Genomic DNA, 69,912 nt, shown 5'->3' with positions numbered 1-69,912 from the left:
TTGATGATCCACAATGATTCTCACTCTTATATAATCACCATTCCTTGAAGGTCAGTGGAACCTCTAAATAAGATGAGGTGCTACTTCTATGATAATATAGCAGACGGGATTTTGCAGATGGAATTATCATTACTAATCAGTTGATCTCAAGATAAAGAAATTATCCAACTAGTACTAACTCAATCACATGAGTTTAATCTGGTTGGCAGCAGAAGAGGAAATCAGAGGGATCTGAAGAATAAACAGGATTTCATACTGTTGCTAGCTTGAAGATGGAGAAGGCCATGTCACAAGGAATATGGTTGGCGGTGGCTGATTTGAGGAAGGAGGGGAACACAGAGCAAATACCTGAGAGTAGCTTCCAGCAGAGAGCAATCTCTGGCTGATAGCTTGCAAGAAAATAGGGGCTTTGGTCCTACAAATCCAAGGAACTAGATTTTGCTAATGGCAAGAATGAACTTGGAAGCAGATTTCCCTCCCAGAGTGTCCAGAGGGGAATTTAGCCTAGCAGACATCTGACTTCAGTTTGGTGACACCCTTGATGGAAAACCCAGATGCACTGTACCAGACTTCTGGCTTACAGTCTGTGAGGTAATAAATGGATGTTGTTTTAAGCCACCAAATTCATGGTAATTTATTATAGTAGCAGTAGAAAACTAACATGCTTCTTATCTCAGGAGGTAGCAAATGCACACCCTTGCAAGACAAGCAAGGAAGAAGTGGGAGCATTGGAAATTGGTTAGGATTTAGAAAGATTTAGAGAGATGGCAGTGGCAACTGGTGTGGAGAACGATTTAAGGGGTGAGACCGAGTGAGAATCCATGACAGTAATTCAGGTGACTAATGACAGTAGCTTAAACTAAGTCATGGAGGTAGTGGAGAAGAGGGATCTAAGAAGGATTTAGGAAGTAGAGAGACAGAATATAGAGACTATTCCCATATGGGAGGTGAGGCAGAAGGATGAGATTAAAATGAATAAGGTTTCTGGAAACTGGATAGGAACTGTTTGATGATCACTTAGTATGTTCCAATCACGTTACTTTTAATCTTCACAAAGAACTGTACATTTAAGTCCAATATTATCAAACACTGTTTTTAGATTAAAAAAAAAAACTGGCTCAGAAAGAGTTTAAGTAACTTGCCCAAAGCCACAAAGTTTCTAGGCAAAAAGACACAGTTCAAAGCCAGGGATTTTGCAAATCAGAATTCAAGTGCTGATACTATGCTGCTTCCCGGAATGAGTGGAAGTTTTAGTAATTTCTCTGATCTCCTTTTTTTTCTCACTTAAACAATATTCTTTTCAAATTTTCTTGACCCATAAAATCTCTAATTTCGTTTCCCATGATACACACACACACACACACACACACACATACACACACACCCCATCCTTTACTCGCAATAAATAACCCAGCTTCCTACTTCATAGAGAAAATAGTCATCTTCAGACAGCAACTCCCACCTGCGAATCTGTTCCGTTTTGGACATGTTAAATTTCGGATGCTGTTAGACATCTAAATAGGAATTCCAATAGGAAGCTGAGTATACTGGTTGCGAAGTAGTATAAACCCTAGAATTAATGAGAGTGTTGAGTAAGAGGAAATGAGGAATCAAGTCAGAAGTCAAGAACAGGCCATTATTTGAAGGCTGGCTAGAGAATGACCAGCCTGTAAAAGAGACCAAGAGGAGCAGACAGAGGTGGGAGGAAAAAAGGGAAGCAAAGTATCCTAAAAGGAAAGGCAGAGGAGGCTGAAGGAGAAAGTGTTAAACAGGTTCAAGTGCTTCTTCTGCATCAAGAAAAATGAGGACTGAGAAATGTATGGAGTTCAGTGACCTGGAGATTGTAGGCCACGTTGGAAGGAGACTTTGGTGAGGTTGTGGAGGCAGAGGATAGACTGAGTATTCTGAAAACTAAATGTGGTGGGAGGAAATGAAGTGAGTGAATTTAGGCAAGTGTTTTAGAAGAATACTTATTAAAGAAAGGAAAGAGGTAGTAACTAGAGGGAGATGCAGAATGAATTTTTTTTAAGATACAGGAACTAGAATAATTTTTTTGGGCAGATGGAATTACTTCAATATATTGAAAAGACTAAAGATAGAGAGATAAAGAGAGAGAGAGAAAGAAAGGTTATTTACGAATGCAAGATTCCTGAGAAGGCAGAGAGGTATGGAATCTGGAACAAGCAGAGAGGGTTCTAGCTTAGAATAGGAGTAGAGATGCAATTGTAAGAGGGAGTTAGTAAAAGAGAATAATTATAGATGAAAATAGGTCATGGCAAACCAGATAATTATTTCCTAGACTCTTTTGCAGTTAACTGTGGCTTTATGATTATGTTCTGAGCAGTGGTTGTGGCTGGAAGTGTTAAGTGCAGCTTCTAGATCAAGTTCTTAAAAGGAGAGGAGTGGACTCTTTCTTCCTCATTGCCCTTTCCTGCAGGCTAAACATGAATGTGAGGGTAAGCCATCTTCAGTCATGTAGTGAGGGTAACACACTAGGCATGGCAGATGACAAGATGAAAGGAACCTGGGTCCCCTATGCTTTCAGGCCATTTTACCACCCCATGTTCTCCTGCTTGAAAAATAAGGAAAGTATGATTTTAAGGCCCTACAGTTTTTTCTCTCTCTTGTCCTAGCAACTTGATCTGTATCTTAATTAAGAAAGTGGGTGTGTAGATTTGGTGGGAACTGCTAATAGCTTCTGTTGTCTCTATGATGTTGGAGATCAGGTTATCAGTGAGTGGGATGTGTATGTGTGTGTGTATGAGTGGGCAGGATTGACATTTTAGGAGTTAAGATGGTTTAAGAAAACCATGTAATGGGAAAGTGGACACTGCAGGAATGGAGTAAGATAATTAGGAAAGTATTGAGGGCCCACTTAAGTGTTTGGTGACCTTAAATTTCTAGTGGTAACAGTTTCTCCAGCAGAGCTCAGATATTTGGATACAAGCATGGAGAATATTGATGGTTCAGTTCATCCAAAGTTGAGACTTTACAGATTGGGTGGGATGAAAAAACAAAGGGACTTGGGTGATCTCATGGGCCATGAAATCTCAGCTGGACATGGAGAAGACAGAACTGTGAGGTAGTGCGAAAGTCTAACATGACTCATAGGCAGGCTTCAGAAGATCGTTGGTTGTCACAATGAGAAGGGAAGGGGCTAGTGCACTGAATATATGAGTGCCCATTGAGCAAGGGGTCTGTGGGGAGTGAGGAAGCAGCATCGGTGAGAGCAGGGGACCCCAAGTCTGTATGCATGCATTCTGAGAGGATGAGAACTCACCCCTTTCTGCAGAGGGTGTACTGTCCTTACAGGACTGCTGGTTTTAACTAACACAGGAGTTGGGAGAGTGTTCAAAGAAGTTGTGGCTTTAAGAGTTGGCTGATGTTGGAAAAGGAGTTAGAGAGGACAGAGCTCCTCTGAGCTTTCCTTAACCATGGTAACTTTTACAAGTACATGTCCTATAATTGCCCTTTTGCTTGTTTGTATTCCAAGGGCCTGGCTCCTGTCTTTTTCTCCAACAGGTTCTCAAACCACTCTCTGCACTACTCATATTACTTATTTTCTCTTTTGTGTATGCTCAAGAACCTTGAGTTGCTTATAATTTCATGGTTCATTCCATATAGCTTGTCACCCTTGTATCTTGCTCACGTTCTCTCCTCTAACTAAATGTAGTTGGGAAGTGGGAGGTGAGGGCCAGGAGATGGTGGGTATAGATTGTTTCAAGAAGGTGGCTTATAAAGAGGAAAAAAAAGCAAATAAAAGGTACCATGAGGAAGGGGGACACATCATGAGCAGAGGAGGGAATGAAAATGCGGTGCTAAGAGGGTTGAAGCTCATTCCTCAAAATCAGGAAATTCCATCTATGCCAGGGGTTAAGCCAGCATTTGGAGAGAATGGGATTGCTCAGGACCAGGAAAATGGCAGACTCTAGATCAGAGCAAGGAGAGAACTGCAAAGTCAGTGTGGGAAGCCAGAGGAAGGAGACCAGGACCCTTGTCCCAGAGCAAGCAAGAAACCCAAGGGGCCCAGAAGGCAAATGCAAGATGTCCTGAAACAGGGATGAGCTCCGTCCTGAGTGAAGCTGCCTCTCTGACTCCAGTTGGACTTACCAAGGTTGCCAGGTTTTTGTGTTTTGGTGTGTGTGTGTGTATTTTGCAGGTGAGTGCTGGCCCACCTAGCTCAACTCTTGTAGATAGAACAATTTATCTTTTCCTTGGGGAAGTCTCATCACCCAGCCACTGCCCCACTGGCCCTTACGTGGGCACATGATCCTTCTTTCAATATTCTGTATCACAGCTGAGATAAGAGGAACGTTTAAACAACATTTCAGTAAATGTTCAGGGGAAACAATGTAAGAGGGGAATATAGTGCCTACTGCACAGCCAGATAACCTGCTCTATTAGGTATTACTCATTCTAGGTATCCACAGTGTTCACACACACAGTGGTGTGGGGGCCATGGGACAGGCTCCTCCTCCAGCGCCCCTGGCTCTGGCACACTCCCTCCCTGGTGTTGGGAGGGAGACCCGGCACAGGTTAGTCCTCGGGGTGCCTGCTCACCTGCCAGCTCAGCGCTCCCTCTGTGGCTGATTAGGTTGACTTCTCCCCACATATTTCAAGGCCTCCTCTTGGTGTTTCTGTCATGTGTAGATATGCTTCTTTGCTGAGCTCCTGCCCACATACTCCCTGCCCACATAGAGGCCCTTTACTTGGGATCATTAAACAAAGAGGGAGCAGGCTGAGAAGAAGACGTGCCAGAACCAGAGCAGGCAGAGATATTGAGCAGTGGAAAGAAACCAGGGAAAGGCCTTGTCTTCCAGAGCCTGGGTCCAGAGTGGGTAAAGCAGAGCCCATACCCAGCAGCTGGTTCCCCCTGGATGGTTTCAGACATGGGCTCTCACAGGTAGGCCAAGAGGGTCCAGGATCTCCCTGTCACTGGAGAGCTAAAGAAGCCACAGGAAGGCTCACGCAGGAAGCCACCCAGAGAGAGCTCCTATGAGCACATGTGAGTTACTAGCCTCCAGACCCTATGGGAACTCCCGGTACATGGCAGGCCAAGGATAGCAGGCCGAGGTGCTGGAACTGCAAGGCAATGCCAGAGAGGGCCTGTGTTCTGGGTGAGAAGTACAAGGGATTTTCAAGCTGTAGAAGACGGTAGTCCTGAATGCTCACAGGCATTCAGTGGTGCTATTTATTCCCATAGGGCTGCCTCAGGCTTGTCAGGACTTCCTCTGCAATGTCGCTCAGCATCACCACTGCTACAGTTCAGTCTTTGTTAACAAATCTGAACAAGGATTTTCACACACCAGTCAAGACCATAATTCAATCCCCAAAATTCCATTTCTCTCGGTTTTCTCCTAGCTCCGCAAGGCCACGCAATCCTGAGGCTTGGGAGGGAGCTGGAAGGAGAGCCCTGTGGAAGGGAGCAGGGGACAGGAGAGCCCTATGCCCTCTGCTGGCCAGGCCTGGCATTGCGAGTACCGCGCAGACGGGCAGGGCCAAGCAGGGCCGATAGCCTGTGGCCCAGGGCCCTCAAAGTCACCCCAGCTGCTAGAGGAATAGGATTATGATTATAGCTACTATTCATTATCAATCAATTGCTACCTGTCAGGCACTGGTAGGCAGTTTACATTCATTATCTAACTTGCATTTTAATTCTCCAAGCATTTCTTTCAACAACCCAGAAAGACTTTGTAGGAGACGGAGAGTCCCCCAGCTAATAAGTGATGTTTCAGAATGAACATTTGACTCTGATTGGCTCCAAGATGTTTCCCAGTTACTGTGCTTTTAGGCCAGCCTAATACTCCCTATGCCTCTGAACCCAGCTCCAACCTGGCCTGACCCTCCATCTCTGATCCTAGCCTCAAGCCAAACCCTAGCTTCAGCCTCAAGTTATGATCCATCCACCCACCTTGCTGTCTGCTCCTGGATCCTAGTGTTTGCACTAGATCTTTCCCTGGGTTGAATAGCCCTTCTGATGAATCTGATTTTCTCTGCAGCTTGATACTTTATTTCCATCTGTCTTTGGGGCTAGCAGCCAAACCTCAGAACGAAAAGGGTAAAGTGGGGGAGGGCCCAAGAAACTTCTGTAGGGGAGTAGCTAACTGGGAACAGTGAGGAGGAGTGTACATCCCAAATCTTAGCCAGGCAGAGGCAGCCTGAGTTTGGTGACCCAAGGAGAGAAGTGGGCCCTAGGTCCTGTCGGAGGGAGACAGCTCAGCCAGAAGCGCTGGGCTTTCAGCAGGAGGGCCCATGGACAGTTCTTGACATCCTCTAGGGATGTAGCAGTGATGTGCCCTCCTTCCCTGCTGCACATGTGCAGATGGGAGAGCTGGAACTGGCAGGCAGCTCTCCCCTAGAGCACTGGGTGGTCCCGGGTCTTTGGCTGCAGAGATCACACATCAACCAAGCCCAGCACACTGGGCAGGCTTACTGGTGATTCACAAGATTTGCTTCTCATGACTGGCTTCTTTCCCCCTGGTTACCACTGTTACTGCTTGCAACAGTCATATTCAGGAAAGGAAGGAATTTGCCTGGCCTCAGCTTCAGCTAAGATAGTTCCATTTCTTATCTCCCTAAAAGAAACAGCAAGACAGACCTAGGTTTCCTTTCACGTGACTTAGGAACTCAGTGATATTGGGTAAGTTATTTAATCTCCCAGAGCCTTGTTTCTCTCATTTCAAAATGGGATAATAATAGCATCTTTTTCATATACTTACTTGTAAGGATTAATTGCGATAATGCACTTAGCTCGGGACGTGGCATAAAAGAGCATCTCAATACATCATATCTAATATTTTTAGTTGCTCTGTGGGCTTCAGTTTCCTGACCTGGAAAAGTGAGCATGATAATATTTTAAATTTCTTAACATTGTCATAAGAGGTAATGTGTAAGATAGTTATGAATGATTACATAACACGTATGTAAAAAATTGGGTATTTCTTTGATTTTCTAAATCAGACAATTCTCATCTAAACTTTTAACCACCTACCTTATGGAAGATTTAATCTCACTTGTGTTTTGTGGCTTTCTATCCCCTCTCTTTCCCCCAGTTTAGCATCTTACAAAAGTTTCTGGGTGTTTAATATTGAACAGAATATCTGGTATGGAGGGTGGGGATGGGGGGAGGCCTGGGCCTTCAAACTGTGCTAAGTACGGTTTGTACATTGTTAAAGCCTGTGCTTCCCCTAAGGGGTGCTGCTGAAACTCCACTGCCTGTTTGCGTGTAAGTGATCATTCTCCAGTTTTCAGAGATTCAATGTGTGTGGGCTTCCCTGCTTTCCTCCCCAGAAACCATGTGATAGGTAGAATTTTGTCTCCCATTACATGTGCCTTCTGGTGTTTTCCCCTTGATTATGGTAAAAGGGACTTTGCAGATATAATGAAGATTAATAATCAGCTAACCTTAAAATATATGATCCTGGATTATCTGAATGTGATTACCTAATCACATAAGCCCTAAAAGGCAGGGATCTTTCTCAGCCTTGTAATAGAAGGGGGAATAAGGGATTTGAAGAATGAGAAAGATTTAACATGCCTTTGTTAGTCTGAAGATGAAGGGACCATGTGTAAAGGAAATAAGGACCCCAGTCCTATAACCAAAAGGAATTGAAGTCTTCCGATAACCTGTATGATCTTGGAAGCCGAATCCTGCAGCACCTCCAGAAAAGAGCCCAGCCCAGCTGACACCTTGATTTTGGCTTTGGGAGGCCCTGGACAGAGGGCCCAGTTGAGCCACACTGTGAGGGGATTTTGTACAGAACTGTGAGATGATACATGGGTGCTGTTTTAAGCTGTTAAATTTGTGGTAATACAAATAGCAATTACTGTGGTAATTACAGTAGCAAAAGAAAAGTAATGTAATGCTCAAGAATTCCATTCCTTTTCTTAGTCCTGGGGAATCTCTCCTTAGGTTTAGAAGCTTCTTCTTCGTCAACTGTAAGCCTTTACAGACAACTGGGAGCCTTGGTTTCCCACAAACAAAAGCAAGGACAGGGAGTTTCTGAAAATTTCTATTTTTGATGCTGCAATTCAAAAAGTTTTAAGTCTAGGGATATAAAGATTTACTTTCTTATGAAGGAAGGAAGGATAAAATGAACAAAACCCAAATGAGTCTCTCAATGAACTTTCCTGCCACCTATGTAAGTATTAAGCCTAGTACTTAATACACAGTAACTAATATTCTTTAGACCAAAAAATTACATTATTATTACCTTTTCTTTTTTTCCAGAAACTTAAAATTGTGTTCCCTTCTGCCCATTTTGACCAGACTCTATCCAGCTTGATCCCAAATTGTCAAAACATGTCTTTCATGCAATGATGGAAATCACTCCACAACTGGAGTTACTGGTATTCAGGGGGTCTTCTGGTGTGGCTCTACCATAAGGAATTTGATCTCCTTATTGTGGAACTGCAGTAGCAGAGCAAGCTGTTCATATGGCCCCAAAAGCATTTTGTTTCTGCATCCAGGATAGGGAAGATGGCCAATTACCACCCACCTTGTGCTGAAGACCAGGATTCTATGGGGTGGCAGGGGCCACCTGTTCTAAGAGAGCCTTCTCTTGGGACAGGTGCACACATTGTAGTGTGTCAATGTAAATCTTATTTCAGCTCCCTAAATCCATCAGGTTCCACCAAAATGGCCTTTATAACATACCTACCCATTAGATCTCAATATGATTTGAGAGCACAGATGGTAGGAAAACCTCCTGAATGAGAAACTAACACACATCTTCCTCCAGCACTGGACCTGTGTCTGCTTCAACTTCCATTTCTTTGGTTGCCAAATATATATTTGGGTACCTACTATGTGCCAGGCTACTAAAATTTAGGCTTTAAGGATACAGAAGGAACAAGACAGACCCAGTGCCAGCCCTACAGATCTCTCATTTTTGTGAGGAGGAGATCACAAAATAAACACATATTTTAAAATGATTTAATATGCAATGATCCTTGTAGTCTCTACTAACACCTTGACTCCAGCCACAGTGTCAGTTCCTATGGCTACTGAAGAAAGTTTTATTTCTTCATGAAATAAAGAAAGGCCTTTCTTTTCATGAAAAGAAAGGCCTTCATGTCTGAATGCATCTGTGTTACCTGCCTCCACCATATCTAAAAGGGTGGTCAGCTTTGAGGACACCAACAGTTCTGGGGGAATGTCTCCATAACTACACAGATCCTCTCACATATCCTGCCCTCACAGCACTGAGGGCCCTACCCTACCCTATACTGTCTTGTGGCACTTGTAATAATCATTCTTAATATTCTCTAACTAATGCTTCGGCATCTTGAAACCATGAACCAAACTAATAGCCACAGTTGTTTACATCTCTTCTGTGGTCCAGCTTTCACAGGTGCTTGAAAGTCATATTACAAACCCTTTAACCAAGTTCCAAATTCTGTTTCACTTTGTACCCAGTAGGGAATGTCCCCACCTAAAAACTATCCACCTCTATAGTAACAAAGGCTTGTTGCCCCTGTTTTCCCCTTGTTCCTTCTGTCTTCTGACCAACCTGGTGCTTCCCTGTGTGGCCCTGCATGGTGCAATGTTCACCCTCCTCTGTGGACTGTAGGTAATAAATTCTTTCAATGGCATTGACCTCTCTGTGTTGTCACTCAGTCATACTGACAAATTAAATCCGAGATACATTTAAAAACACTACCTGGCACAGCTCAGGCCCAAAGTCTGGTCAGGCTCTGGAGGAGGTAAAGTTGTGACCAAGGTGAGTATGATTCAGAAATGACATCAGACTCCTCCCTATAGACCCCAGAACACCTTCTCTGTCCTAAAGCTGCAGACTTCCTTCTAAGTATGCTAAATTACTCCAAGTTTCTCCAAACACTCATCTCCAGTTGTCTTCAGCCATGACATTGCACACCTCCTAGTCTCTATTCTCTACCCTTTCTTTTGGAATACTGTACAGAGAAAGGGGGGCTGGCTTTCTGGCAGCACCAAGGCCAGCACCAATGACTGGCATAGTAGGACAGAGCCAGGTGAGTGGTCCTGGGAACTAGTCTCCCCTTGGAATCAGTCCTGAACACAATATTGCCCTGCTCCAGGCTCCAGGGCTGGGCCAGAGGGAGGGAAAATGAGCAGAGGTATCTTCCCTGGCCCATTAAGATCAGACACCTGAGAGATCACAAAGTCAAGGGTACATGTGCTAGTATGAGATGCAGTGGTCAGTGTGTGTATGTGAGTATATGAATCTGTGAAGAATTGTGCATACTTACAGCAGTGTAATGCATAAACCTGCTTCACCTTGGCTCAGTATTGGTTCTCAACTCAGTCAGTACCCCAGCCTCTTTGAGTCCAACCTACCAGCTACTACGCAGCCCATGCCCCTTGCCGTGGACTCAGAATTTAGACAGAATTCACCCTGGCCTGCCATTGGCTTTGCCTTTTCCCATCAGCCCCATAAATGCTTAGTGAGGAGGCAAATACTTTATTGAAGTGCAACTTGCAGGGTACACTTGCGAACCTCCCTTTTAAGGGGCATTTAAAAGACATCGTAGAACAAGAGGGCCCTGGGTGTGTTTCCGTGTGTTCACCTCTGTGTGTCTGTTGGTGTGTGACTGTCAGTATGTGTGTGTTTGTTTATCGGATACATGACTGAATGCGTATATTATGTGCCTATAGAACATACCTATGGGAGAAAGCATGTGTGATCTGAGAATGGGAACTCCAGAGCATTTTATATAGAGCACACAGTCTTGGGGTCAGTATGTGTACATGCAACTGTGTGTGTGTCTGTGCTGGTGAATGGGGATGAATATGTGCTGTACTTTTACATTTCTAGGTGGGCATCTATAGACCCAATTCACTCTATCTCTGCTATCTAGTGGATAAGATGGCAGAGTTTCTGCAGGCAGGATTTCCTACAACTCTGGATTCACTTGGGGGTGGGAGTCCCAGAGATAGGAATGGGGTCACTCTGGGCCTGGCAGTCCCTCCTGGTCAGCCCTGCCTTCTCCACCCTTGGAAGTTCCCTCCCCAGGCTCGTCCTCATCGTCAGCCTCAGCCATTTCCTCAGGCATTGGCCACTCTCGCGTCTGCCACTCTAGCCGTTCGATGCGATAAGCGATCTTAAGTGCGCTGGACTCCAGCTCAGCCAAGAGGCGGGCGAACTTGGTCTGCAGATCATCGAGTTGATTGTCCAGACCTTTCAGCCGGGACTCAGTGGCCTCCTGGAGGGCTATCTCAGCTGCCTCAGCATTTACATCCAACTTGTTCATTTTGAGCAGGATCTCACGGCCCTTTTCTTCCATGACCGTCTGGGCCTGTGGGTACTCGCTCAGCACTTCCCGCAGGTCCTCCTTGCTCAGGCAAAACAGGTCTGAGTAACCTAGACTCTTGATGTTGGCTGTGCGGCGGTTCCCAGACATGTTTCCTGTGGCCCGTGAGCAGATACATGGGAGGACAGTCAGGGTGGGTGTGAGGGGCATTTCACAATTGAACCAGGACCCCACCTCCATAATTGTGCTTCTGAACCTTTCTTTCTGGCTCATTAATTCTTTCATTCCTTGATATACTGGGGAATAGGCCTTGTGCTTGGTGGGGATCAGTTGCGTGCCTCCAAGCAGTCAGTGTAGAGAGAGATAGTTAATCAGATAGTTATGTAACAGAGTATCTGGTGCAGTGTAGATGTGTGCATCCGGTACTGTGGGAAGGCAGGCAAAGAGCCAGCAACAAGCTGTAAGGCAGTGTTTAGGGAAGTGACACCTGAATGAAAGGAAGTGAGGGCGAGGGGCATCTAAGAAGAGCAAGGAGCATGAGCAGAGAGAAGGATGTAGGAGAGAGTTAGGTGGGTGCAGAAAGCACTAAGCAGTCCAGAGTGGCTAAAGTGGGGTGCGGGGAGACTAGGAAGAGGTGAGAGCTGGGTCACACTGGCTCTCATAAGCCATGGCAGGGAGTTCAGACCTTATGCTGAGGGCAGTGGGAATTTCCTGAAATATTTTCAGCAGGGAGCTATGTGATATCATTTGCATTTTAGAAAGATATTGGTGGGGAAAAACTAGGCCAAATACCACAAAATCTCAGAGCTAGAAGAGGCAAGGGAGCTATCGTTTGTTGAACACTTGCTATGTGCCAGGCCCTGCACTGGAAGCCTTACCAGGTAGCTCATATAATCCTCACAGATAACTGAGTTTTAATATCATCCTCATTGAAGGTGTGGAATCTGAGGCCTAAAGAAGGCAAGTAGACAGTGGTCCACTGCATGTAGTACGTGAAGCCTGAGGGGTCCTTGGAGGTCAAATGTGAGGCCTTTAGAGCCTCTAGAGAGTGAGATCCCAGGCTGAGAGTGTATCTGGCCTCAGCCAGTGGTGACTGCTCACCCCCTTCCAGGTTTTCTCATCTCTTGTGGCCACAGCATCTTTTCCTGAGATTACTGCTACTACACAGGCAGTAAGAGGAAAAAAGGCAGTGTACAGTGCCTGGCCTGGCCTGGAGCTGATGGACTCAATGGCAATTCCCTCCTTCTCTCTTCCTTTCCATTTGCTGTGAGAAAATTATTTCTCGTACTGACTCCAAGTGTGTGTACTTACTACCCATGTGACCTTGGACAGCTTCCCAAATTTCTCTGTATTCCAAATTCCTTATGTTTAAAAGGTGGATAATAATACTAACTTCATAGAGTTGCTGTGAGACTTTAATGAGTTGGTACATGTGAAACACTTAGAACACTTAAAACAATTGTAACTATGCAATAAATATTAACTATTATGATTGTTGTCTCTGTCACTTTCCACTGGTCTGCTGGTGCCTCTGGTTGCTACCCACAGAGGAGGTCTACTTTCTCTTCCAAGGGCCCGCCCTGCTCATTGACCTTAGCTCAGTTTCTCAGGGAACAGACCCTCCAGGTCCTGCTTCTCTCCTGAGCTGTCTAGGGACTCAGGCCTGAGTCTGTAGGACCCAAAGAACCATCTGGTCTCAGTACAGGGTTCTGCTGTCCCCATCCCCTCCACCCATTTGTCCCAGGAACAAATGCTGGGGTTCTCACCTTTGATGTTGATGATGCTGATCTCCCCAAAGTAGAGCCCTGCCCCAAGCACGGCATACTGTGTGACACCATCATCGGCCACCACGGCCAGCTGACCCTCACGGATGATGTACATCTCTCGGCCAATGTCGCCCTTGCGACAGACATATTCACCTGGTGAGTAGGTCTGGGGCTGCAGCTTCAGCACCAGCTCCTCCAGCAGGCTGGCCTCACAGTTCTGGAAGATCTGCACCTGGCTCAGAGTAGACAGGTGTACAGACACAGCCACTTCTGCCCGCAACCGCTCAGGCAAGTGCTGTAGGATGGCTACCTCATTGGTCATCTTCTTGTTGATCTGCAGGTGCTGGTACCTGGGGGCAAAGGGGACACAGTTCTTCATCAGCCCCCCTACATGCCTGCAGATGTATTCCTTCCATCAGGGCTCAGCTTGGTTTCAGCCAAGAGCAGGAGTCATGGGAATTCCTGACAGTTGGCTGATGAATATCCTCAGCCCATAATCTGCTGGTGACAGATATGTTTCGACCTCTTCTATCTTACCTAGCTAAGGACTAAAAGCCTCTACCAGTTGACAATGAATAAGATACTCCTTACCTCCTGTCAGACTCTATCCTAGCCACCAGTCAGTGCTGTCTTGTGCCATCCTACTGAGGTTTACTTCAGTCACCAAGCCCTGTCTCTAAGGCCCTCTCCTCTCGCTCCCCAGCTTGGTGGAGTCCACAGTATGGATGACTATGACATAGGCAACCATCTTGTTGGCCATTTCCTGAGGGAATTGATCTTTTCAACTTACCCCTTCCAGGGCCTTCTGAGCCCTACCAGGCAATGACAATTTCCATTTCTTGGCCTCCAGGTTGTCCTTCTTTATACAGGAGCACCCCTCCCTATCAGTCTCCTACCCAGCGCCTCGCCTAAGTCCAGATCCAGTTAGAGGAAGACATCCTTTTCCAAGCCCCGCCCAGTGAATTCCAGCCCCGCCCTAGCGAATGCCACATCTTGACTGCCCTGCCTGGCTTCCCGGGCAGTAAGAACCCAGCCACCTTCCTCAGACTGTGTCAAGTATAGCTCTCCTTGCCCAGGTCTGGGACCCCAGCATCCTCACCAGTCAATAACGCGCCGCTCCAGCCGACGGTTGACGTGCTGCAGCTTCATGTACCTCTTCACCAGCGCGTGGTCCGGGTAGAAGGCTGCGTCTGCAGTGTTCATGTTGTAGATGACGGAGCTCATGCTGCCCATGATGGTGGCGAAGCCCATGACGGCCAGCAGGAAGTCGCCCACCATGAACAGGTACTCCTCCTCCTGCGCCGGCAGTGGCGTGTCGCCCACGGTGGTCAGGATCAGCGTGGAGAAGTAGAAGCTGTAGAGGTACTGGCGCCGCAGGCGCTCAAAGCCAGGCTGCGCCGGGTCCGGGTACACCCAGGCGTCACGCCCGAAGCCCAGGTACTGGGACAGGGCAAAGTATAGGCAACTGTTCCAGTGGATGACGACAAAAATGTAAAGCATCAGCTTGGCAATGCGAAAGGCGTTTGGATAAGCTGTGCGGGTCTCTGTGCGGTCAAAGGCCTCAAAGAGGCGTGGCACACGCAGAAAGCGGTTCAGCCTCAGTGTGGGTGTGTGCAGGCCCAGCTGCACGTAGGCCACGTCGGTGGGCATCAGGGAAGCCAAGTCTAAGAAGAAGCTCCAGGTGCTCACATAACGACTTGAGATCCTACCCTTGTCCACCACCAGAATGCCCTGCTCCAAGAATCCTGTGGAGAGGGTGGGGCAGACAGGCTGAGTCAGCTGTGGGATGACAGGTTTGGGACTGGCAAGGCGTCTTCCTGCTTCAGTAATAAGGGTGTGGTGGGCAAACTAGGGTAGGACAGGGGGACAGTCATGGGGACAGGGTGGAGGTGGGCATCACCCTGCTTCAGTGTTTCTGGGGAGAGCATAGGGATGTTGTCAAACCAAAACGGTAGGTGAAGGTGCTATCAGGGAGGGGACCACTTTCTTGTTAAGAAGAGGCTTTAGGAAAGGCACATGGAGCAAAGGGTTAGTCCTGGGCTCACTGACCTGTGTGAAAGTGCACCACGATGTCTAGTAGGTACAGTAGGTCACTCATGTAGTCCAGCACTAACCAGGCCACCAGATAACTGTGCTGCAAGTCAGGGAAGCAGGCTCTGCGTGGTGGGGACAGAAGGATTGGCTTAGGGGCACCCTCTGTGTGAGGTGGTCTCTCCAAGCCACTCAGCACTCTGTCCTGGTCCCTCACATAGGAACTGCCCCTCTCCCTGGCCTCACTCTTTAGCCCTATTCTCTGCTTGAGTCCCTTCCCTTAGTGCCCTGACAAACCTGCACACAATGATGATGAGGTTATACATTACTGGGAAGACCATCGTGTTCAGCCACCAGTAGTAGTAATCCCCAGATGGGTCCAGTATGGGCAGCGACTTCCTGTGGGAAAGAGGGAAGTCGTGCTTCATTTATTCACCAGACATTCCATGTTGAGTTTATCATTGGGGGCACCAAGAGAAATCAGTCTCCATCCAGTGAGGTGGACAGATGATGCAGGGAAACCGGCTCTCTCACCTGGCCTTGGCAGGGGCTGGGGGGTTGGACTCTGTCGTCTTTACTTTGCTGTCCTGGCTCATGGTTCTGTGGCCTGGTGCCTGGGTGTGAGATATCTGGGGCCTCTGCCTGTAGGTGGCTTCAGGAGGTGGGGGCTACTACCTGCCCGCTGGAAGAGCTGCCCTTGGTCTCGGGCTGCAACTCCTATGTCTTTGGTTCCTGAAGCTCTTAGCAACACAACCAGGGCCAGCCGCTACTGAAGGGGCGGAGGCAGTGTGGCTCCAGTGCCCTGCCCTGTCTCCCAGGGCCTGGGCTTACACCTACCCGGCTAAACATCTCTAATAAGGTCCCTGGAGAAGATGGGGGTGCACACCTCAGAGGTGAGGCTGGGCCTTGTCTCTCCCCCATCCTAAGCTGAACTACATAGGCACCCTTTAAGTCAGGAGACCTGGGTGCCAATGTAGGCTCAGGTGCTCATTATATTTTACTTTGTGCAAGTTCTGGGCCTGAGCCTCACTATTTATTCATTTAACAACTATTTACTGAATGGCTCATTTGTGTCAGCTACTGAACTAATCTCCAGGGACAAAGAATGCCTGTCATACCAGATGTGAGCTCTGTTTGCACTATCTGCACCTTTATCTAAATTGCACCCTCTTACCTCATTCCTGCTGGATGAGTGCGACGGGGGCCATCTTGTGGGGGTTTTGCCCCCATTCCCTTCCTGTCCCCTCTAGTACCTGATCCCACCAGCTTAGTCCATGAAGATCCTCAACTTCCTCCAATTTTCCATTTCTGTGAACATGCTTAAATTCTTCCATACCAAACAAACAAAAGACTGAAAAATTCTCCCTTGGCTTGACGTCCCTTTTACTACTGTCATGTTTCTCAGTCAACAAGTCATAATCAGAACACCTGCTATGTGCCAGGCCAATATTGTGCTAAATTTTGGGGATAAAAGATGAATGAAATATACTCCCCGACTTCCAGAATCTCACAGTCTGGTAGGGGAAATAAGTAGATAGGAAATTACACATCAGTCTGATGAGTACTCTATAAGGTGGATACACAAAGGGCTATTCTAGAACATAAGATGGCTCCCAACTGATCCTGGGTTCTGTAGGATGTATAGGAGTTAGTCAAATACAGAGATGGGTGGATGAAGAACACTAGAGGCAAAGTGCATAGAGTGAACAAAGGCAAAGAGACTTCAAATAGCATGGGTGACCAGGAGAACACTTATTGGTTTTTGTAGAGAATCTGAGGGGCTAGTGGTAAAGATGAGGCTTGAGTGGTAGAAAAAGGACAGCTTTATCTTAAGGCAATGGAGAACTTGTGAAGCATTTTGCACAATTAAGTGATATGGTCAGATATGTGTTTTGGAGAGTTGCATGGAAAAAACATCTATTGTACCCAACATTTTATTTTATTTTTTTGGAGTCCTCTTTTTCCATGGCTGCTGTGACACCATCATTTCTCTCTCTTTTTTTAACTTTCTTCTTAGATTCTTGCATAAGCCCCTCTATCCCTCCCTTCTGTGTTGGAGTTTTTAGGACTCTTTCATAGACCGTCTTCTCTTTCCATCCTCCTGACTCTTTCTGACCAGTCTTGGTCACTCACAGGATTTTCTTTCCCATTTAATAATTCCCAAGAACTCTCTCTGAGCTACCACTAATTGCTCGCTGGGTGATGTCCGCATCTGTATATCTCACAGTCACCTTCATCCCATTGATTCTATAACAGAGCTCATTATCTTCTCCCATTTGCTTTTTCTCTTAAAATCCCTATCCCTGGCCTAGCAGCCAGAACATTTAGCACTAGTCTTTACTATTATTACTATCATCATTATCACTGTATGACATTGTTGCAGTTTAAAAAAAGTCACAAATTCTTTGACACTTTCCTCTGTGACTATTTCAGTCAACAGAGTACAGCAAGAGTGAAGTTGTGTGACTTCTGAGGCTAGATTGTAAGGCCACGCAGCTTCCTTCTGGTTCTCTCAAATGCTTGCTGTCTGGAAGGTCCCTCTCAGGATACTCCCTCTTGGAACCTAGCAGCTGCCCTGTGGGAAGCCCGCCCAAGCCACAAGTAGCATTCATGCCTCTGTATTCTGTTTGACAGCCCAAGCTGAGTTCACCCTTTGAGTTGTCTCAGTCCAGTCATCAGACATATGACTGAAGAAGCCTCCAGATGATTCCAGCCACCAGCTTCAAGTCACCCCAAGGCATGCAAGCTTCCTAGATGAGGTCCTAGACATCATAGAACAGAGGTACGCCATTCCAACTGTGTTTTGATTGAAATCCTAGAATCTGTGAGCATAATAAAATGGCAGTTGTTTTATCCCACTAAGTTTGGCATGATTTGTTGCACAGCATAGTAACATACATATAGAAAAGTGCACATACAGCTTGATGCCTTTCAGGAAGTGAACACACCCATGTACCAGCATTCACCTCAGAAGTCCCTTCTGCCTCCTGCCAGTCAATGTTTTTCCAAAGGAAATCACTAACCTGACTTCTAATACCATAGTTTAGTTTTGCCTGGGTTTAGACTTATATAAACTAAGCACCAGTTTTCCATCCTTTCCCTTATTTTCCATTTATACTCATCTAATCATCAAGCCCTGGTCCTCTGCCTTTTAATGCCCATATGCCTATCTCTCTGCATCCTTACTTGGGCCTTATCAATCCGACCATGTATAAAATTCTTAATAGTTCTCTATTATTCCAAGGATAAAATCTAAACTCCTTAACATTGCCTACACAGCTCACTAGTGCTTGACCTGTCTGTGCCTTCAGCCTCATCTCACAATGTTTCCCTTGCATGTCCTCTAGGTTCCAGATAAGCTGTGTTGATTGTGTTTCCGAGAGCACCTGTGCACGTTCATTCTTCCTTGACTTGGTATGTGCTGATCCTTTGGGTTGAAACTTCCATTTCTTTTTCTTTTTAAATACTTTTTATTTTGAACTAATTTTAGGCTTACAGAAAAGTTGCAAAAGCAGTACAGAAAGTCCTTACCCATGTTCCCCTGTTATCATCTTATATAACCAGAGTACAATGATCAAAACCAGGGAATTAACATTAGTGCAATGTTTTCAGTTAAACTACAGACCTTATTTGAAACTTCCATTTCTCTTAGTTTATCTGACTCTTGCTTGTCTCTCAAGACTCTGCTCAGACATTTCCTACATGGAAGACTTCCCTAAGCTCCTTCGCCCTTCTTTCCCCTCATCTTCTGTACTCACAAATCATGCTAACTGCCCCTCCTTGATGGCACTTATCACGGTATGTTGGAACTGTCTGGCTAAAGGGCTGAGGTTCTGGAGGGCAGAGACCGGTTCTAATAGATCTGGAATCCTGCCTGACATGGAGGTGCTTATTCCGTGTTCGTTAAATGACTGAACAAGCAAGTGTCCGGGGGATTACTGGGAAGTAGTGTTGGGGGAGCAAAGGAGGAGCCGTCATTGCCGGTACTATACAAGTCAAGTGCGCAGGTGGATCAAAACTGAGCTAACTGGTTCTCAGTCAGCCGTCTCCCGCTCAGCTTTTCCGCAGGCGGCTCCCACCTACTCACTCCTCCCTTCAGATCTATCCTTTCGTGCTATCCCCGCCTGTTTTCTCGCTCACCCGTCCACTCTAAGCACCGCCCAGGACCCGTGGCCCCGCCCCACTACGGCTATTTCCTCAACCCCATCTCTCCCCTAAACCCCTTCCTCTGAGCGTTCTCTGCCTCTTAAAGTTTCTCAGTAGGTCCCGCCTTCTGCCCCCTGGTTCGAGTTCGACCTTTCCACTTCAGGCTCCGCCTTCTTCCCCCTCCGCCTCCCTGGAGGTCTTTCCCTATGACGCGCCGGAGTCCTCCAGAAGGGCGGGGTTTACAGACCGAGGGGGCGGAACCTGGGGGGAAAGAGGCGGTACTCCTCCCGCTGAAGTCTGTGGGCGACCCCGCCCCTGCGTTCGGCCGTTGCCAGGAAACAAGCACGACGCTCCGGCTTTGGCCTGGCTCAGCCAATGAGCTGGCACGCTACTGCCCAGCGGCGCGTCGCTGGGCGGTTACGTGTGGTGCGCGGGGGCGCGGGTTGCGTGTGGCGCGGGGCGGGGCGCGGCTGGTGCGCCTGAGGAGTGATGGCGGAGGCCTGAACTCACCTAGCGTCGCCGCTGCGATCGGCCTGGTCAGGGTCGGGTTCTGTGAGTGAGCAGTCAGTTTGGGCCGGAGGGCTGGGGCTGAGGGGCTGGGGAGTGACGGCACCGGGTTTGGTGACTGAACTGATTTTGAGTGGACAGGTGAGGAGCTGGCATGTGATGAGGGGCCGGGCGTGAGTGTCCAAGGTAGGGGAGCAGGGTGAGAGCCTCGGGATGAACGGGTAAGCCAGCAGCTGGGCTGTGTGAGGGGTCGGGGTGCCTTCTGAGGGACCAAAGGGAAGGCACCTGTGAACAAGGTTTACTGAGGGGCTCGGTCACCTGTGGGCAGGGGTGAGGGACAGCCCTGGGACCAGGGGGAGGGGGAAGGGCGAAGGCGGGAGCGTGCAGGCCGGTGGGGAAGTGGTGAGGGAGCTGAGGACGGGGGGTGGGAGGAAGAAATGTGGTTGTGAGGCTTGGATAAGGCCGAGAGGTTGGTTCTGGAGCCTCCTTCCATGGACTGTCCTGCCTAGTGAGAGCAGTAGTTTTAGATTGAGTAGGAGAGCTTGAGGGAAGTGTCGTGCACCTGGCTCTACATATTTTGGAGGACAAAAAGGCGTCGCAGAGCGATAGTAACAGTGATAATGAAGATCGGTTTTGAGGCTTAGTCTTCAACAGAGTGATCACCTTAACCCTGTTCCCTCAAGTTCCTCCCTGGGACAGCCAACTTGAAGATGGTCCCGAGGGCATGGAGGATTTTTGACTATTAGTATGTGTTCTCTACATCTTCTGGGTAACTTTCCACCGCTGCTGCTCCTCACCTATGCTGAGCTGTGGGCCCCTGATGGTTGGCATCCATATTGGACTAACTAATTTCAGTTACTAATTCTTCTTGCATGGAAGTCACGTGGTTCCTTACATAAAACACTATATTTAGGCTCCCAAAGAGGATAGTTTTTGTCATTTTCTTACAGTTAAAAAGAACAAACAAAAAGCCCAAAACTATGGAGGTTAATTTATGTGCATAACTGCTCACATTCAAAACATACATGTTTGATGAGTTTTGATTTGCTGTAAGTGAACACCTGTGAAACATCACCACTCTCAAGAAACTGAACATTTATACCAGCCCCAAAAGTTTTTTCTTGTCCTCTTGCAACTCATTTCTTTGCAATGACATGTTATTGGGTTCACTTTATGAGCATTTTACAGGGCCCCTTCTCTCTGCCACATGAAAAATTTGGAAGTCCTAGAGAGCTGTGTTGGCACTCAGTGATAATGGTCACCTTCACACCACTAAATTTTCCTCTCTACTGACAGTCTTCCACTAGCCTAGAGACCTGCAACCTCAGGAAGCATTAGGCCTTTCCCTTCCAGACTATTCTCTGAGAATTCGGGGCAATCCAAGTCCCCATCTGTTCCAGAGTCTCAGCCTCAGAACCACATATTCTGTCCCATGGTATGTTTTCATTACTTCTCTCTGGAGGTCAAGCAGGTTTTCATGCTGGTGGGACCCTTGGCAACCTGCCCAGAAGGTCAGAACCCTACAGAACCTACATGTATTACAACAGGGTTTAGAGCAGTGATTTCTAAACACTAGGCTGAAGTTGGTAACAGTTCATGATAGTTTTCATCCATCCCTTGTGGAAGGAGAGAAAGACAACATATGAAACATAAGTTTTTTATAAAGATAAATTTATTCTGATTATCATTCCTATTCTTTTGCTGTTAAAGTGCTCTTTCGCTGATGAAATAATGGTGACAATTGGCAGTGGGTTTTTAAGAAACGGTCTTATTTGCCAAAATAAAAAGTAACAAACCTGTTTTTTAATTCTTTAAAAATTGTTTCTACAAAAATTGGTTTGTGAAATTTAGAGTGATGATGGTGTGGCTATTATTTTGAGGAAGCCTGTGTTTATACAGCAATTCTATATAACTTCTGACACCTGAACAGCATTCATGCAATCTCAAGATTTTACTGGATTTACGTAGATACTTTGTGAACTAGGTAAGGGAAGGCATTGTTGGTTTATAGATGAGGAATCAAATTCAGAAACCAGAGGTCACATAGTTATAAAGTGGCAAAGCTATACCCCAAATTTGGTCTCTTGAGAGTGAGCGTGACTTGGGGAAAGAAGGTTTGTAATGAAGAGTGAAGATGGTGTGGACTAAATGTCACATGGTCTGTAGGAAGGGTTGTGGTGACAGAGAGGACATCATACTGGCAAAAAGCATTTTTTGTGATTTGTAATAATTTTATTTCCAGGAGGAATTAAAGAGACTTTGAGGGTGACATAGGGATGAGAGCTCTGTTTAATATTGTGGTGGTGACATAGGGACAGGTATACATAATAGCTGGATCACATTGTGACAGTGATACAATTAAGTCAAGTTATCAGAGGGTTCTTAGGGACTGTCCAAAATCTTGCTTGTTTTGGAGAAAGCACTAGGTTTGATAAGCTTATTGTTTGCTGCACTGAACTCTTTGTTGAAATAGTAGTGCATTAAGTATAAGGAATTTGACTTAGGACAGATACAGCTGAGTGGTATATCTGAAAAGATGAAATATGAGGATGATGCTGTAGAGATAGACACATGTTTGGGGTGCTGTGTGCTACCATTTATCCCATGTCTGCTATGTGCCAGGCACTATGCTAAAGTGCTGGGAGAACAAATCCATTCATTCATATATTTATTTACTTATTCATTCAGGAAATACATCTTCAGCATATAGTTTGCCCTTGTGATGCTCACGTTTTGTGAGATACCAAGATAAATCAGACATGGCCCTCTGAGGTCTCAGGAATTCTCAGTCTGGTTGGGAGAAACAGATACATGAAAAGATAATTTCAATTTAGAGAATGTGAACTATAAAAATCCATCATAATGAGGTGATGCTTCTCTATCTAGTCTCAGTCTCTCCCTGTACTCCAGTCATGTATATTCAGTGATCTACTGTGTATCTCCACAGAGAGCACAAAACTTAACATGCCCAAGAGGGAATTTGTAGTCTTTGCTCTGAAAGCTGGCTTTTGTACCATATGCTGTATTGCCATCCAGGCAGGACCTAAGTGTCATCTTACATTCTTTCTGCCCCTTCACCTTCGGTATTTAATCAGTCACTAAAATCTTAATACATTTCCTTCTAAAATATCTCTCTTCTCATCATCTCCACTGCTATGTCTTCACTGTTAAAGCTTTAGTTTACTTCCTCATGTCTTATCTGGATTTCCGCCACCACCAACAGTCTCCTGCCTTTAAACTTGTTCTTTTCTAGTCAATCCCTAGAATGATCATTCCAAAAATACAAATTTGATCATTGAACTCCTCTGCTTAAAAACTTTTGGCTCTTTGTGTTGTTAGGACAACATCCAAATGGTTTAGTATGGCACCATTTGGCCTCAGCTCACCTCTCCAGCCTCATCTCCTGCCACTCCCCAGTCTGTGCTCTAGCTTGAATAAATTGTTCACAGTTCCCAAACAAATATGTTACTTTTTTGAGCCTTGGAATCTTTTTAATAGCTGCTGCTCTTACCAGGAATGCCTTTTCTTCTCTGCCCAGTGAACTTTGCTTATCCTTTAGGATCTAGTTCAGTTTACCTCCTCTTTGATATCTTCTTTGTCATCTTCACCCAGGAGGGGTATAGATAACCACGTATGACATGGGAATTTGCTGTTATAAAAGGAAGTTACTGTGTGATTGGAGTTCATATTGTGAATTACAAGGGCTCTGCTGGCGTCAGGGGAGGAGAGTCCTTGCTAGAAGTAGAGGTGGTCCTGGGGAGAGGGGAGGGAGTGAGTTGGGACCATACACTGATAACCCATTTGTCTTATGCATAGAGGCTGAGGGATAGTCAAGCAGGAGGATATGTGTAAGCAGAGCTCTAGATTGATAGGCTCCCATGAGGTGGGTCCTCCCCCCCCCTTTTGTTTTCCTATGAGGTTTTAATCAGATCTTCCTCTTTCAGTATTTCATTCCATCCATGCTTATGTCAGCAATCAATCATCTTCCCTAGGAAGAGAGAGACACCCCAGGACTTTACTGGCCTGTTCTTGGAAGGTCATTTTGATTTCTCTCTGTCTGCTGTAGGTGTTTCAGGTGTATCCCTGCTTCCAGCCCCCTCCCTTTTTTGCCTCTCCCAGGGCAAAGGTTCACAGTGAGTCTGAGCCACTTCCTGCTCTCTGCCTGCTGTTCTGAGGTTGGTGGGACACCCTTCCTGAGTGTGCTTGTAGGGCTGTGTATTGGGCCTTAAGGTGAGTGCCTGACGTTGTCCTCTTGTGGGCCTGAAAGATCAGCTTCTGCTTCCTGTTTTCACCCTGTGGCTGAGTCTGAAGGTAAATCTGGGAAGAGCTGTCTGCTTTTTTCCAGATGCAGTGGGAAGAAAGGGCATGGTAATAGGATGGTGATTCCACTCTCTTCTTTTTCTTGTTCTGAACTTTGCAGGGTTAACAGAGAGTGAGAAGTCTTAGGTAGGTAGGGGATGGGAATACCAACCTAGGTCCTTCTTTTTATGTTTTCGTGGTATGCAAAGAGGGCCCAGGTTGTGTTGGCTTTTTGCATTCTGCGATTGAATTCAGCCTGTTCCTTCTCTTTGAGGTTTTTGAAAAGAGATGAATAGTGGGGAGGTGAAGAAAGGTCCTGGAGGCCAGTTGCCTTGGGGTCTCTGAGCAGCAGCACCATTTGTTGTTCAAGCAGTGGAGCAGAAGTGGGCACCCCAGTTGTGTTGCAAGGTGGGAGCTGTTTTTTAATCTTTGAAATGTTTTCGACGTATTAAGGCCTTACTTTGCTGAGACTGGATGCTTGGCCTTTCTTCAACTTAGCAGGGTATGAGTGTGAGGTGGAAATGAGGGTTGTGTGAGATCAGGTTAGCTCTCTCTTCTCAGTCAGAGATTAGGGTAACTTGATCAAACAGGACCTGGAGAGGGAAGGTGGAAAGGTAAACATCATTTACTGGGCACCTGCTTTATGCCTGGAGTGCTACATAAGTTAACCTATTTAATTCTGGGAACAGTAGCAATACTTATTTCCTTAGGAATTCATAGATGAAGAACCTGAGGCTCTGATATGTGAAGTGATTTCTTTGAGGTCACATGGCTGGAAAATAGTGGACTGAGATTCCCACCTTTGTTTGAGGGACTGAGGAGCTCATGCTTTACCTACTGCTTTGTGCTGCTGTTATGTGACTTTGGGCCCTTTGTTTTCAGTCCTCAAATGGGATGATTGAGAAAGCCACCTGTAACCAGTAATACTGTTGTTTCACTTAGGATCCTTGCAGGTAGCAGATGGTACAAATCAGGTGTGTGAAGAATTTAATGCATTTAATAAAGGGAATATTTATTTACAAAGGTTTGGGTAGAATTTAAGGTAACTAACAGGGGGTAATTCAGTACCCCATGGGCTAATAACAGTGAGAGGGCTAGTAACAGGGGAGGCTGCCTTCCAGCATTCTCAGCTGTTGGCTTTGCCTTCCCCGGCACATGCCTGTTTGGGACCGTAGGTACCTGGTAAGACCTTAGGTACTTACCTTTTCCAGTGTACTGCTTCTGCCAATAGCTACTAGTTTGAGTGACTGTGTTTGATGGCTTTTAGGAAACCATGTTGGAAAGACTGGGCATCCATTCTGTGGCTCTCACTACCTTCTCGCCCTTTTGCTTCTCCCCACCATGACTCTCTGGTGATGGAGGGTTGGGAGGGTTGGGTGGGTTGATGCTGGGAGAAGATGTTAGCTTCCCTGTTTCAGATTTCAGATTTCCCTGAAGTGGCACCCATCCTTTATCTATTACTGTTTTCCTCCTTTCTCAGAGAAAGTGGTATATTTTTTCACAGATTAATCCTGTACCTGATTTTTCTGTCATCCCCCTCTTATTTATACATAATCTGTTACTTCCTTGCTATTTCTTTTCCTCACTTGACAAACACCTTGAGGCTCCCCATCCTGAATAAAACAAAAGCAAGCAATAAAAACTCTCTCTTGATCCCCCACTCCCATCCCAGCTTCTTTAAGCTATTATCCTATTTTCATCCTCCATGTAACTAAATTTCCTGAATTTGCAGTTATACTTCGCTGACTCCTAGTCATTCTTTAACTACTTACTTTCCTAAGTTTGTCTAAAATTTGCTAAAACCGATTGACCATTTTCAATTCTTATCCTACTTAATTTCTCTGTAGACTATACATTACAGGCAACTTTCAGTTTCTTGAAACTTCCTTTCCTTGATTTCTAGATTATCATTATCTCTTGGAGTTCTCCTTCTATTTCTGGATACCTTCACAGTCTTCACAGACTCTTTGTCCTCTGCTTTCCTGAATCCTGGTGTTCCCCAGGGTGTCACTCTTTGTCCTTTCATGGTCTGCTGATATCTTTGGGTGATTCCATCTCCTTCCATAGGCTCACCTACCACCTATCAGCTGGTGACTCCTGGATTTATATCTCTAGTCTTGATTTCACTCTTGAGCTCAATTATAATATTCCTATAGTTGACCCTTGAATAATGTGGGGATTAGGAATGCCAACCCCTTGCAGTTGGAAGTCTATATAAAATAACTTTTGACTCTCCAAAGACTTAACTGCTAGTAGCCTACTCTTGACTGGAAACCTTACTGATAACATTAATAGTTGATTGAAACGTATTTTATATCTTATATGCATTATATACTGTATTCTTAGAGTAAGCTAGAGAAAAGAAAATGGTTTTTCAAATTGTTGCAGATATCCAAAAAATTTTCCAATAAGTAGTTACTGAAAAAAAATTCACATGTTAAGTGGACCCACACAGTTCAAGCCAGTGTCGTTCAAGGGTCAACTATACTTGCTTTCTGGACATGATGGATATCCTGTAGGTATCGCAAAGCTTCACATGTTCACAACTATCCTCTTCTTCTCTTCTAAAACATGGTTCCCTTTGTTATGTGTTCCTAGTCTGTTCGTGGCATTATCTTTTTCTGTGTCTCCTATACATCAAATTGGGGTCTTCTCTTATCCTCCATTCATTTGTCAGGTCTTGTTGCTTCTCTTTCATGGTTAAGTTAAATCTGGAGGCAGATTATCTGCATTTGCATCCCAGTCTTGCCACTTGCTAGCTGGCTCACTTTGACAATTTATTTAACTTTTCTAGGCTTTGATTTTCTCATGTAACAAATGGAAATAATAGTCCATCTTGGGTTTTTGTGAGGTTTAAATGAGCCACTACATGTGCTTAGAACAAAGCCTGCTCATAGTAAGTGTGTTCAGTATATGTTAGCTATTACGATTATTTTTAATTCAGCATTCAGCTCCACAAGCATTTTTGAGTGGCACTGGGATTTCAAAGAAGAATGAATGATTTCTTTTTTTGTCAAGGATCTTGCTATTATTGGCAGAGATATTATGGGTGTAAATACTTTCAGTATCACATTAAGATATGCTAAGATACAGATGAATCTTAGATTTATCTCTCTTAATCCTGCTCTTAGCACATTAGTTCATACCATCCTTTTTTTTCTTTAATGGGCTATTGAAACCTGTTCTTATAAATTGTCCACTGCCATCTGTCTCTCACTGCTCCACCTTATACTGCTATCTGACATATTTTTAAAGGAAGATTTTGTCTTGTTATTTCCTTGTTTAAAAATCTCCTTTGTCTCTAGGGTGTCAATAGATATAACCCAAATTCCTTAGCATGATATTCAGTGATATTTATAAACTTCACCCTCATTTACCCTTCAACTCAATATCCTATCTGTCTTCTCTAAGTAGGCTGTCATTAAACCACAGCAATAGTCTGTGCTTCAAGTTTCTTGTGCTCTTTCATAGTGCCGTATCTTTGTGTGTACTGTTTTTGATACTGTTTTCTCTCTGCTCTCTTAGTGGCCAGTATCTCATTGTTAAAAACTGAAGTCAGCTGTCCCCTCTTACAGTCTCCCAGGCAGTAGTTGCTTTCCTTCCTTGTCCCTGTGACACTTTTGTAAATACCTCTGTTTATGGTATTCATTGGAGTTTTTGTTTTTGCTTTTCCCCAACTGCTTTTATCCATCTTTGTATTTCCACTGCTTAATTAGCAGAGTGGCCAGTACTTTGTCAGTATGGATTGAGCAATGAAACGAGTGAGCCCAACCTGCTGTTAAGGACTGGCCCCATCCTTTGTAAGACTGCCTCCTGTTCTGCAGAAGGTTTCCTTCAGCATGGTTGTTACCTTCTTCCTTTTGTTTTGAGCAGGTAATGGTGAGAAAGAGTATCTGGGTGGAAGAGGATGGTGGTTAATATAACCCAAGTGCAAAGCGTGGAGCTGTTGCCAGGTTTCTGGGTTCCCTCAACCCTTGTTGAATATGAAGAGGAAGGACAACTGAACCACACCTTTCCTCTGAAGTTTTTACTCTAGTGAGAGACAATACTGCTGAGAGGGTGGGAGGTGTGATGGAGAAAGAACTGAGCCGCAGCCTAGGCCAATGGCTATTTTCGTACTTATTCCCTCTTCCTAGTGAGGCTGTTATGTCATTCTCCCCAGGAATGAGTGCTGGGTATATCTGACAGGAGTGGGATATGTGGGAGTGTGTGTATGGTAGTGTATCCATGTGTCCCTTGATGGAATGAAAATTGTTCTGCCCTTTTGGTTGGCTCTGGATTTCCACCTAAGTATTCAGCCAGTTAGGGGTCTCTTTGCCCATCCTACTGAGTGGGCTTCTAGGGAGGGACCTGTGAAAGATAGAAAAAAATTTCTTCCTCATCAATCACAGAGGGCTGGAGTCAGATCAAGACTGGGTTTCTTGATTGTATGTTTATTTGTTTGTTTGTTCGTTCATTCGTTCGTTCATTCATTCATTCATTCACTTAAGCATTTGTACATTTAACAAGTATTTATTGAGTCCCTAGGCACTGTTCTGTGTATTGAGGATACAACAGTTAACAAAACAGACAAACTCTGCCCTTAATGAGTTTATGTTCTAGTGGGGAAGATAGACAAATGAAAAGCAAATAAATATTTTTGGAGAGTGAAAACTGCTAAGAACAAAGGATCAGGAAGCTAGTGAGTGAAGGTGGGAAGATGTGCTGTTTAGATAGAATTAAGTCAGGCCTCTAGAGGAGATAGCATTTGAAAATAACTGAGTGATGCAAGCAATGTGAAGATGCGGAGAAAGTACTGCAGGCAGAGGGAACAGAAAGTAGTCAAGAAAGCAGGCCTTGAGTAAACAATGAGTGAGGAGGAGGCTGCCAGTAGGTTCTACCGATTAGATTATATAGTGCCTTAGAGGCCAAGGTAAGGGATTTGGGCTATTACTAGTGTGCTAGGAAATCACTGGAGGGTGTTCAGCAGAGGAGAGATGTAATATAATTTAGGTTTAAAAAACATCACTGTAGTTGCTGTGTGGAGAATAGACTCTCGGGGCAAGACTGGAAGCACGGAGACTGATTGGAAGCTACTGCAATGGTGAGGCATGTCTTGAGGGTATAGATGGTAGTGTTTGCTGATGAACTGAATATTGGAAGTAAGAACAAGAAGAAAGAAGGATAATGTTCAGGTTTTTGGCCTGAGCATGTAGGTGAATGTTGGTATCATTGAGATGGAGAAGGCTGGGGGGAATAATGGGTTTGGTGGTAAAAATGAGTGCTGTTTTAGACATGTTAAGTCTAAGATGCTGACTGTGTGTGCATGTGTGTGGAGTTTTCAGTGGAGTGGTGGTTCTGAGTTCTTCCTGCTGGGGAGTGGAGAGAGGCAAACTTCTGTTAATCTCTTCCACTCTCACTCTTTGAATTAGGTTTGCAGGTCTGGACTGGGCAGTGATCTCTGGGCTCGCCACTCCAGCCTGGTGTATATCCTCTGGCTCCATGGCCAACTACTGGCTCCTACAGACTGGATGAAGCAGACTAGAGACACAAGTGGAGAAAGCCTCCAGTTGGCAAGTTCTCAGAGTGTAGTCCTCTGGCTGCTGGCCGGGCCCAGCCTGCCTCATGGAGAGGATGAATTGGCTAAGCAGACTGGCCTCCCGAGGCCCTGGGCACCGTGTACCTCAAGGGGCTAGTCTGCAGACCCCTGTCATGGCTGATCCTGAGACCTGCCTCATGGTCTTCAAGAATCACTGGTCGCAGGTAGGAGTCTATAAGCCAAAGGGCCTAGTCTACTGATTGCCTGCTCCTTGCCTTTGTGTTCTCTCACCATCCCATTTAGTTACCTTGTCATCTTAGATTCCTTCTATCTTCTGTCGTTTCTCCCGAGGTGGTGCGAATCCTGGAGCGGCAAGGCCCTCGGGCAGCTCCTGGGGGTGCAGATGATCTCAGTGCTGTGTGCAACCACACTTATCAGATGCTGACACTTCTGGCAGAGGATCGTGCAGTCCCCTCAGCCCCCACAGCCCCTGGGCCCCTGCTGGAGTTTGCACTGCGCGAGGATCTGCTAACCCGTTTGTTGGCATGGCAGCTTCAGTGGGATGACTTTGGGGATGGGGTTGAGGAACGGCGGGCTGAGCAACTGAAACTATTTGAGATGCTAGTGAGTGAAGCTCGCCAGCCGCTGTTGAGGCATGGTCCGGTTCGTGAGGCTCTGCTGACCTTGCTGGATGCCTGTGGCCGCCCTGTGCCCAGTAGCCCAGCACTGGATGAAGGCCTGGTGCTACTTCTCAGCCAGCTGTGTGTGTGCCTGGCCCGGGAGCCTTCATTGCTCGAGCTCTTCCTGCAGCCACCTCCTGAGCCTGGAGCTGCCCCCCGTCTTCTCCTCTTTTCTCGCCTTGTCCCCTTTGTCCATCGAGAGGGCACCCTGGGCCAGCAGGCCCGTGATGCCCTACTCTTGCTCATGGCTCTGTCAGCTGGGAGCCCCACTGTGGGCCGCTACATCGCAGATCACTCTTACTTCTGTCCGGTCAGCACCTCCTGGGGTGGGGGTAGGGTAGGGTATGGTGTGTAGATACTGGGTAGCACCTTGCCATCAAGGAGATATGGATGGGCTGTATACCAGCACCCTGTCCTTCAGGAAGTAGGCCCCTGGGTTTGAAAGCCTGGAGTTAGGGTGGGGATAAAGATGGGCTCAGGTGGGTACGGCAGGTACTAAGGCTTTTCATGGGTCAGTGTCCCAGGTGATGTTCTGGCACATTGAATAACTAACTTTCTGCTCTGGTAATACCTCTTTCCCCTACTCCCATCAAAATTCTGGGTTAATAGCTCCCCTGTACCCCTTTTCTGTATTGTCTGAGCCTTTGTAACCTATCCTTGGGGATGACCCTCAGGTGCTGGCCACAGGGTTGAGTGCCCTGTACTCCTCGCTGCCTCGAAAGATTGAGGTTCCAGGGGATGATTGGCACTGCCTGCGACGGGAGGACTGGCTGGGAGTGCCAGCCCTTGCACTCTTCATGAGTTCCCTTGAGTTCTGCAATGCAGTCATTCAGGTGGGACTGGGGTTCGCAGGAGGTCTGGTCAAAGGGGGTGCATTCCCTGGACTTCTGCTCTTTTGTCATTTTGGGGGTGGGGGCCCTACTGGTATGGTACCATTCATTCTACTCCCTTCCATACAGTGGTCCCCCTCAGAACCCTCCTTCCTCTCTCTTGCATCCCTACAGGTGGCTCACCCTCTGGTGCAGAAGCAACTAGTTGATTATATCCATAATGGATTTCTGGTTCCTGTCATGGGCCCTGCCCTGCACAAGGTGAGAGTCATGGATGGCAAGGCAGATTAGGGGATCAGGCTGAGGGGTGGTAACCTCACTGCTAGGACCAGTGGTGGTCTGGGTACTCTTCCCTTTTTCCTTGTCTGCTCCTGGTTCCTCCTTGGAATTAAGAGAAAATGACTCATCGTATGTGCAGGGAAGCCCTAAATACTGCCCCTTCCTTTATTCTAGACCTCTGTGGAGGAGATGATTGCCAGTACTGCCTATCTGGAACTTTTCCTACGGAGTATATCAGAGCCTGCCCTGCTCCGAACTTTTCTGCGATTCCTGCTGTTGCACCGGCATGACACCCACACCATCCTTGACACCCTTGTTGCCCGTATTGGCAGCAACTCCCGGGTATGACCCTTACCTCTATCTTGGCTTACCAGGGTGAGCTGTCTTCTCTCTCTGACCTCTGTTCTGGGAGGGTTTCCTGTCCTTTTTGGTCTTTGTCTTCAGCAGTCATTTCAAACTTAGGTGGCATTTACTTTCTAATATTAAACTTCTAACCATTTTGGTTACAGATTTTAGTATTTTAATCTACTCCTCTGCTTTTGTAATATATGAATCTAGAGCACAGTTACCTTCTCCGGCTGACTTGGGCTGTTCTTCATGACTGTAGGTTTTGCCATTGTGCTCTACTGGTAATGTAACATTGGCCTGAGGTTCTCTGCAGTTGTGTATTGCTCTGTGGCCTGTGTGGGAGACACTAGATCACTTGTTGCAGTTTCGTGTCTGCTTTGATAGGTGACCCAGTGGCTGCTGGTATGCTTGCCTTTTCTCCCTCTTGGATTTGCTGCATTTGAACTGCTGTGACCTGGGGCACCCATCCATCCACCCACCCACCCACCTACTTACATATCTTTGTTCTGAACATTTTTACTCAGTGTTTACTATGTGCTGTACTGTTCTCTGGTACTGAGAACCTAATGGTAAATGAGGTAGACATGGTTGCTGAATTCATGGAGCTTCCTTTAGAGAGGAGGTAAACAAGCAAACATGTTAATAAAATAATTGAAAATTTGGTCATTGCTATGAGAAAACCAAACAGCATGCTTAGAAAATAATTGGGTGGTCAAAAAAAAAACTGAGGTGGTGACATTGAGCCGAGACCTAAAGATTATGAGGGAGTTAAGTCTATTGAAGAACAAGTGGAAGAACATTGTAGGGAGAGGGAGCAACTGCCAAGGACATCAAATGGGGCCTAACTTAATGTAGTTGAGGAAAGAAGGACCACTGTGGCTGGAGGCATAGTGAGCAAGGAGCGGGTAGGAGGGAAATCAGAGTAGAGAATGGGCAGGGTTCAGATCATGCATGGCCTTGTATACCATAGTAAGAAGTTTGGACTTTAACCAATAGAAATGTAAATACCATAGGAGTAAATAGTTTCCAAGTAATAAAGATCTGAAGTTTTTCTAGGGGACTAAAGCATTAGTTTATCCATGGACTTTATGGCATTTAGTTTGGTTCTGGAACCATTTTTGTTTCCTCCTTCTATTACAAATAATTGAAGGTCCCTGGGTCCTTGTGTTTAAAATCGAATTTCTTGGATCACTAAGGGTTCTAGAAAACTTTCTAGGTAATTGAGGTACTTGGTAGTTGGCTTCCAGGTAGGTAAGGTTTCTGGATAGCTGTTTTCTTTTTTTTTTTTTGAGATTTTTAATTTTATTATTTTATTAAAAAATTTTTTTTTATTAAGGTATGATTGATATACACTCTTATGAAGGTTTTACATGAAAAAACAATGTTACTACATTTACCCATATTATCATGTCCCCACCCATACCTCAATGCAGTCACTCCATCAGTGCAGCAAGCTGCCAGAGATCCACTATGTTGGATAGCTATGTTTTCTATAGGAGAGGTTTCTGTATAACTAAGTTAGGGTATGATGAGATATTACAGGCTGACTCTGATTAGACCAGTGTTCTGAATCAGGTGTATACTTCAGAATTTGAAAATGATGACAACTATGACAGATTCTAGGCTCTGCTGTAGATCTCTTGTATTATAATCTTTGGGCGTAGGTCCAGAACATGTGTATTTTTATAATGTTCCAAAAAGTAATTATGATACATGCCTTGGATTAAGAACTATTGCTAAAAACAAGTAGGGAATAGATGTCAAGGCTTTAATTTAAAAAAGATACCAAAGGAGTTTTTTTCTCACTATGCCCAGGTAAGACCATGGTCTTTTATCTCTTTGCCTCATGGACTGTCCTGTTCATGTTTTGGGACAGTTGATTTCCTTCTTGAGGTTGATTTTTTTCCTGTGTTGTGTGCTATCCATCTTGCTTTTGTCTTAATCTTCTTTGATTCTCCCTCATTATTTTTTAGCATTTATTTCTGTTAGTCTTGTATTTGGTCCTTTGGTCTCACACACCATGTTCTTGGGCTATTTCTTCCTGATTCCTGGTTCTTGGAGGTACCAGATCTCTAATTTCAGGATGCCTGTATTGGACGTGTAGTCACTTTCCTTTCCATTCTTTGGCTGTTTTAGGCTTAATTTTGAATTTCTTTTGCCTGGCTTTTTGCTTAAAGTGAATCATGCTGGCTAACCAGTGCCTGACAATCTGTATTAGTTTCCTATAGCTGTCATAATAAATTACTACAAGTGTACTACCTTAAAACAAAAATTTATTAACTACAGTTCTTTATGTCATATGTCTGACATGGATCCCACCAGACTGAAGTCAAAATGTCAGTGGAGCTCCTTTCTGGAAGCCCTAGGAGTGGCTGTGTTTCCTTGATCATTAGGATTGTTGGTGGGTTGTTTCATAGGACTGAGATTGCCGTTTTCTTGCTGGCCGTAAGTTGAGGATTCTTCCCAGCTCCTAGAGGCCAATCGGATTCCTTGGCTTATGGTCCCTTCCATCTCCAAAGCCATACATCGTGTATTGAGTCCCTCTCATGCTTCACATCAGTCTTCCTTCTTGTTTTTGACCCAGCTGGAAAAAGTTCTCTGCTTTTAAGTACTTGTGATCTGATTGGGCTTACCTGGATAATCCAGGATACTCTCCCTCTCTCAAATTCTGTAACCTAACCTTAATTGTACCTTCAAAGTATCTTTTGCCCCACAAGGTAAAATATTTGCAGATTTGGGAGATTAGGAACTGGACATCTTTGGGGGGCTATTTTTCCACCTGCCACACAACTTTTGAGGAAGTCTGAGTGTTTGCATTGCTAGTTAAAATGGCCATTTAGAATAAACCTCCTGAACATCCACGCCGTCCAAAATGGTGTCCATGGATTCCCCACTGTGGTTGGCTTTTGATTCTCCCACAGTCAATTAGCAAATGATGAGCACCTATACTGTGCAGGTAGTATTCTAAACTAAGCTCTGGTAGTTGCCTTCGGGGGGCCCAGGGTGCACTTGCCATAAGGGAAGTACAGAGAAGGTGCTTGTGGAGATGCAGAGGAGTGGGGAGAGCCTACCTATGTGTGTTCTCTCTGCCCAGCCAGAGACCACCACCCTTTTTACTTTTCTAAAACAAAAGGTTTTCCTTATTCTGGACACACCTAGTTTTTCCTTTTCCTGTCAGCTTTTCTTTATCCTACCTCCTGAGAGAGACTGATGTTGGCAGGTGACACAGTGCCCCATTCACAGCTCCACCCACTTCCCAGCTGGGACGCAGCAGATCCCCTCTGGCTCTTTGTTGGTAGGCCTATACCCTTCCTGTGCTGTTGCCCTCTCTGCAGAGGACATTCACTTAGTCTGTCACTTACTCATCTCAGTATTTCCTAGGGTCTCTTTTTATGGTATTCATTCCATTTAAGTATTGCTGGAATCTCTGCTAATGAGTACGTATAGCCAGTCTGTTGACATCTGTATGGTTTGTAGAAATACACTGAACCTGACACATGGTTCAGTCCTGTCTGTTAATAGTAAAGTCTTTCCTACAAAGGTTGTGTGATAATTTATTTAATACTTGAATAACTGTTATGTGCCAGACCTTGTGCACTGTTCTCTGGGAGTGGTTGGTTGGGCCTGAGGCTGTGGGGTGGGGTGGTTCCCATTGGGTAAATGGAGGGTAGTGAGCTCTTACGGTGACTCCCTCCCTCTTCCCCCACCCCCCCAGCTCTGCATGGTCTCTCTGAGTCTATTCAGGACCCTCCTGAACCTCAGCTGTGAGGATGTCCTGCTGCAGCTGGTTCTCAGGTACCTGTTGGGGCAGGGCTGAGGGATGGCTGGTCTGGAACTCCCCAGGGCCCTCAGGGCTTGTGCATTGCTGGGGCCATGGGCAGTGCTGGGGTTGTTAATGAGTTTTCTCTTGGAGCCTGGCTTAGCCATGTAGCTCCATTGGCCTGATGTTTTCCCAAGTCCTGTCCTTCCTTCCTGATCTATTCTGTGTCCCTTTTCTGCTGTCATGTCCAGGTATCTTGTCCCTTGTAACCATGTGATGCTGAGCCAGAAGCCAGCTGTGCGCGATGTGGACCTATATGGACGAGCAGCGGACAAGTTTCTCTCCCTAATCCCACGTTGTTGTCGGCACCATGCCCCCAGCCCACCCCGTCCAGAGCATGCCTCGTGGGCACGAGGTGGGCCTACCAGAGAGGCAGGGAGAAGGGAGGACACCACGGGTATGGCCTGGGTTCTGGGGGAGCCTAGCAAGAAGGTGGGGTTAGGGTGGGAGGAGGGAGGTGGCCATGAGTGGCACTCAATCTCTTGGGAGGTTGATGAGGGGTCTTGCAAGCTGGCTTTTTACTCCATCAAAGGAATTGTAGCTTCTGAGTAAAGCTGCTTGTCTTCTTCATTCCAGTCCTGTACTTTTCCTGTTTCCATTGTTTCTTTGGTGTTGGTGGTGATGAGGGGGCATTGCGGATGACAAAAAGCTTTATTTGGAGGCTGGGGAGTCAGCTGTCTGAAATGGTCCCATGTTTTAGCTGCTCCATTGCTTTCTCTCTCAGTCTCCCCAGGTGTCTTATCCCTCTTCCTGGACCTCTGTCTCTTTGATCTCTCAACGTTTTTTCCACTTTACAGGCCCTGGAAGCCCCAGTGTTGATTCTTCTTCTGTGGTGACAGTGCCCCGGCCATCCACGCCATCTCGTCTGGCCCTCTTCCTGCGACAGCAGAGCCTGGGTGGCTCTGAGTCTCCAACCCCAGCCCCTCGCTCACCAGGGCTTGCTGCATCCCCAGCCTCCAGCCCTGGCCGACGGCCCAGCCCTGTGGAGGAGCCTGGTGAGCTGGAAGACAATTACCTGGAGTATCTGCGTGAGGCGCGTCGTGGTGTGGACCGCTGTGTCCGAGCCTGCCGTACCTGGTCTGCCCCCTATGATGGCGAGCGGCCCCTTCCTGAGCCCAGTCCTGTTGGCTCCCGGACTAAGAAACGCAGCCTGTTAACTGAGGAGGACAGGGACGATGTGGGAGATGGGGAGGAGGAAGAGCTGGGGGGTGGGGGGCTTCCTGGGGGTGCAGGGGAGGGCCCCGGCCACCTGCCCCCTCTTCAGCTCAATGGGGTGCCAGGACTGTGGCCTGAAGGGGCCAAGAAGGTTCGTCGGGTGCCACAGGGGGGAGCTGGGGAACTGCTAGAGGGTGTCTCTGAGGGCATGGCAGGACTAGAGGGCTTTGGGCAGGAGCTCCGTGAGCTGGAGGTGGCATTGAGCAATGGTGGGGCTAGCTCAGAGCCCCCACTTGAGCCTCCGCTACCTCTTGAGGAGGAGGAGGCCTTTGAGAGTTTCACTTGTCCCCCTGAGCCTCCTGGCCCCTTCCTCAGCAGCCCTTTGAGGACTCTCAACCAGCTGCCAAGCCAGCCTTTCACTGGTAAGCTATTCAGCCTAGGCCTTCTCTTTTGTGTAGTCTTTGCATGTTCTCAACATGTTTGTGCTGATTTCTGAGACTTCTTGGCTATGTCATTTCTGTGTACTTGCCTCGCTCCTTACCATTTTGCTTGGGTCCCATCCAGATACATACCATGTCATACTTGTGTCTCTGTGTCTTCCATGCTTGTGCTGGTTTGAGTATTGACTTATGTCTGAGCCTTATATGTCTGTCCTATATGCATGTTGTTCCTTTTACCCAGTCTGGGCATTTTGGGATTTGTGATCAGGATATTCTGTGTTTGGTGTTGCCTGGTGAATCGCAGCAGTATACCTGAACCATGTGGAAGACACACGTGATGTCCTGCATATGAGGCACCTGTAAACCAGGCTGTTTCCACCAGTATGTCCGTCTGGGTGCTGGGCCTCCTGTCAGCTCTTGTGTGGCCCAGGGTCAGTTCTGGTATTCTTCCCCTTCTCAGCCCTGGCTTCCTTTCTCCAGCTGCTTCAGAGAAGGACTCAGTTTCTCCTGTTCCCCATCCTTGTGCCATGACAGCCTAGTAAAATGTTCTTAAAGATTTACAGTCAGTAGTAAGGGATGAGGCAGACAGAGTGAGGCAGATACACCATTTGACAGCAAAGACAAAGCATGGCCTTGAGCTGCCTGGTCTCCCCGGAAGACCCTGGAGCTAGACCTGACTTAAGTCGTTGGGCTACTTGTTTTTGTTTGAGAGCAAGCTTTACCCAGCCCAGCCCTCATCTGCCTCTCACCTTTACTCCACATTCTGTGCTGGAGAAAAAGAAACAAAGAAAACCCTCCTCTGGGAAGCAGTGTAGTCCTTTGGACGAGACTTACCTTGAGTTAGTGTCCCATCTGTGTCATTGGTGCATGTAAATCACTTACTGTGATGCTGGTACATTGGGAGAACTCAACACATGGTAACTTTGAACAGGATTATCATCTCGGGTGCATAGCAGTTACAAGTTGACCAGGGCAACCACCCATCTTCTGGTGGTTTGTAGTCAGGTGAATCATGCCTTGATTAGTACTTATCCTAACTGAGCCTGGGATATGCTGCCAGTCTGCTGGCACAGCATTCAGGGCTTCTGTTTTGATCATGACAACAACTCCTTGCAGACTACAGAAAATGCGTCTTTCCATTTATGTAGGCTTTGCTCCTTCCAACTCAGCACCACTAGAAGGTGGTATGCAGGTGTTACCACATTCTTTGCATTAATTGAAACTCTGTGCTTTTTCTCTGTAAATTCATTGGAGTTTTTAAAATTTTCTCTTGCAAGGAAGCCCCAGGAAATGAGAGGAACAGGACAAAGTTGTGGGGAACTTAGGACCCTGTTAAGCTAGAGTTGTTTTGGAGCTCAGGCTAGTCATGTGTATCTGAAGTGGAGAATGTTCTAGGATCTTTCTCAGGATTCACTGTCTCTTTCCCTTTGTTGTTCTTCTCATTGCATAGTGTGCTCTCAGGTATACTACTTTCCCCCATCAGTCCTTGATCAGACATACTGTGGTGGTTCTAGCATCCTCATGCTGCTGATCTGGCTCAGGTGAGGCCAGATTATCCAGTAGCTCATTCTGATTACTTCTGTTACCTTCTTTCCCACCAGAGAGCCTGCCCTGAATCAGTTTTCTCTTTGTTCTACAGATTCTCTTCCACCTTCTTGGTTCCCTGCTTCTGAACAGAGCTGATTTCTTTTTTGGTCCTCCCAAGATTCCTCCCCAGATTCCTCCCCAGCTTTAGTGCGGCCCATGTAGCCACCTTTGCCTTTGCTGTGTTTCCTTCTTGCTGTCTTTCTGATGCAGGTCTAGTGTTTCCCTCTCTCTTGTGTGTAGCCTGATTCTTCTTTTGGTCCTAATAACTTTCTTGTTCTTTCTTCTCTTGTGCCTTTTGAGCGAAGATTTTTAAAAAGCTGAGGAATATTTTAGCTATGTAGCTTACAGTTATTATGGAATACTTAGAATTTGCTAGATTTTGGGCTAAATGCTTTATAAGAGTATCTCTGGATCCTCTTAATAACCTTTTGAGGTGGGTATGTTTTCTTATTTTACCAAGTAGGAAACTATGCTTGGAGAGTTTTAATCCATCTGATAAATTAGTAAAGCTGAAAATTGAAGCCAGGTCTGTGTGACTCCAGAGCCTATTGTCTGGCTCTTCAGCACGAGCGAGTTTAGAGCTGGCATCTGGACCCTTGTGGGCCCATGTGGTGTTTGCCATTTTATCTCCTCCAGAATAGATGGTCACAGGATATTTAAACATATCCAGAGACTAACATAGAAATGATTCTCATCTAGTGGGGGGGATCTCTTGTTCTTGGGAGGAATATGTGCTATGTGCATTGTGTTCAGGTCTTGTATCCTTGTGCCCACCCCTCAGGCCCCTTCATGGCTGTGCTCTTTGCCAAACTTGAGAATATGCTGCAGAACTCCGTCTATGTCAACTTCCTGCTGACGGGGCTGGTGGCCCAGCTGGCCTGTCACCCCCAGCCCCTGCTCCGCTCTTTCCTGCTCAACACCAACATGGTCTTCCAGCCCAGTGTCAAGTCCCTGCTGCAGGTGTGCGATGCATGCATGCATGGGTGCGTCCAGGCTCCATGGTGGGCCAGGCCCGCAGCTGGAGTGGCCCTGAGGGGGGCTGGGAACAGGCCCAGTGGGACTAGAAAGGACTTTGTCAGTTTAGAGCCGCTCAGGCATGTCATGAAGTTGTGCTTCATAGGTGCTGGGCTCTGTGAAGAATAAGATCGAGAGCTTTGCCGCCTCCCAGGAGGACTTCCCAGCACTGCTATCCAAAGCCAAGAAGTACCTCATCGCCCGTAGCAAGTTGGACTGGGCTGAGGGCCCTGCGGCAGGACCTACCTCCCGCCGCTCTGATCCCCTAGGTGAGGTATACTCCACCACCCCTTTTCCCACCCTCCACAGGCAGCTCATTAGCCCAGGTTAATTGAGCTGTTATTAAAGTTGAGGCTTTGTGTTGGGAACTGGGAAAAATGAGTCTGGATGCTTGTCTTTAAGCTTCTGGTTAGAAGATAAAACATACTTTTGTGCACTTAAGAGCCAAATCAGCAGTTCCAGCAAAAACTGCTCTAGGAGTTGGAGGTAGGCAAGGGCACAGAGTACACTCTATGTTGAGATATTGTCACAGCTTGGTAAAAGATGTGGCATTTGACATGGGCCTTGAGAGATGGGTAGGAATTAGATAGTCAAAGGAGTGGAATGGCTTTATCCTTTTGTTCAGGGGACAGCATGAACTATTTAGTTGTAGCAGGAGAGTTAGAAAGTGGTAAGACAGTTGGTAGTAAGGCTGGCCAGAGCAGAAGTTTCTCAGAGTATACGTTGTGCTGGGTAGAAGTTGTGATCTTTTAGTCAGTGAGAAACCATTGGAACAACTTAGATTTGAGAGTGGAGAGATAAGTATGTTAGTTCACTTACTAGGTGAGTTGGAGCTAGGAGAAAATGGAGTCAGGAAAACAGTCAGGAGGCTCCTGTAGTAATGCAGATTGACCTTTAAAGCTTGAATTAGAACAGTAGACACAGAACAGAAGGATCTGTTAAGGTGAAAATAGCAAGGAAGTATTGGCAGGATTTGGCGAGTGGTTGTAGGGTAAAAGAAGAAGGAAGAATTAAATATGGCCATGCAGTTCTAGATCTCGATCTTTTGTCAGCAAGTATCTGAGCACTTGCCAATGTGGTAGGCACTGTCTTTGGTATAGAGAACTCAGGGAGGTACAAGACAAGATCTCTGCTTTCAAAAAGCTGATAGTCTAGAGAGAGTAGAGGAATATCATAACCGAGGGAACAAGATCCCAAAAGTGGTGGAAGTCATGCGACCCAGAGCACCAGGAAAGGATTAGCTTTGAACAAGGTGGGTTTTTCCCCCAAAACCCTTTGAGGCAGATGAGGAAATAAGTACCAATGCAGTGTGGAGAGGAAGGTTAGGGAATTGAAGTCATCCTTTATTTGCTAATCGAAGTAGGAGGCAAATAAGATGCTGAGAACAAGTGGGCAGGAATACTATGGGGGCTTAGGGAGAAAAGTATAGGGACTGGGATGAGCATACCAGGAGAGTTACGATACAGCTCTGAAGACTCAGCTCAGGTTCCTCAGCATGATTTCCTCGGGTCCAGTACTATGACTGTTCTTGCTTCCACAGTCCCTTACTGTGTTCACTGTGGAGGACCCAGCAATCCAAATATAAATAAGATGGAGGCTATGCTCTTAAGATAGAGGCTTAAGCTCACAGACTAGTGTATGAGGTAGAAGGCCTGTGAACAAGTTACTACAATGTGATGTGATAAGGGTAGTAACATGGGAAGTCATTGGAGGGAAAATCAGAGAAGGTTTGCCAGAGAGGGGGGGCTAGTGAAATTAAGCCAAGGGTAAAAATGGTGGGGTGAGCAGAATTAAGGCAGAGGGGACTGTAGAAGCATGGAAGAGCCTGGAGGGTTTCAGGAAGAGCAGAGAGGTATGTATGCAAAAGGATGGTGGGTGTACAGAGTTTTGAGAAGAGGTTGGAGGAGGCATAGTGAGCCTGGTTGTGAAGGGTTCTGAGTGCCAAATAGATGCCAAGCACCTCTCTGTAGTAGTACTTAGAGGTAGAGAATGGGAAGCATAATATGAGCTGCTGACCAGATCCCTGGAGTCTGGGTTATAGATGTTGGACACAGATCCAGAGCCAGGAATCCAGGCAGCAAATTAGAGGAGGAAGGGCAATATTTTAAATGATTCGCTTGAGTTTAAGCTGACATTAAGTTGTCTGGCCACAACCAGTGGGAAGGTGACCAGTGGGAAGTGGTGGCATAGGAGAGTAGACCTTGGAGTACCAGAGTGGGAGAGAAGTGATAAAGTCCTTAAACTATGATTGAATATATAGTCCATGCAGGTACTGAAGGAGCACAGGATGTGGGTCAGGTGTTAGAGATAGACGGAGGGAAGGTGGAAGTGGCTAACTCTAGTTCAGGAGGGTGACGGAAAGCATGAAGTAAGGACTGGGGAGAAATAGCTTGGGAGGGTAGTGACTGGGGAGGAGTACTAAGAGAATCCCGCAGGGTGAGGGGCCACAGAGAAGGAAGGGGTCTTGGCGGGGAAGGAAGTGGCTGGAGTGTTAACTGAGAAGACTGAGGATGATGGCTGGGTGGGTGGTGAGGCTGGATAGGGGGAAGAAGCTGGGCAGGCAGCGTTTTGGTGTTAGCATCGAGAAGTCCAGGAACCCAGTGGGTGGGGAAATCTCCCCCAGACCAAGGGCGTTCTCCTGACCCCAGCACCCTCATGATACCCCTGTTTATTCCCAGTGAAGAGCCGGAGGCCATCCTTGGGGGAGTTGCTCCTGCGACACGCACACAGTCCAACCAGGGCCCGGCAGGTGGCACAGTTGGTTCTTCAGCCTGGGAGAGACAGCACGGGCCTTGGCCTAGGTGGGGGCTCCCCTGGGGCTTCAACTCCAGTTCTGCCCCCCCGGGGTGGGGCCGCTGAACATCAAGGTGAGGCTCTGCGAGTCAAGAATGCCGTCTACTGTGCAGTCATTTTCCCCGAGTTTCTCAAGGAGTTGGCTGCCATCTCCCAGGCCCATGCTGTCACCTCGCCTTTCCTGTTGGATACTTCAGAGGAGGGCTCTGGCCTTCCCATCTCAGGCTTCGGGCCCCTCAATCCTTAACTTTGTTCCATGGACAATCATGGCCTTGAGTGGCCTGGCTGGGGCCTGGGTGCAGGCTCCTTTTTATGTTTGGAGGTGGTGGCAAGAGGACTTTATAATTTATTTCCAATGAATGTTTTATGGAGAACTTGTTGCAATATGTATAAAAGGGAAATCTCTATTCTGTGCTCATTCTTCTTTCCAACCCTTTTTCTTTGAGGCTGGGGCCCCAAGAAGGTTGTACATAGGTGGGGAGGTGGTTGGGGTATTTTCTGTCTGGTGATGACATTGATGCTTAGGTTTCAAGGTGCTTCTTAACCCTTAGAGGGTGAGGGGTCATGAAGCCTAGGGAAAAAGTAGGGACTCTCCTTCTTTAGACCCCAGAAGGAAGAAACAGCATGGGCTCAGGATGGTTTGGGGGAGCAGCAGCTGATGTTTATTGGGGATCAATCCCTGTGCCAGAATTTGGGGGTTTTGACCCCTGCATGTTCTGCCTCAGCTTCAGTCGTCGCTGTCGAACTCTGAAGACAGACCCTGCAGCAGGGGCAGGGACATGGAGTGCCGGTCAGGGTCCCTAGGGCCCACGCCCTGGGCTCCTGGTGGGGAACTGCGGGGGTTGAAGAGCCAGTTCTCTGCTAGGATTGGGAATAGTCACAGCTTGACTCATGCCCTGGTCTGTCTGCTTTCCTGGTCCCTCCCTCTGGTCTTGTGCTATGCCCACCCATCACCAGGACCATGCTTCCATCTCACCTTCCCTGGCTCTCTCACTCTGACCCCCACCTGATGGTCCAGTGTGGAGTTGCAGGTGCCCCACACATTCCTGGGCTATACTCCCCATGCCCTCTCCCCCTCCGCCTTACCTATCCCTCTCATCTTCATTACCCTTAGCAGTACCTGACAACATCTGGGACCCCCTTCAGAAGGGGTTTCAGCCTTTGTAGGAGAGTCTGGTGAGTCTGTTCTCTGGCTCTTCCTGGGGAGGTGGTGGTGGTGGGGCCAGGACAGGTGGGGGTATATCAGCAACTTTGGAGGTATTGGCTGGGGCTTGAGTTGGGGCCAGAGGTGGCATGGTGTTGAAGTTGGGTCTAACCCATTTGGCCCCGTGGGGCAGTGGGTCCTTGGTCAGGGGCTTCTGTGGTCCTACCACTCCTTTGGGCTGCAGTGAAAACTTGAGGCAGGAGAAGGCAATAGGCAGTGACCATTGTACCAGAGCTGCTGGGCCTCATGGGCTGTAGGTAGCAGCCCTCGCTGCAGCCAGGAACAGGAGAAGACCTGGTAGATGACATAGATGCTGTGGTGCTTCGGAGCCAGGGAAGAGTCTGATGTAGGCTCACTTGCCCTGGTGGCAGCAGTAGGAAGGTTACCTTCTTGCGCAGGCCACCCATGTGCAGGCGGATCTGGCAGGGCTGCCCATCCAACAGTCGCATTTCTTCATAGGCTGTCTCTGCTCGGCCATTTGGTGAGTATTCCCAAGTGCAGTGGGCACAGGTACCGTCAGACCCAGTCTGCTCCAGGAGGTTTGGTAGCAGCCCCACTGGTTGTAGCACCCACCGGCCCTGCCGAACTGGTAAAGGTAGGCGGGTGTGGTCTGCGTGGGACTGTTTAACTAGCACACCCAGTAGGTCATAGCAGACTGCATCCGACAGGAAAGGCACTGCCACTATATTGGGCCCAAAGTGCTCCTCGATAACCTGCAGGTGGCCAGTTTATAGGTCAGGGACTGAGTTAGGGGAAGGAGTTACCTGGTAGCCTTCTCTATATTGACCCTCCCACTGTTCACTCGTTGATAGTATCTCTACAACTGCTCAGACTGTTAGGCCTCTTACTTATCTCCCAGTTCCCTCCTGTAGCAAAACCTTGAATGTCTCCTATGTTCCAGACTCTGTTAAAAGACTCATAAAATAATGAAGGTTTGTCCTTGTCCTAATAATAGGTTGTCCTAAAGAGCTCAGTCTAATGGAAGAGACAAAAATGTAAACAGTAGTCGTCAGCTCAGTAAGAGAGTAAGGTGTGGAGGAGACAAGAAGTAATATAACAGACTTTGTCTTTGACAGGAAAGGAACAAAGAAGGTTTCTAGGTGGTAATACTTGAGCTTTGAAGGAATTAGGTAGGAGAATGGTCAATGCAGGCAGAGGGAAGAGTCAGTGGAAAAAATCTGAATTTACAAACTAAGATGGGTACATTCAGGAGCATGTAATTTCATATTGCTTAAATGTAGTGTATGAAGAAGGACACAGGAACTAGATTATAAAAGGTCTTGAGGGTAGCTAAATGATGGGGAATTTTGTCCTGAAGGCAGTGGGAAGCCCCTTGAAGGGCTCTGGCTAGGAGGGGCAGGATCAGAAAGGCATTTTTAAAAGCTAATTTTGATAGGAAGACATAAAGGAGAGAGAGATCAGCTAAGAATATTGTAATACTTCAGGGAGGATGAGGTGAGGCCTTGAACTAAAATAGTGGGGGAAGATACTTAGGTTGTAAAATTAATAGAACTTGGTCACTTAATGGGTATGGGAAAAGGAATCCTGAAAGGTTATTCTTAGGTAATTGATTAGTGGTTGATGTCATTAACCAAGAGTGGTTATTCAAAAGTAGGTTTGGAATGTCCATTCTTAAAACTATCTATAACTCCTTAGTATATACACTTCCTGCTATAGCTGCAGGGCATAGTTCTTTTAGCTATTAGAGGCCTCAAATGCTAGTTCAGTATGCTTTTAGGGATTCCAGTTCCTCTTGGTTTTGTCCTTGTCTTGGCCTTTTGGGCTTGGTAACCACTTCTGGAAAGTTAAACATTGTGACCAACTGGGAAACCCTGTAGAATCCTCTCTAGTAATTGTAGTTAGGCATGATCTCGACTCATCCAGGATATTATTGGGTGAGACTTCCGTTAGGGAGCTCACAAAATAACCTCTTTGGGTTCCTTTCATCTTTGAGACCTGTTCTTAAAATGCTGTATGCTCTGCTCCCCTCCCCAGGCGCAAATCCCCACATGTCTGAGTCCCTACTGATGGCATTGCCCACTCTGCAGGCTTTCTGATAGAATTCCCTAGTGGTCCCTTAAGGCTGATCTGTTTTTGCTACACAAAGCTGTTTGAGAAGTACTGTCCCCTAGCATAAGAGGAGGGTAGCTAACTGATGGAGTTCTGTCTGTACTTCAGATAATCTGAGGTAGCTTGAAGACAACTGTCGTTTTGTCACCTAGCCAGGGAAATAACCGGTGTTCTTTTTGATCTGCATGGAAGAATTTTCCATCATTCCTTGTCCTTTGCTTCACTGAGACATGGAACACTTTCTTTTGGGTGGGGCCTCAGGCTGAAGAACAGAGCTCTAAGAAGGGCCAGTTGGGTTGCAGGGGTGAGAGCAGAGCACTGGTGGATAGGCATTTTTGTATAGAATGTTTTGCTCCATGACAATGAAAGCATGGTCACCTAGCTTAACTTCAGAATCCTACTCTAGCTGCTTTTTTGGTGCCTGGGGTCCTATAAAAATAAGACAAATGGGAATGTCTCCCATAGAGGTCCCTCTAATAGGAATGTGACATTTAAAATACCTGGTTCTTAGGGTCCAAATTTCTGCCCAAATGTGAATCTCTGACTTAACTAGAGACTCTTGCCCAGAATATAGCATGAATTTGCCATGGGCGTTTATTAGGTAGCTCCTCTTTCTTATGCTTGAGAGCCTGGTGATTATCCTAAAATAGGAAAAATAAGGCGCTCAGGTCTATGCTAGGGTGACTGTTCTGGTAGAGTCACCATTTGAAACCACTACCTGTTCCCACTTCACTTTTACTTCTGGGTGGAAGTTCTGTGGAACTTACAGGCCTGCAAATTTTGATCTCTTAGGGGCAGCCCAGGAAACTGATGGTATGGAAGATTATCTTCCTGGATATTCCCTGGCTAGTTTGAATTCTGAATTCAAAGCTCTTAAGCCACATTCTGTTTTGCCAGATGTGTACAAAGTGCCCAATGAACTGTCAGCAGTTCTAGAGAGGAATGGTGTCCTCACTCAATGGTGTCCTTGAATTTGCCACACACTGCCAGTGGTTTACCCTGCATGTCTCTACCCTGAGTTTCCTCACAGTTTTTCATTTAAATAGGACAGGGAGTTTTTCTGATACTCAGAGATGGAGTAGCTTTCTAACAGGGGAAGACCCCATTTAATTTCACCCAAATTTTTATTGATCCAATCTAAGACCAAGCTTCTACACTGCCGAACCCAGGTCCTCTAGTACTCGGGCTCTCCTGTTTCCGCTTCCCTGGGAAGCTGACCTTTGTGGTTGAGCAGCTGCTCCATTTCGAATGGGATCTACATGCTATTAAAGCTGCCTTGAGTTTGGTAGGCAGTACTTTAAGATGGTTGTTTGAAACTTGGTGGGCTGCCTTCTATGAATGCTTTAAGTTCACCCTCCTTCAGATCATAGAACCAGAAACTGATCCCTAAATTCTGCAACCTCAGAAATTACTGGCCATTGAGATTTGGTGGGATTTGTTGGATACTTGGAACTCAGATCCAGCTGAGATCTGCCTGCTCCTGGCAATCTATTTTTTTGGCTCAAAACCCAAATTTCTCATTCGGGAAGTTTCTCATTCGTGGAAGTTAAGGCAGAGGGAATGTCTGAGAAGAGTTCGAAATAAAGCCCAGCTTCTTTGGAAAGTTTAAAAGGTCTTTCATGATTAGCCCCTGTATCTCTGACCTCATTCTCACCACTGCTCTCGGAACTCTGCTCTGGAGGACTATTCACAAACAGGTATCTTTCTTTTTCTCCTCCTGGATTTTGCGTGTGTTCTACCTTTAATTTGTATACTGTTCATTCACCCAACCCACCTACCTACCACTCATGATCTCATTCAGGTGTTTATTATGCACCATTTATGAATCAGGTATTCCTCTACCCTCTATGTGTGAATAACTCCTACTTGTCTAGCTAGAGGTCAGTGTCTCCAGGGAATCTTCCTGACCTAAGTCCTACCTCTGACTGTGCACACCTCTTTACTTTTACAGCTCCCTGTTGCTTTTCAAGGGAACTTGATGTCTTGGCGATTGTGACTAAGTCGGACAGTGTGTGCAGAGCAGTCAGTGCAGTGCCTTGCAGGTGAGCTCTAAGTAAAGTTAGTTATTCTTGCCTTCAGGCTTCTGCCCCTCTGCCCCTGAGCTGAGCAGACCCAGCGAGGTCACACTTCTGTTACTTCCTTCTTAGCTCTCTTACACTATCTACCTTATGCTTGATGAGCATCCAGGTGGTATCAATTTTATCCAGTGTTAGCAGGTGGGGGATACCATCCAACATGGTGGGGTGTGAGAGGGGTCAGGCAGGGCAGTGGCTGCTGCAGGAACCCTGAGCTGCCCATAGAGGTAAAGCCCAGGCCTTAGGCTGTGACCTACTACAGCATGAGGTCATAGAGGTTCTGCTGGCTGAGGGGTCCTTGGGTGGGGAGAGGGCAGGCATTTCCTTAGCTTCACTCCAGTCCATGGTCTTGCATCACCTATCATTCTGCTTTAGGGGAGGAAAACTCAGGTATTCGTCAGGATGAGTGTGTGAGGGTGTGTGTAGTTCTTGGTCTGAGTTCTTTAAAGAAACAGGATTAGGCCTCTCCTCCCTTCAGCAGCCTTCTTGAAGCAATTTTCTCTGCTATCTTGTAAGCTGCAGATGGCTTTGTGAGCTTGGATCAGGATCCTGAAGGACATACAGGAGAAGTATAGATCAGGACTTAAACTGAGAACCAAGCAGGTGTTCTCAACCTTGGGTATACTTAGGGATTACCTGGGAGCTTTAAAAATTTAGTGATGCCTAAATCCTGCCCCCAGAGGTTCTGATTTAATCTGTCAGGAGTGTGTCTAGATATCAGGATTTCTAAAAGCTCCTCAGGCAATTCTAAGGTGCAGCCTAGGTTGAAACCCATTGTTAGTGAGTGGGTTACACTTGGAGTGAAAGCCAGGTGTGTGTGTAGGAGGGTGCCCTGCTGAGGTGACAACATGAAGGATGAGAATTGGGATAGTGCTGCCTAGTAACTAGAAAGCACTTTCAGGAAGCCAGAATATCCAGGTAAATTTGAGGAAATTTGTCTTCATGCTTCACTCTCTGTCCTAGGCTGATCTGTGATCTAGTAGGTACTCTCCTAGTGTAGCACTAGTCTGTAGGATTTCCCCTGAATCTCTGTGCAGAGATCTCAACCTGGTGTTTTGCAGAAGAAGAGCGTTTTTTTCCCAGAGAAGAACCACTCTAGAGAGCTTTTCCAATAGCTGCTCTCCTACTCCATCTCTGATCTATAATAGTCTTTCATTGAGTCCCTCTAGAGAATCTCCCATGTGCCCAGGAAGCCTCTTTTGGGGTGGGGAACAGCCTTCCCTAAACCAGCCCAGCAGGTATAGCTATCTCACAAAGGGCCATTGTCTGAGCTGGGAGGGATAGCGTAAGTATGGGGTACAGGGAAGGGTCCTACGGAAGAGAGTGTTGCTAAGAAGAGTTCCTAAAGGATATGTAACTGGCCTCAGCAGAGGGCAGATCTCCTTAGACAGAGCTAAGGGTATGGGTGCCAGGTCTTTGAGCAAAGGGGCCTATGTTCTAGAAGGGGAATTAATATCAAATATATGTTGAACCCTTATGTGTTAGCGGCTGTGACAAACACTTTGAATGCATTATCTTACTACCTTTAGTAACCTCTTGAAGTACTATTATTTCCCCATTTTACAAGTGAATTAACAGGCTCAGGGAGATTAAATAAATTGTTGCAAGGCTTACAGTGAGTCAGTGGAGGATCTGGGATTCAAAGCCAGGTCTGCCTGTTTCCAGCTTGAACCACTAAACTGTGGTTAGCAAGGGGGGACATCCTGCTCGCCTGCGTGTGTAATATGAGAGGTGTGTGCTAGATGCAAGTGCAGAGTGGTGTGGGGAGGAAATAGGCAGGAGGAGGGGAGTGCTGCAAGAGAGCAAACCAGAAACCCCAACCTTCTTGCTAAGACAAGTGCAACCAAGTCTATTCCTCTTAATGTCCCTTCATCACATTTTTTTATGGTGATTGACAAGGAGAGGTCACCTGGTATAGTGATAGTTGGCCCCTCTCTTCCCTCCAGAGAGGAACTCTGAGATGACAGGGAGAGAAGAGAGACATGCACAAGGAAGGACAAGAGACACAGACATGGGACGAAACTGGCAGTACAGGGAGACAGAGCTGCAGAGGCAGAGTTACTGACAAGCAGGCAGAGAACGATGCACATCCTATCCTGAGGGGCTTCCAGAGTTGGGGTGGGGGTGAGGGTTGATGGGCTTTTGGTGTAGCTGGGTGATGATCTTGTTTGGGTTTTGTTCGTAAAGGGGACTCAGATGGGAAATGGGGTCCTGATGGGCTCTTTAGCCAGAAGCCCCTACCTTCCGTCTTCTCCCTTTTGCTGTCTGATTATCATGATTCTCTAGGCTCCCTGAATTCCACCCTGCCATATCCTGACATTAGGTAAGCCTGTCTTTCCCTTGGGTCACAGAGTCTGAGACTGAAAGTTGCTGAAGGAAAACAGATGACAACTGAGTTCTGGATGGAGCTGATGAGCCCCAGGGCTGGGCTGATGGGCCCATATCCTGCTCGTGGGGTTTACCTCCAGTGTTGCATGTTCCGGGGTGTCCCTGGAAAAAAAAGACTTAGATTATCTGCAGCATGTGAGGGGTGACTGGAGGGGAGAGCATGAAGGGAATAACCAGGTGGGGGCTGATGACCCAGAGAACATGAGGTTCTCTGCAGGGTCTCTAGATCAGTACAGAATAGTGTTGATAGCAAAGACTTCAGTGATATAAAGTCCAAACAAGTCTCTGTTTCTCTCAGGCTATGGGGATAATCATTCAAGGTTCCTAATTTGGAACTGTTTGGGACAGATGTGTTTTGTAATTCAGAATTTTTCAATTTTAGGAAGGGAATATAGTGCCTTTATCATGTATAAAGGAATACCCCAGTGAGATTCAGTGCCCTACAGTCATACACATCAGTATTTCTGCATTGTATGAATATTCACACCAAGATAAATAAATACTATCAATATAATTGTGATGTTTCAGGTCAGGTTTTGGGCCAAAATGATGAAAAAACTTGTTTCTTCAGAGATGTTTTTATTTTGGAATTGTTGATAAGGGGTTATGGGCTTACAATTGTTCTCAGGTTGTGTGGAGTAAAGCCGATAAAGCCTTCTGAACACATCACATGTTCAGTATGTCTACAGTCTCAATCCTAAACAATACAGATGTCCAAGGGGGTGGGTTTTGGCTTGAAGAAAGAAATGTCTTAGATGAACAGTGTACAGCTTTGCTATCAGCTGCCTTGGGGAGTTGTGCACAACAGGGAGCGAAGGTGCCTTAGAAGAGAGGCTTCCGGTGGTAGGATGGTGACAACTCATTGCTTATGAACATTGGCAGCATAGGATTTCCCTTTTTGTGTACCAGAGGGGAAGGACAAAAACGGTGTGTATGGGTGTGAATGTGTGACAGGACTGTCACATATGCCTTTCTTTATAATAAAGTTGTAATAAATATCTTACTGCATACATCTTTGTTCACATCTCTATTTTGTTAGGATAGATTTATTGAAGAGGAATGCCCAAGAGAAGTATCTTAAAGACTTGTGATACATTAGCATTAGGATTTTGTCATAATTTTCCACAAAGGCATTGCCTGGAAAGGGCTTTTTAACTCAGAACTTCATGAAAAAGATTAGTCTTGAGAATGACTGAGGACCTACATGCTATTTGAGGAAAACTGTAGATTTCCTTCTCGTCCACTTGGCTTCAGTGTGACAACACCTGAAAATTATGCGGAGCTTCTGGGCCATTTCTTCAGTTCTTTGCAATGAGAACCTGGTGAGAGCCCATGTGACCCTGGAGAGGGCATCACCTGCTTTTCCAGATTGGCAGCCTCTTCTGTGAAGTAGCCCTATTGCTTGGCCCAGCTGTCTGTGCTAAGTGGTCAGCATGGCACCTGGCTTCAGGTCTTCACAGCTAACTTCTAGACCTGAGGTTCTGACAGTTCCTGGAGAGCTCAGGTCTGCCTGCACAGCCTGCAGTTTTTTCCTGACCTCATAACAGTCACTCTCTGCCTTCTGTGTGAGAATTATACTTGTTCTGGACTCCATGCTGTTGTGAAAGAGCTTTTGTGCAATGTCCTTTCCAGTGTGGAGTCAGCTGAAAGCGACCCCCCTGTTGGGCAACACCATGATACTGCCTTTGCAATAACTGTGCTGGCAGCCACAGCAATGTAAAATACTCTTATTGCATCCTACCACACCAACATCACAGGCTTCTAGTGATGTTGGCTAGGACAGGTGGGAGTGCTGAGGAGGATTCCATTTGAGAATTCTACGTTTTTGTCTGAGGATGCACAAAAGGGCAGATTGGTAGGAGACCACAGTGACGCTGGACCTCAGGCAAAGAGGTGAAGTGGTTACAGTGATTTTCTGGGCTATCAAAATTGCTTCAGTTGGACCCCTGACCCCTGAAGCTGCAGGCCCAGGAGAAGTTCTAGCCATTAGTTCTTGAGACTTTGGCAGGGGTAGAGGGAATAATGATTCCACATGAGACCAAATAGATTCTATGAATTGGAAATATCTTAAAGATTGGTGTCCTGGACAACATTGGGACCCCGAGGGACATTATCCAGATTCTCAGAAGGTGGGGGATAAACCTCTAACTCCTTTCCTAAGGACAGGCTGAAAATAACATGGCTCCAATAATAGAGAGGGCTGTGATCCCAGATAAATACTTGTCTCCAGAGGCAGTGTCACTCTTCCCAGAGCCTCAGATCCAGGATTTATAGAGGAGCTTTTGTCTGAGAACTTGGGCAGACTTGTTCTTCCCAGGGGAAGAGAGCAGTTCTGTTTAAGTTAAATCTTGTGTGCTATGATCCTATGATAATTTCTGATCTCCTTTTAATTTCCCACGCATGATAATATGTAGCCCCCTGACTCTTCCCAAGCAGGATACATGTCTACGCCAAAATTTACAGATGCTAGTGGTACACATAGGGGTTTCACAGCAAATATCTATTGAGAGATTATCACAGTCCCATGCAGCTAATGGGACAAAAATGACAATCCATACCTCCAGGCCCCAGTCCGTCTTCTGAATGTCCCCCACCTCCATTCCCAAGTTCCATTGTTTCCACTGCCCATTAGAACTGGCTTTTTCTGAACATGAAGGTTTCCAGAAGCCGATCCCTGATCTGCTTGGTGCGGATCCCATAGATGAGAGGGTTGAGGGCAGGTGGCAGCAGCAAATAGATGTTAGAGAGAAGGATGTGCACCGGCTTTGGGACAGTGTTACGACCAAAGCGGTGTGTGAGGTAGGAGAAGAGACCAGGTACGTAGAAGGCCAGAATGACACAGATGTGGGAGCTACATGTACCAAAGGCCTTGGCACGGGCCTCCCAGGTAGGTAGCCTCAGCACAGTGTGGGCAATGAGCCCATAAGAGCCAGAGATGCCTAGAATATCTATCCCTGACACAGCCAGCGAAAGAGCCAGCCCATACAAGTTGTTGGCCCGTGTGTCCCCCACCACCAGCTCCACCACTGCCATGTGTGCACAGTAGGCATGGTCTATGCTCTTGGCTCGGAAGTGCTCAAATTGTGCCACCAGCAGAGGGAAAGGCACAACAATAGCCACAGCTCTCAGGGCCAGTGTCATGGCTGCATGGCCCACATGAGCTTTGGTGACTAGGATCGGGTAGTGCAGTGGGCGGCCTACTGCCACAGCATGATCACAGGCCATGGCCAGGAGCACACCAGATTCCATGGCAGTCAGTGTGTGGACAAAGAACATCTGGATGAGGCAGGCAGCGTACGGCACAGGCCGGGGCCCAAGCCACAGCACAGCCAGCAATCCTGGGCCTATGGACGTGGCTAAGGCCAGGTCTGTGGCTGCCAGTGTGGCCAGGAGTAGAAATACAGGCTGTTGCAGTGTGGAATCTGTCTGCACCACTGCCAGCAGTGCTCCATTGCCCATCAGGGCCAGCAGATACATGGGCCCAAAGACCAGTGTCAGCCAGGCCTGGGTGCCCCCTAGCCCTGGGATGCCAGTCAGTATGAAAAAGGCTGGGCGTGGGAGGGTGGCGTTGAGCTGTGAAGCTTCTGCCATCCTGGGAGAGGTGGCAAAACTAGGGCTTATGGGGCATGTCTCCTGATAGGGAAGGACAAAGGAAGAGGTTTTGGGGCTGTCAGAGTGTCACAGAACCATCCATGGGATATGTGTAGGGGTACTGCAGGGCTAGGGGAACACAAGGTTATGACCTTTGGTTGGGGTTTTGGATGGATAATATCACAACCCTAGTTAGGATGGGAGAGTCCTTTGTGCCTGAAGGATCATGAGTGTTGTAGGGGCAAAATGGGGGACTGGTAGTGAGGAAGGGGTGCTCACTGCTGCAGTGGCTGGTACAGCTGGAGTTCTCCAGTTGGAGGTCACTTGAGAGTGAGATTGAGATGAATATTCTTCTTTGGGGTCTGAGGAGAGTCAGTCCAGTCTCTGTAGCCAGGAGAGAAAGTCTGTGCTGGATGGGGATCCAGCCTTAGGCTGGTCCTGTCTCTGACTGTGTGTCCTTAGGCAGAACCCAGGGCCTCAGCTTCCTCAGCTCTACAATGCAGTGGTGTGGGGTGGGCACAATGATCTTAAGTGCCATCCAGTTTTCACAGTCTGGGCACTAGCCCTCCAGGAAGGGGGATAATAGAAAGGGAGCAACAGGAGGAGAAGGCAGATGGGAACTGGGGTGAAGCTGGAAGCTTATGTGATGGGAGAACACCTGGTGGGTTTTGGGGATGCTTACATTATTCTTGGTGCTGAAGTAGTGAACTTGAACACGGGCTGGACAGTTGCAGCTGGGCCTGGGAAGTGACGGAAAAAGACGGTAGCAAAAAAAGGAACTTCTTTGTCTCCTCTCCTTCACAATCCAGAAGGGGTCCCACTAGAGTCTCATTCCTGGGGTGCCAGAGGCAGTGGAGGGGACAGAGAAGGAGGAAATGGTACTCAACCCAGAGTAGCAGCCGCACGAGGAAAAAGCATCTCTGATGTTGGAGGAGGCAGAGTGAGTAGAACTGGTTCCTCCTGGAATCCAGCCCATGGCAGAAGCTTAACCAGCCTTGCGTGGGTGCTGACAGAGGAGGAAAGCAAGAACAGAAGCCTGGCCAGGGAGGGTTCTGCGCACTGCACCGCGTGCTGGCAGATGTTCTTCCCTTTGCCCGCCTGGCGGGCCCTTTTGTGGTCATTCTGCCTGCTTCCCTCAGCAGCCTTCCCCCACCCACCTGTGCCGCATTAACTCTTCCCTGCGGGCTTTGCTCCCTACTGATCTATGACTCAGGAAGTGGAATAAGGAGGTAGAAGTGGAGGTATCAGGAGAGAGACTGACTGATGGGAGTGAACAATGTGAGGAGGAGGAGCACTTCCTCTGGCAGGTCTTTGCTGACTCCCTAAAGTCTGGAGAAAATACCTTGCTTCATTCTTTAGTAGCCTTGGACCCCTCTTTTGTAATTACACCTCTCTCTTTCCCCACTAGACTGAGTTACAAGCAGTATTTATTATTAGCCCAGTATCTCCATTGCTCATCATAATGCCTGGCATGTAGTTGTCTATGAATAAGTTATTTCTTGTAATTGTAGGACAGAACTGCTGGCTCAAACAGGATTTGCTGAGTAACAGGGGCTCCTGCATTTTCAGGAGCCTTAGGTATCCATGGAGATGAGAAAGAATTACCATCAACTGAGTCTACTGAGTGCGATTCTTTCTGCTATAATGAGACATATTCTAAAAACCACCACACTGTGCAAAGTAAAGCAATAAAAAAACACGGAGCTTATGGGAAAAATGGGAGTAGGGGCACGACATTCAAAAACTTCATCAGCGACCACATTTCAAAAAGGTGAGGAACCTAATAAAAATGGTAGTACCGTTTTACACGTGTTAAATGGTTAGGAAGTATACGAATACAATAAGACGCTTCAGTTTTGCTTGCGGAAGTGAGCCTCACATGCAGATTGTGAATTACCCGGAAGTGGCCGGGGAGACCACAGTAGTCTCTGCTTACCTGCTGTCCCGCTCCCGCGGTTTCAGGTACTTGCGCAACCCCAGCAGGAAGCAGGTGATCCTCCTCCTGAGGATCGTCAGAAGGTCACTAGCAGCTAATGCTGCGTCACACTGCTTACGCCACCCCCCTGGGTGAGTACAGTACAGTGAGGTATTTTGAGACAGCACATTCAAGTAACTTCTATTATAGTATATTATTATAATTCTTCTATTTTATTATAATTTATTGTTCTTGATCTGTTACTGTGCCTAGCTGATAAACTTGATCATGGGTGTATATGTATAGGAAAAAAATCGTAGTATATATAGGGTTCGGTACTGTCGGAAGTTTCAGGCATCCATGGGGGGCCTTGGAATGTATCCCCAGTGGATAAGGGGGGACTACTCTAATCTGAAATTGGGTGGAATGTTGTAACACCAGATGTGGAGGGGTGTGGTTCATAATACAAATGATGATAGATGTTTGAGGTGCACACAAGCGTGTGTGTTGGGTTTTCTTACCCAGCTCGGTTCAGCTGGGTGTGGTTTTCTGCATTCACCTAATTTCTCAGGTGAAATGACTCAAAAGCAAACATGAAATTCACATGATGCTCTGTTCTCTAATGTATTAATTGGTTGGTACAAATTTGCATTTAAAAACCAGCTTTAAGGCAGAATTGATTGAATCTCTTTTGTGCCCGGCCCTGTGCCATGTGGTGAGGACACAGTGGCATTAACCCTGATGCCCTCAAGGAGCTCAGTATCTAGTGGACATAGTGATGCAAGCATTTGTTGGAGGGCTATTAAAGTAAATCCATTAATCGAGGCCAGTACCAGATATGGTGGGAGCACAGAAAGGAGCCTCTCCCTCTTCCTGGGGATTCAGGGATGTCTTCTTGGAATTATAGTAATGGCTACAGTTCTGTGGAGTTTCCTATGTGCAGGCAGTGCTCAAAGCCCTACCCTCACAGCATGCGTTTGCAGTGGGTAAAATTCTTTCTCCCACTTTACAAAGTACTAAGGCACAAAGAAAATAAGTAACTTACCCAAGGTCACACAGCTAATAAATAGCAGTTAGGATACTAATTTGGTCTGGCTCCAGTATCCTTGCTCTTAGCCACTACTTCAAACATTTCTGCTGAGATTTAGCACACGAGTAGTAGTTTTCTAGGATAGCTGGGACAAAAGGCATCTGTTCCTGGAAGGAGGCATTCAGGAGACTTTGGGATTGGCAGGCGGTCCTAGTATTGCTGACTGGGGAGATGTAGAAGGAGCTGCAATTGCTTGGCAGTAGGTGGTGATCTCTCATCCACTCAGGGAGGAGAGGAGCATTTGGGAGGTGGGAGCAGTGGGTTGAGAGGTATGAATACCATTGCATTCAAATGGCCTGAAGAGAACACTAATGGGACTTTTGGCTGACATATGTCTATTCTGGGCACTAAGTGTACAAATTGTTCATAAGATAAATCACAGACCCCTTAAGCCCAACAAAACTGAAGTCATTAAGTTCCTGCAAATCTGCTGTGTTCTGTGTTTCCCACTCTCCAGTACTCCAGCATGTACTGGGAGAAATCATTGACGTGTCACTATAAAGTTCCATAGTTGGTCCACCAGGCCTCAGTCCAGCATTATAGGAGCTCTCTGAACACATAGGGGGCCACCTGGCTGGTCTTTCCCTGTGACATTGTCTGTTAGAGAAGGGGATCTGACAATACACCTATGACTTGTGGGGCTGTATACCAGAACTTGCTCCCCAGAGGTGAATGCCAGCCCTCTTTGGGGAGAAGAGTTGGAGTGGTAGGAGGAGGGGAAGCTCACTGGATCTTTCAGTTGCTTCTGGACTGGCATGGGAAATAGGATAGGAGGTTTGGGAACCAACCCTGATTTTCTCACTTCTTTCACTAATGCAGCTACCACCAACACCTGCTATAGAACAGTGTTCCCAGAGGTCAACTTATGTCCATGTGGACCTTGTGTCTATGGTTTTCTCCTTACAGTGACCAATGAGCAGTGATACGTAAGAGTGAATTATCCATTTACACAATAGATTACAGATCAGAAAATTTTGGGTCCTAGTGCTCCATTCAACACTGAATTCTCTTCTAGAAACCTCCCTCCCAAGGCCAGATCTTAATTGGTAAGTCTCAGTTTCCAGGTTGGTATAAGACACCTCCATGACCAGTAGCACCCCTATAGCCCAGGCTTCACTTTCCCTCAGTTTCTGGAGGGGCAGAGAGATTTTATAACCCCAAGGTAAGATCAGGTGGTCTATCCTATGGAAGTATGGAGGAAGTCATGGAACCACTACACTACTCTGTCTTCTAGCTTCACTTCTTTCCTTTTGAGGCTCCATGAGAAGGTCTTTAATATTCACTAAGTTCTGGAGCACTGGATTGCTCCAGCATGTACTGGGATAGTGGATGTTCTGGCACTGAGGTTCTATATTTGGGAGATGTGTTTTCTCTCTATATTATAGTAGGATCTAGTAGAAGTCAGGATCTGGTAGGGGTATGAAATAGGTCAGATCTAGTTTTTATAAATTCTCCTGTAATATCATTTGCTTTCCTTATCTATTTCCCCCCCCTCTACAATTGGGTCAGTCCTTTGGACTGATTATGTCTTTGACCATATATAGTAGCAACTCTAAAATTCTCTTGCATGGTGAGGTCACAGTTCTCATCCTTGCCTCCCAGACAACACTGTAAGACAGTAAGATTAAGTTAGGATTCTAAAACCCTGCTTAATTTACCCAATCATTCTTTTCTTTCAAGGTGAGGCATGAAAGAGGCATTTTTTGACTAAGCTTCTCTAACCAACATTGGCTAAGGAGACCAGTGGGATGGTTTTTCAAAGACTTCTCTTGCACAAGATGAGTAGTGCCCTGTAAATGTTCTCTAGAATTTAGAAGGGAACTTCTGAATTGACTACGTTTGTTGGGGTAGTCAGCTACCATTCAAAAAATTAATTCCCTCAAGTTCTTTTCTGAGATAATAAGTAGCACCTTTATCTTTTAACATCGTTAACTCCCTTCCTCTAAGCTCACGTTGCATGGGTTACTCTTAAACCAGGAAAAGCACTAATATCATCCATAGAATTTGGCAAATATTATTAAGAGCTCATTACTGGCCAAGCACAGTATAGTGAATGGGAAAACAGCTTCTCTGCCCAGTTCCTTAAGACCTTGTGTATCTGTCTCCACTGGAGTGTATACACCACAGACATGGCTTAGAATATTTTAGCAGCTTCATAAACGATACCCTTGGTTCTAATATTCATTCTATTTCCTTTCTGTCATTTTTTATTGACAAGTAGCTAATATAGATGAAAATACAGAGAATAAAAATGGATGCCCATATATCAATATCCAGAATTGACAGTTGTTAGTATTTTGTCCCATTTGCTTTCAGTTCTATTTTAATAAAGGCAATACAAATTACAGGTAAAATTAAAGTTTTTAAAAATATCCAATAGTGTTCCATTCTCACCTTAGAGAAAGTAACTCTCATTCATTTAGTGTATTTTCCTAGTTCAGTTCTTAATGCTTTTGCTGACTGGTGCTTTAAAATATTTAAATAAATTATTTCTTACTGTGTACAGGAAATATGTCTTGAATTCTCTTTATGCAGATATACAGATCATTATCATTTTAAATTGGCAATTAGTTTTACAGCATGAAAATGTCAAATGTAATTTATTTATTGATGGAATTGTTTCTGGTTATTTTGCCATGTATACTGCTATGTAACATTTTTATACATATCCTTATTTACACATGTATAAAGGTTTCTCTAGAGTATACACCTAGAAATAGAATTAGTGGATCATAAATATGCACATTTTCACATTAAGCAGATATTGTCAAATTGCTCTTCAAAAGATTGAGCAATTCCAATTTGTATTCCCACTAGCACTTTATGGGAGATCATGTTTTTTAACATCTTTAACATCACTTTATATTATCAGTATCTTGCCTTTTGTGAATCTGATTAATCAGAAATATAAGTTCATTATTTTACTTTCATTTTTCATATATTTATTAGTCATTTAGATTTTGTCACCTATAAATTGCCTGATCATTTCTTTTGGCCATTTTCTATTCAGTTACCTTTTTAACCCTTGTATATTTTGTAGACGTTTTCTATATATTCTAGATACTAATCCTTTGTTTTTTGTTGGAAAAAAAACCTTCCAGTCTGTTAATTATAATTTAATTTTCTTTATGGTGTCACTTGTCTTACAGAAAACGTGAATTTTAATAAAAAGCACATTTAGGCCACATACTTTTGTATTTATTTTTATTTTTTGTAGATAATTATTTTTTATTGAAGGGTAGTTGACACACAGTATTACATTACATTAGTTTCAGGTGTACAACACAGTGATTCAACATTTATATACATGATAATTCCAGGTACCAGCTATCACCATACCAAGTTGTTACAATATTTTGACTATATTCCTTATGCTATACATTACATCCCGGTTACTTATTTATTTTACAGTTGGAAGTGTGTACTTTTTTTTTTGTTGTTGTGAGGGCATCTCTCATATTTATTGATCAAATGGTTGTTAACAACAATAAAATTCTGTATAGGGGAGTCAATGCTCAATGCACAATCATTAATCCACCCCAAGCCTAATTTTCATCAGTCTCCAATCTTCTGAAGCATAATGAACAAGTTCTTACATGGAGAACAAATTCTTACATAGTGAATAAGTTACATGGTGAACAGTACAAGGGCAGTCATCACAGAAACTTTTGGTTTTGCTCATGCATTATGAACTATAAACAGTTCAAATATGAATACTCATTTGATTTTTATACTTGATTTATATGTGGATACCACATTTCTCTCTTTATTATTATTTTTAATAAAATGCTGAAGTGGTAGGTAGAAAAAGATAAAGGTAGAAAACATAGTTTAGTGTTGAAAGAGAGCAAATGTAGATGATCAGATGTGTGCCTGTAGACTATGTGTTAATCCAAGCTAGACGAGGGCAATAAAACATCCATGTATGCAGAAGATTTCTCTCAGAACAGGGGGGGTGAGGTTCTAAGCCTCACCTCTGTTGATCCCCAATTTCTCACCTAATGGCCCCCCTGCGACTGTGCCTGTCTTAGGTTGTTCCTCCCTTGAGGAATCTTACCCGTCTCTGGCTAACCAGTCATCTTCTGGGGCCGTACAGGGAAATGTAAAGTTGGTAAGTGAGAGAGAAGCCTTATTGTTTGAAAAGGTTAGCTTTTTACTTCTTTGCGTATTTATGCCCTGGGGCTTCTATGCCCAGCATTAGTCTTGAGGTGTCTTTACCACTTGGAAGAATTATGATACTCGGTAAATTTGACATGAGGCACGAATTCTATTTAAGGGTTGTAATTAGGAAGGAAGAAGAAAAGCTATAGAAGTAGCAGGCGGAAGAAAACATGGGAAGATTGATTATTTCTTTGACATATCTTCTTGTAGATAACTTCAGCATGTATAGGTTTTAAACTACTAATTAAATTGCGTACACACATTAACATAATAGGAGTACAGTTATGTAACCAAAGCATACCTGTAATTACCAGCCATCTCCAGTGAAACCAAGAAAACCAGTTAGGCATCTTAGGCATTTGTGAAAACTTATCTATGATACGGTGGATATTGTCCAACTGAGCTTGAACAGTCTGAGAGAAATCAGACAAATTAAAACAACCCATTCCTGGGACTGTTCACATCCCATATGTTCTTTTAACAGTAAATAGTCTGTAGTTGTAAGATCTTGAAGCGCTACAATTTGCACTTCTCCTAATTCTTGTTTGAGTTCCAACAGTATAGATCCAGTCAAATTTGTTGTTTTACTGTATGCACAGGCCAGTTTAGATATCTCCTTCATTCCCATGGCAAGTCCAGGAACTGGTGGGATGAGTGCATCTACAGCTTGTAGCAGTGCGTGGATCTTTGTTGGGGTTTTTTGATGATCATCTTCTGGCATGAGTCTTCCAGAGAGTGCTGATGTTGGAAGTTCTTTTTCCTATCGTATCTTAGTTCATTTTCGGGGTAGCCCAATTAGGCTTTGATCCTCTGTATAAACACAAACAGACCCTTTGCCTACACTTTTATATGCCCTTTATATCACTGTGTAGAACTCATTGGAGGTCACCACACAGGAATGCTTTTTTTTTTTTATCATTAATCTACACTTACATGACGAATATTATGTTTACTTGGCTCTCCCCTATACCAGGTCCCCCCTATATACCCCTTTACAGTCACTGTCCATCAGCGTAGCAAATGTTGTAGAATCACTACTTGCCTTCTCTGTGTTGTACAGCCCTCCCCTTTCTCCAACCCCCCCATGCATGCTAATCTTAATACCCCCCTTCTTCTCCCCCCCCTTATCCCTCCCTACCCACCCATCCTCCCCAGTCCCTTTCTCTTTGGTACCTGTTAGTCCATTCTTGAGTTCTGTGATTCTGCTGCTGTTTTGTTCCTTCAGCTTTTCCTTTGTTCTTATATTCCACAGGTGAGTGAAATCATTTGGTATTTCTCTTTCTCCGCTTGGCTTGTTTCACTGAGCATAATACCCTCCAGCTCCATCCATGTTGCTGCAAATGGTAGGATTTGCCCTTTTCTTATGGCTGAGTAGTATTCCATTGTGTATATGTACCACATCTTCTTTATCCATTCATCTATCGATGGACATTTAGATTGCTTCCAATTCTTGGCTATTGTAAATAGTGCTGCGATAAACATAGGGGTGCATTGGTGTTTCTCATACTTGATTGCTGCATTCTTAGGGTAAATTCCTAGGAGTGCAATTCCTGGGTCAAATGGTAAGTCTGTTTTGAGCATTTTGATGTACCTCCATACTGCTTTCCACAATGGTTGAACTAATTTACATTCCCACCAGCAGTGTAGGAGGGTTCCCCTTTCTCCACAGCCTCGCCAACATTTGTTGTTGTTTGTCTTTTGGATGGCAGCCATCCTTACTGGTGTGAGGTGATACCTCATTGTAGTTTTAATTTGCATTTCTCTGATAATTAGCGATGTGGAGCATCTTTCCATGTGTCTGTTGGCCATCTGTATTTCTGTTTTGGAGAACCGTCTGTTCAGTTCCTCTGCCCATTTTTTAATAGGGTTATTTGTTTTTTGTTTGTTGAGGCGTGTGAGCTCTTTATATATTTTGGACGTCAAGCCTTTATCGGATGTGTCATTTTGAAATATATTCTCCCATACTGTAGGGTTCCTTTTTGTTCTATTGATGGTGTCTTTTGCTGTACAGAAGCTTTTCAGCTTAATATAGTCCCACTTGTTCATTTTTGCTGTTGTTTTCCTTGCCCGGGGAGATATGTTCAAGAAGAGGTCACTCATGTTTATGTCTAAGAGGTTTTTGCCTATGTTTTTTTCCAAGAGTTTAATGGTTTCGTGACTTACATTCAGGTCTTTGATCCATTTTGAGTTTACTTTTGTATATGGGGTTAGACAATGGTCCAGTTTCATTCTCCTACATGTAACTGTCCAGTTTTGCCAGCACCATCTGTTGAAGAGATTGTCATTTCACCATTGTATTTCCATGGCTCCTTTATCAAATATTAATTGACCATATATGTCTGGGTTAATGTCTGGATTGTCTAGTCTGTTCCATTGGTCTGTGGCTCTGTTCTTGTGCCAGTACCAAATTGTCTTGATTACTATGGCTTTATAATAGAGCTTGAAGTTGGGGAGTGAGATCCCCCCTACTTTATTCTTCTTTCTCAGGGTTGCTTTGGCTATTTGGGGTCTTTGGTGGTTCCATATGAATTTTTGAATTATTTGTTCCAGTTCATTGAAGAATGTTCCTGGTAGTTTCATAGGGATTGCATCAAATCTGTATATTGCTCTGGGCAGGATGGCCATTTTGACGATATTAATTCTTCCTAGGCATGAGCATGGGATGCGTTTCCATCTGTTAGTGTCCCCTTTAATTTCTCTTAAGAGTGACTTGTAGTTTTCAGAGTATAAGTCTTTCACTTCTTTGGTTAGGTTTATTCCTAGGTATTTTATTTTTTTTTAATGCAATTGTGAATGGAGTTGTTTTCCTGATTTCTCTTTCTACTGGTTCATTGTTAGTGTATAGGAAAGCCACTGATTTCTGTGTGTTGATTTTGTATCCTGCAACTTTGCTGTATTTCGATATCAGTTCTAGTAGTTTTGGGGTGGAGTCTTTAGGGTATTTTATGTACAGTATCATGTCATCTGCAAATAGTGAGAGTTTAACTTCTTCTTTACCAATCTGGATTCCTTGTATGTTTTTGTTTTGTCTGATTGCTGTGGCTAGGACCTCCAGTACTATGTTAAATAACAATGGGGAGAGTGGGCATCCCTGTCTAGTTCCTGATCTCAGAGGAAATGCTTTCAGCTTCTTGCTGTTCAATATAATGTTGGCTGTGGGTTTATCATAGATGGCCTTTATTATGTTGAGGTACTTGCCCTCTATACCCATTTTGCTGAGAGTTTTTATCATGAATGGATGTTGAACTTTGTCAAATGCTTTTTCAGCATGTATGGAGATGATCATGTGGTTTTTGTCTTTCTTTTTGTTGATGTGGTGGATGATGTTGATGGACTTCCGAATGTTGTACCATCCTTGCATCCCTGGGATGAATCCCACTTGGTCATGGTGTATGATCCTTTTGATGTATTTTTGAATTCGGTTTGCTAATATTTTGTTGAGTATTTTTGCATCTACGTTCATCAGGGATATTGGTCTGTAGTTTTCTTTTTTGGTGGGGTCTTTGCCTGGTTTTGGTATTAGGGTGATGTTACCTTTATAGAATGAGTTTGGGAGTGTCCCCTCCTCCTCTATTTTTTGGAAAACTTTAAGGAGAATGGGTATTATGTCTTCCCTGTATGTCTGATAAAATTCCGAGGTAAATCCATCTGGCCCGGTGGTTTTGTTCTTTGGTAGTTTTTTGATTATCGCTTCAATTTCGTTGCTGGTAATTGGTCTGTTTAGATTTTCTGTTTCTTTCTGGGTCAGTCTTGGAAGGTTGTATTTTTCTAGGAAGTTGTCCATTTCTCCTAGGTTTCCCAGCTTGTTAGCATATAGGTTTTCATAGTATTCTCTAATAATTCTTTGTATTTCTGTGGGGTCTGTCGTGATTTTTCCTTTCTTGTTTCTGATACTGTTGATTTGTGTTGACTCTCTTTTCCTCTTAATAAGTCTGGCTAGAGGCTTATCTATTTTGTTTATTTTCTCGAGGTTCCAGCTCTTGGTTTCATTGATTTTTTCTATTGTTTTATTCTTCTCAATTTTATTTATTTCTTCTCTGATCTTTATTATGTCCCTCCTTCTGCTGACCTTAGGCCTCATTTGTTCTTCTTTTTCCAATTTCGATAATTGTGACATTAGACCAGTCATTTGGGATTGTTCTTCCTTTTTTAAATGTGCTTGGATTGGTATATACTTTCCTCTTAAGACTGCTTTTGCTGTGTCCCACAGAAGTTGGGGCTTAGTGTTGTTGTTGTCGTTTGTTTCCATATATTGCTGGATCTCCATTTTGATTTGGTCGTTGATCCATTGATTATTTAGGAGCGTGTTGTTAAGCCTCCATGTGTTTCTGAGCCTTTTTGCTTTCTTTGTACAGTTTATTTCTAGTTTTATGCCTTTGTGGTCTGAAAAGTTGGTTGGTAGGATTTCAATCTTTTGGAATTTACTGAGGCTCTTTTTGTGGCCTAGTATGTGGTCTATTCTGGAGAATGTTCCATGTGCACTTGAGAAGAATGTATATTCTGTTGCTTTTGGATGTAGAGTTCTATAGATGTCTATTAGGGTCATCTGCTCTACTGTGTTGTTCAGTGCTTCCATGCCCTTACTTTTTTTCTGCCTGGTGGATCTATCCTTTGGGGTGAGTGGTGTGTTGAAGTCTCCTAGAATGAATGCATTGCAGTCTATTTCCCCCTTTAGTCCTGTTAGTATTCGTTTCAAGTATGCTGGTGCTCCTGTGTTGGGTGCATATATATTTAGAATGGTTATATCCTCTTTTTGGACTGAGCCCTTTATCATTATGTAGTGTCCTTCTTTATCTCTTGTTACTTTCTTTGTTTTGAAGTCTATTTTATCTGGTATTAGTACTGCAATCCCTGCTTTCTTCTCGCTGTTGTTTGCCTGAAATATGTTTTACCATCTCTTTACTTTTAGTCTGTACATGTCTTTGGGTTTGAGGTGAGTTTCTTGTAAGCAGCATATAGATGGGTCTTGCTTTTTTATCCATTCTATTACTCTGTGTCTTTTGACTGGTGCATTCAGTCCATTAACATTTAGGGTGACTATTGAAAGATATGTACTTATTGCCATTGCAGGCTTTAAATTCGTGGTTACCAAAGGTTCAAGGTTAGCCTCTTTAGTATCTTACTGCCTAACTTAGCTCGCTTATTGAGCTGTTATATACACTGTCTGGAGATTCTTTTCTTCTCTCCCTTCTTATTCCTCCTCCTCGATTCTTCATATGTTGGGTGTTTTGTGCTGTGCTCTTTCTAGGAGTGCTCCCATCTGGAGCAGTCCCTGTAAGATGTCCTGTAGAGGTGGTTTGTGGGAAGCAAATTCCCTCAGCTTTTGTTTGTCTGGGAATTGTTTAATCCCACCATCATATTTGAATGATAGTCGTGCTGGATACAGTATCCTTGGTTCAAGGCCCTTCTGTTTCATTGCATTTAATATATCATGCCATTCTCTTCTGGCCTGTAGGGTTTCTGTCGAGATGTCTGATGTTAGCCTGATGGGTTTTCCTTTATAGGTGACCTTTTTCTCTCTAGCTGCCTTTAAAACTCTTTCCTTGTCCTTGATCTTTGCCATTTTAATTATTATGTGTCTTGGTGTTGTCCTCCTTGGATCCTTTCTGTTGGGGGTTCTGTGTATTTCCGTGGTCTGTTCGATTATTTCCTCCCCCAGTTTGGGGAAGTTTTCAGCAATTATTTCTTCCAACATACTTTCCATCCCTTTTCCTCTCTCTTCTTCTTCTGATACCTCTATAATACGGATATTGTTCTTTTTGGATTGGTCACACTGTTCTCTTATCATTGTTTCATTCCTGTAGATCCTTTTATCTCTCTCTATGTCAGCTTCTATGCGTTCCTGTTTTCTGGTTTCAATTCCATCAATGGCCTCTTGCATCCTATCCATTCTGCTTATAAACCCTTCCAGAGTTTGTTTCATTTCTGTAATCTCCTTTCTGGCATCTGTGATCTCCCTCCGGACTTCATTCCATATCTCTTGTGTATTTCTCTGCATCTCTGTCAGCATGTTTATGATTCTTATTTTGAATTCTTTGTCAGGAAGACTGGTTAGGTCTGTCTCCTTCTCTGGTGTTGTATCTGTGATCTTTGTCTGCCTGTAGTTTTGTCTTTTCATGGTATTAGGAATAGTTTGCAGAGCTGGGACAAGTGACGGCTGGAAGAACTTCCCTTCTTGTTGTTTTGTGGCCCTCCTCTCCTAGGAGAACATCGACCTCTAGTGGCTTGTGCTGGGTAGCTGTGCACAGACAGGGCTTCTGCTTCCTGCCCGGCTGCTATGGAGTTTATCTCTGCTGTTGCTGTGGGTGTGGCCTGGCTCGGGCTGCTCCTCCAAAATGCTGGAGTTGCGTTGAAGGGGGAGCGGCCTGGAGGCTATTTATCTCCGTAATGGGCCTCTGAGCTCCCTGCAGCCCAGGGGATTAGGGTGCCCAGAGATCCCCGGATTCTCTACCTCTGGATTAAGTGTCCCGCCCTGCCCCTTTAAGACTTCCAAAAAGCACCCGCCAAAACAAAACAACGACCACAAAAAAAAAAAAATTTTTTTAAATTAAAAAAATAAGAAAAATGAAAATAAAAATAAAAAATGGCTGCTCGTTTGTCTTTATTCTCCGGTGCCAGCCTCAGGCATCTGCTTACTGGTCTTGCTGCCCTGTTTCCCTAGTATTGGGGTCCCTATCCCTTTAAGACTTCCAAAAAGCGCTCGCCAAAACAAAACAGGAAAAAAAAATGGCCACTCGCTTTTCTTATGTCCTCTGGCGCCAGGCCTCCGGAACCCGCTCACCGTTCTTGCTGGCCTGTTTCCCTAGTATCCAGGGCCTCCCGCGCACGCACTGTGTCTGCGCTCTGGCCCGGATGGCTGGGGCTGGGTGTTCAGCATTCCTGGGCTCCTTCTCCCTCCCGCTCTGCCTACTCTTCTCCCACCGGGAGCTGGGTGGAGGGGAGCTCGGGTCCCACGGGGCTGGGGCTTGTATCTTACCTCCTTTACCAGGCACTGGGTTCTCGCAGGTGTGTATGTGGTCTGGATGTTGTCCTGTGTCCTCTGGTCTTTATTCTAGGAAGAGTTGTCTTTGTTATATTTTCATAGATATATGTGGTTTTGGGAAGAGATTTCCGCTGCTCTACTCACGCCGCCATCTTAGCTCCAATACTTTTGTATTTTTTAATAAGACATTTCCTACCCTACCCTGAGACTGTAAAGATACTATATACATTTTACAGTGTATAAACTTTTTTACATTTAATTCTTTTAATCCATTTGAGATGGATTTTTTTGTGTGTAACATGATACCACGTTATTTTATTATTTTATAAATAATTTTATTTTACTTTTCTTAAAAGGAAATTCAGTTGTCTTAGTACCTTTCACCACTGATATGAATTATTATACACTATGTTCTTATATATATATATATATATATATATAATAGATTTGATCAGGCTCTGTCCTTTACTGCATTAATATCTTTGCTAATATCTCACCAATATTAATCATTGTAATTTCTTTACATCTGGCAGGCAAGTCATCCTTTCTTGTTTTTTCTCTATATGCATTACTCTCTATATGTATTCCCACCACCCCTGCACCACCAAATCATCTTGTCTCCTTTTGTACCTTTATTCTTCCACATGATTATTAGAAATTGTTAAATTCCATGAAAAATCCTATGGGATTTTTTTTTTTGGTATCATTAATCTACGATTACATGAGAACATTATGTTTACTAGATTCCCCCCATCACCAAATCCACCCGACATACCCCATTACAGTCTCTGTCCATCAGCGTAGAAAGATGCTATAGAGACACTACTTGTCTTTTCTGTGTTGCACTGCCCTCCCCGTGACTTCTGCATTATACATGCTAATCATAATGTCCCCTTTCTCCCACCCACTCCTTATCCCTCCCTTCCCACCCATCCTTTCCTGTACCTTTCTCTTTGGTAACTGTTAGTCCATTCTTGGGTTCTGTGAGTCTGCTGCTGTTTTGCTCCTTCTGTTTTTCTTTGTTCTTATACTCCACAGATGAGTGAAATCATTTGATACTTGTCTTTCTCTGCCTGGCTTATTTCACTGAGCATAATACCCTCTAGCTCCATCCATGTTGCTGCAAATGGTAGGATTTGTTTTCTTCTTATGGCTGAATAATATTCCATTGTGTATATGTACCACATCTTCTTTATCCATTCATCTATTGATGGACACTTAGGTTGCTTCCAATTCTTGGCTATTGTAAATAGTGCGCTATAAACATAAGGCTGCATATGTCTTTTTCAAACTGGGCTCCTGCATTCTTAGGGTAAATTCCTAGGAGTAGAATTCCTGGGTCAAATGGTATTTCTATTTTGAGCTTTTTGAGGAACATCCATACTGCCTTCCACAGTGGCTGAACTAGTTTACATTCCCACCAGCAGTGTAGGAGGGTTCCCCTTTCTCCACAACCTCACCAACATTTGTTATTGTTTGTCTTTTGGGTGGTGGCGATTTTTACTGGTGTGAGGTGATACCTCATTGTAGTTTTAATTTGCATTTCTCTGATGACTAGCAATGTGGAGCATCTTTTCATGTGTCTATTGGCCATCTGAATTTCTTCTTTAGAGAACTGTCTATTCAGCTCCTCTGCCCATTTTTTTATTGGGTTATTTGCTTTTTGTTTGTCAAGGTGCATGAGCTCTTTTATATTTTGGATGTCAACCCTTTATCAGATATGTCATTTATGCATATATTCTCCCATACTGTAGGATGCCTTTTTGTTCTATTGGTGGTGTCCTTTGCTGTACAGAAGCTTTTCAGCTTGATATAGTCCCACTTGTTCATTTTTGCTTTTGTTTCCCTTGCCCAGGGAGATATGTTCATGATGAAGTTGCTCATGTTTATGTCCAAGAGATTTTTGCCTATGTTTTTTCTAAAAGTTTTATTGTTTCATGACTTACATTCAGGTCTTTGATCCATTTCGAATGTACTTTTGTGTATGGGGT

The 69,912-nt window shown here is 45.3% G+C and overlaps 4 protein-coding genes across 9 annotated transcripts; 1 reads left to right on the top strand and 3 right to left on the bottom strand.

Annotated features, from left to right (window-relative positions):
• Positions 1-10,433: 10,433 nt before the first annotated feature.
• CNGA4 (cyclic nucleotide gated channel subunit alpha 4) lies at positions 10,434-15,719 on the bottom strand. Its single transcript, XM_036927066.2, has 6 exons — positions 15,564-15,719; positions 15,327-15,428; positions 15,048-15,154; positions 14,098-14,743; positions 12,999-13,348; positions 10,434-11,387 (listed from the first exon to the last, which is right to left on the bottom strand). The coding sequence occupies exons 1-6, from the start codon at positions 15,623-15,625 to the stop codon at positions 10,927-10,929; spliced, it is 1,728 nt and encodes a 575-aa protein (XP_036782961.2). The 5' UTR covers positions 15,626-15,719; the 3' UTR covers positions 10,434-10,926.
• A 3,909-nt stretch (positions 15,720-19,628) lies between these two features.
• FHIP1B (FHF complex subunit HOOK interacting protein 1B) lies at positions 19,629-42,852 on the top strand. Of its 6 annotated transcripts, none has more exons than XM_036927037.2 (12): positions 19,629-19,738; positions 29,393-29,723; positions 29,851-30,489; positions 30,854-31,012; positions 31,184-31,270; positions 31,463-31,630; positions 35,352-35,431; positions 35,648-35,853; positions 36,254-37,033; positions 39,420-39,598; positions 39,759-39,921; positions 42,331-42,852. In XM_036927037.2, the coding sequence occupies exons 2-12, from the start codon at positions 29,586-29,588 to the stop codon at positions 42,690-42,692; spliced, it is 2,961 nt and encodes a 986-aa protein (XP_036782932.2). In that variant the 5' UTR covers positions 19,629-19,738; positions 29,393-29,585; the 3' UTR covers positions 42,693-42,852. The 6 variants fall into 6 exon arrangements, 5 of the variants coding, with proteins under 5 accessions (XP_036782932.2, XP_036782933.2, XP_057363266.1 ...); XM_036927038.2 differs by having other exon boundaries at positions 19,631-19,727; XR_008999229.1 differs by lacking the exon at positions 19,629-19,738 and adding an exon at positions 28,511-29,176 and having other exon boundaries at positions 39,420-39,621; positions 42,331-42,526.
• A 320-nt stretch (positions 42,853-43,172) lies between these two features.
• On the bottom strand, positions 43,173-47,956 carry C9H11orf42 (chromosome 9 C11orf42 homolog). Its single transcript, XM_036927043.2, is given in 5 exon segments — positions 43,173-43,306; positions 43,566-43,880; positions 43,883-43,969; positions 43,972-44,362; positions 47,885-47,956. Coding segments are annotated over 5 exon segments (999 nt in total).
• Positions 47,957-52,662: 4,706 nt separating this feature from the next.
• On the bottom strand, positions 52,663-53,773 carry LOC118933085 (olfactory receptor 52W1). Its single transcript, XM_036927059.2, has one exon. It carries the CDS (start codon positions 53,771-53,773, stop codon positions 52,811-52,813), a length of 963 nt encoding a protein of 320 aa, XP_036782954.2. The 3' UTR covers positions 52,663-52,810.
• Between the last annotated feature and the right edge of the window lie 16,139 nt (positions 53,774-69,912).

Source organism: Manis pentadactyla, chromosome 9 (genome assembly GCF_030020395.1).
Source record: "Manis pentadactyla isolate mManPen7 chromosome 9, mManPen7.hap1, whole genome shotgun sequence".
NCBI classification, from domain to species: domain Eukaryota; kingdom Metazoa; phylum Chordata; class Mammalia; order Pholidota; family Manidae; genus Manis; species Manis pentadactyla.
This window is presented reverse-complemented; position numbering and strand designations above follow the sequence as displayed.

Bases quoted from the DNA above. Each gene is read 5' to 3' on its own strand.
- CNGA4 (XM_036927066.2), bottom strand. From the start codon at position 15,625: ATGAGCCAGGACAGCAAAGTAAAGACGACAGAGTCCAACCCCCCAGCC. The intron at 15,155-15,326 runs GTTTGTCAGGGC...CCCACCACGCAG, and splicing joins CTCATCATCATTGTGTGCAG to AGCCTGCTTCCCTGACTTGC. The intron at 13,349-14,097 runs GTGAGGATGCTG...CTTTGCCCCCAG, and splicing joins GAGCGGCGCGTTATTGACTG to GTACCAGCACCTGCAGATCA.
- FHIP1B (XM_036927037.2), top strand. From the start codon at position 29,586: ATGGAGAGGATGAATTGGCTAAGCAGACTGGCCTCCCGAGGCCCTGGG. The intron at 35,432-35,647 runs GTACCTGTTGGG...TGTCATGTCCAG, and splicing joins CTGCTGCAGCTGGTTCTCAG to GTATCTTGTCCCTTGTAACC. The intron at 39,922-42,330 runs GTGAGGTATACT...GTTTATTCCCAG, and splicing joins CCGCCGCTCTGATCCCCTAG to TGAAGAGCCGGAGGCCATCC.
- LOC118933085 (XM_036927059.2), bottom strand. From the start codon at position 53,773: ATGGCAGAAGCTTCACAGCTCAACGCCACCCTCCCACGCCCAGCCTTT.